The sequence below is a fragment of the Gopherus evgoodei genome, chromosome 7 (assembly GCF_007399415.2).
Source record: "Gopherus evgoodei ecotype Sinaloan lineage chromosome 7, rGopEvg1_v1.p, whole genome shotgun sequence".
Lineage (NCBI taxonomy): Eukaryota > Metazoa > Chordata > Testudines > Testudinidae > Gopherus > Gopherus evgoodei.
Genome location: NC_044328.1, coordinates 54,877,972 through 54,940,405, shown reverse-complemented (window position 1 = coordinate 54,940,405; position 62,434 = coordinate 54,877,972). Strand labels below are relative to the sequence as shown.

At 42.9% G+C, this 62,434-nt stretch overlaps 1 protein-coding gene and 1 long non-coding RNA gene across 2 annotated transcripts; one reads left to right on the top strand and one right to left on the bottom strand.

Annotated features, from left to right (window-relative positions):
* The first annotated feature begins 7,780 nt into the window (after positions 1–7,780).
* MMRN2 (multimerin 2) lies at positions 7,781–59,117 on the top strand. The gene is made up of 7 exons (XM_030570827.1): positions 7,781–8,229; positions 39,057–39,179; positions 42,797–42,903; positions 45,018–45,089; positions 48,017–48,181; positions 50,250–52,187; positions 56,700–59,117. Exons 1-7 carry the CDS (start codon positions 7,919–7,921, stop codon positions 57,083–57,085), a joined length of 3,102 nt encoding a protein of 1,033 aa, XP_030426687.1. The 5' UTR covers positions 7,781–7,918; the 3' UTR covers positions 57,086–59,117.
* LOC115655407 lies at positions 38,736–53,761 on the bottom strand. The gene is made up of 3 exons (XR_004001383.1): positions 53,674–53,761; positions 52,994–53,107; positions 38,736–39,104 (listed from the first exon to the last, which is right to left on the bottom strand). It is a non-coding gene; the product is annotated as an uncharacterized LOC115655407 (long non-coding RNA).
* Positions 59,118–62,434: the final 3,317 nt, after the last annotated feature.

Sequence of the window (62,434 nt, the reverse complement as noted above, 5' to 3'; positions counted from 1 at the left end):
CAAAGGTAATGCACATTGGAAAACATAATCCCAACTATACATATAAAACAATGGCTTCTAAATTAGATGTTCTCACTCAAGAAAGAGATCTTGGAGTCACTGTAGAGAGTTCTCTGAAAACATCCACTCAATGTGCAGCGGCAGTCAAAAAAGTGAACAGAATGTTGGGAATCATTAAGAAAGGAATAGATAAGAAGACAAAAAAAAATCACATTGCTTCTGTATAAATCCATGGTTCAGCCACATCTTGAACACTGTGTGCAGATGTGGGTAGCCTCATCTCAAAAAAGATATATTGGAATTGGAAAAGGTTCAGAAAAGTGCAACAAAAATTATTAGGCATATGGAACAGCTTTCATATGAGGAGAGATTGATAAGACTGACGCTACGTCTTCACTACCCGCCGTATCGGCGGGTAGCAATCGATTGCTCAGGGATTGATATATTGCGATCCCCGAACGCACTTATATCGATTCCGGAACTCCACCAACCCGAACGGAGTTGCGAAGTCGACATGGGGAGCCGCGGACATTGATCCCGCGCCGTGAGGACGGTGAGTAATTCGATCTTAGATACTTCGACTTCAGCTACGTTATTCACGTAGCTGAAGTTGTGTATCTGAGATCAATTTTCCCCCATAGTGTAGACCAGCCCTGGGACTTCTCAGCTTGGAAAAGAGATGACTAAGGGGGTTATGATGAAGTCCATAAAAGCATGACTGGTATGGAGAAAGTAAATAAGGAAGTGTTATTTACTCCTTCTCATAACACAAGAACTAGGAATCACCAAATGAAATTAATAGGCAGTAGGTTTAAAACAAAGAAAATGAAGTATTTTTTCACACAGCGCACAGTCAACCTGTGGAACTCTTTGCCAGAGGATGTTGTGTAGGCCAAGGCTATAATAGGATTCAAAAAAGAACTAGATAAATTCATGGAGGAGAGGTCCATCAGAGGCTATTAGCCAGGATGGGCAGGGATGATGTCCCTAGAATCCGTTTGCCCATTCCAGGCTTCTGGCAACAGGGGATGGATCACTTGATGATTAGCTCCTCTCCTCATTCCCTCTGGAGCACCTGGGATTGGCTACTGATTGGCCACAGCCTGCGCAGCTGTCCTGCCCAGCCCCTGAGCTCCTGGCTGGCCCCAGCTCCTCCCCTGCTGTCTCCCCTCCCCTGAAGCCTCAGCTCACCTGGCCCCAGCTCCTCCCCTGCTGTCTCCCCTCCCCTGAAGCCTCAGCTCACCGTGCTGGCAGAACATATTCCAAAAGGGGCTGGAGAGGGGGTCCTGGGAGGTAATGTTCAGGGGATGCGGGGGTTGAATAGGGGGTGGAGACCCAGGGGGCTTTTAGGGGACAGGGAGCGGAGCAGGGGGTTGGATAGGGGGCAGTCAGAAGGCAGGAAGTCGAAGGGGGCAGCTGGGGGAGGGAAGCCAGGCTATTTAGGGAGGCACAGCCTTCCCTACCCAGCCCTCCATACCGTTTCACAACCCTGATGTTTGACCACCCTTGGGCTAGATGGACCTTTGGTCTGACCCAGTATGGCCATTTTTATGGTGTTTTGGGGTGGGGGAGGGGAAATTTAACTATAAAGATCATTAAGCACTGGAATATGTGGAATCTCATCATCGGAGATTTTTAAGAACAGGTTAGACAAACCTGTCAGGAATAGTCTAGGTATTCTTGGTCCTGGCTTAGCACAGGGGCCTGGACTATATGACCTGTCAAGATTCCTTCCAGTCTTACATTTCTATGATTCTGTATTTTATAGAGAAAAGACAGAAAGAATAGGTTTCAGGATTTAGAACTTGAGCTCTATACCTGGCAAAAGCACAGAGCTGGAAACCCTGCAGCAATCTTAAGTAGAGAAACCTACTCAAAGTAGGCAGTAAATGTGAAGCTTGTCATTGAAAGCCCTTACTAAGGGCTAAAGTGAGGACTGAGGGCTGATCTACACTACTCAGTTAGGTTGACATAAGGCAGGGATGGGCAAACTTTTTGGCCTGAGGGCCACGTCGGTGTTCTGAAACTGTATGGAGGGCTGGCTAGGGAAACTGTATAGAGGGCCGGGTAGTCTGGCCTCTGCCCCCTATCTGCCCCCCTTCCACTTCCTGCCCTCTGACTGCCCCCCTTCGCAGAACCCCTCACCCATCCAAGCCCCTGCTGCTCCTTGTCCCCTGACCGCACCCTCCCGGGATCCCTGCCTCTAACCACCCCCTGGGACCCCACCCCCATCCAACTGCCCCTGCTCCCTGTCCCATATCCACGCCCCTGACCCCTATCCACACCCCCACTCCCTGACAGGCCTCAATGGCACCCTGATTCGGCATCCCACTTCAGGACATTTGCAAAGTGGCAACTTGGCCTCTGTCTGCACATTTATGGCACACTACACCCTGACTCAAGCAGCTGCTGCAGATGCATCAGTGGGAACAGCGTTAAAAAGCATCACTGTTGCCAACTTCCTCACACTCTTCTCCAGACTGAACACTGCTTGAGAGTCATCACATGTGGAATACACATGAGGACCAGCACTTAAAGAAGAAATGACCATTACTTACTGTAACTGGAAGTCTTTAAGGTCCCTATCTGTATTCCACTACCTGCCCACCTTCCCCTCTGCTTTGGACCCTATTGCATTGTGGTAAGATGAGGAACTGGAGAGGCATTGACCCACTCTGCCTCTTGTACTGAAGCATGCAAGAAGACACTGTGCATGTATTGGTCAATGGACACCGCTTGGAAGAATTTCCAGACTCAGGCACATGGCATGCACACATCTCAAAGAACCTCCAGTTACAGTAAATAACCTTCATTGCTGTCTGGCTCTTATAGAATATCAGGGTTGGAAGGGACATCAGGAGATCATCTAATCCAACCCCCTGCTCAAAGCAAGACCAATCCCCAGACAGATTTTTACCCCCGTTCCCTAAATGGCCCCCTCAAGAATTCACAACCCTGGGTTTAGCAGGCCAATGCTCAAACCACTCAGTTATCTCTTCCCCCTAATGCATTGAGTGACAGAGACCCAACAATGGGATGGGATTTTAGTGTGAAATCTCTTTTGTCACAATGTGTCTAAATAGTTCAATGGCGTGTGACATTTTTGGAGGATGGGCATGGAAAGAGAATCACATGCATTTGTGGCTGACAGATGCCATTTGGCCAGGCAGCTTTTTGTAAATAGAATATAGATCACACACCAGTGATCTGCATAAGATTGCTAGATGAGATCCTGTCTCTGATGCAGCCAGTTCTAGATGCCTTAGAAAAAAAGGGGGAAAGAGCTGCATAATGGTCATATCTACATGGGAAAGAATCCTATTTGACCTCTTAACAATCAGTTTAAAATTTGATGTTCTTTTTGCACAGCTAATTAATAAATCAGTTCTTCCTTCCCATGCAATGAGTAATATATGGTCCAGCTACTATGCAGTATATAGGGCATACAAGCAAGTAGTGAAATGTTGTTAGTGCAACATTCATTGATCTTCATGCTACCTTTCCTCCAAAATTTGTAAGAGAAATTCAGCAATAAAACCAAAGTGAGAATGCAGCTTCAAGAATTTGCAATGTCATGGTTTCCCGTACTGCAAGACTTGCTGAAGGAATATGTCCCCATTCTGAGCAGCAAAGAAGTTGCACTCCTTAGTTGTTTTCTGTAGGTGCCCACCTGCGCAGGTTAACAGTTTACTCATTTCTAGAGGTCATTGCATTGAGAGTGTGCATGCATGTGTGCGTGATCATAAGACAGAAAGAGAACAGGGCCGTGTTTCCAGGCATGGAAATCCATATCTAATGAATATTTATTCTGTTAATGCCCCATCCCTCCCCATGAACATAAAATTCTCTTCAATTATTCAGGCTATGTGCAGACATCTAAAGTCAGAACATGGGTTTCTGCAGCAACAAATGCTCTTTAAAACCATTCCTGGTTTCTGAGTTTTTTAAAAGGCTCTCTCTTTTTTTTTTAAATGTTTAAACCATTCATGTTTAAACCATTCATGTTTATAACCACAATTTATCGAGCAGAATATACTGAATCTGAATCTTAAATGGATCAATTAAATCCGTTTTCTTGTTTCCTTGCTCAAGGCAAAGAATGGGAAACTGTAGTATGAAAAATTAATTTAAGAACTTTTCTACACAGGGAAAAGCCCAGAATAGTTACAAAGCCCAGAATAGTGCCCCATGTGGATGCTTTATTCTGGAATAAATGTCACTTTATTGTGGAATAATAAGTGCACTTCATAACCACACTCATTATTCTGTAATAAAGTGACTTTTTACCTAGAGAATTGAGGGAGGTAATATGGAACAGCTTATTCCACAATAGCTACTTTGATCAATTTTCCCATGTAGACAAGTTCTTAGGCAGAGGTCCTGTTTGCCTCTGTTGGTGGTGAGACACACACCTCATATTGGCCTGTAGTAATGGTTTCCCAGTCAGAGGAGTAAAAAAGTGACCAAAGTGAGATGTTTCATCATAGATCTTACCCAGTTCTAAGGAGATTAGGATAAATGTTTTGGGTTACACCCAATGCCGAAGAACTAGACAAGTACTTCTGATATAATTATGGAACATTTATGTCCTCACTACAAGTGCAAGGGAGGGAGGAAGATCTTGAATAAACACAAATAGATGTAGTAATTAGCAAGCATGGTAAGAGCAATTATGAAAGCTATGTGCAGAATGAATGGATGTATAGTTAAGTCTGGTGTAGCTGTATGTGATAGTTGCTCCTAACCTGAAATTCTGTACTGACTGAAGCATTTTAGGTAGTAAAAGCACAGGAAATGTTGCTAATGATCAGGACCAAACAGGGAAGAGCAAATATTGATCAACAACTGAAAGTCAATTTCTGAAATGGAGATGCCATTGCACTGAAACCTTGGTGGAGAGACTCATATGAGAGGTTCCAGGAACCCCTGAAAAATAGTCCTGCAGCTCACCAAAAGATTTCGTATTGTTCTAGTTATCAAGTTGCTTGCTGATGTGCTTCAGAACATTGCCCTGAAATACATTTGTGGAATAAAACCTATTTCCAAATAATTTTGCAAAGTGCATTTTAAAATCAGATTTTTATCACATACCCTTTCTCTCTCCCCATCAGTGATATACACATTCTAAAAAATGTGGTTAAAGCTAACACTTCAGGTATGATGACAGTTCAGTCTGGCTCAGTTGGGTAGTGACCAAGAGCCATTCAATGGATGTTAGGTGGCCTTTGAGAAATGAGTTGGTATCAGTCCAGCTCTAGGTGGACAGGTGTCCTTATCATAAAGCCCACCTTCACAATGGTGGTCCTTGGTGGCAGACTGATCAGCAAACCCAAGGAATGAACAGATATGGAGATTGAACTACGCTTCAGCCCCTATACCTGGTTCCACTGAGCTGCTTCCAAAACATCAGGTCAGTGTAGGCAAAGTTTTCAAGTATGATGTTCCAAAATGAGGGCTCTTATCTGCTCCCCTGGAGTAGGGAGAAAATAAAATTGACAGCTAGTTAACCAATGGGTTAGTTGCTGGAAACAGGGAGTAGCAGGTGAGTATGTTACCTAGAGGCCCAAAATCAGGACAATCAGTACTAAGACGGGGTTAACATTAAGTTTTGTTTAGTAAGGGGGCACCTTTTCATAATTTATACAGACCCTTTCTACTTTGCAGCTGTCCTTGCTGTACTAGGCCCATAGATAGACGATTGCTAAAATATTGATTATCCTGGAGATTGCACTTTTCATTAGTATTAAAAAAAAGTTTCATTATTAATGTGCAAATGGCTGTGTAATCTGTATATTTTGGCTGCTTCATTTCTAAGCAGCATATTTTAAAAGCCGCATAAAATAAATTCTAATACCCAAAAGAGAGGTGAGCACTAGACACTCCAAAAACAGTCATAGGGCACAGAAATACTGCCCTATACTCTATGTGTGATATGTCTAATCTGACTGCGGATAAGGGCTGAATAGATGATACAAGATTGAATGGAAAGATATGTGATGGAAGATAAGCTTAACGGGGTTTGGAAGTAGGTACTGATTGGAACAGTCATTATTATCTGTAGCCCAAAGGTCCTCCTTAGAACCCATGTTACTCAAGTAGCTTTGTTTAAGACTTCATGTTTGTTTCAGTTTGTCTGTGAAGGAATTCAGCTGATACACAAACATAATGAATAGGTCAAAGGTATACAAAGTAACTTGAACACTGACAGTTACTTGTAATACAAGTACGTTTGTATCTGAATCATATCTCATGAAATAATCACACATTGAGAGTAATGTGTATCATAATGGGATGCACTCAAACATGAAATACAACAGAAAGACAGGAAGGAAACAGAAGGAAGATGATCATTACTTTTAGAGTTGCAGATCCAGAACCGTATCTTGTTGTTTCATGTCTCTAGAGAGATGACTATAGCGGGCATACATTCTCTCCCTGGAGAGAGATTTTCTCAAGTCTGTTTTGCGCCACCTACCTTTTGGTTGCTCAGTTGCTGTTGGCTGGACATAGTGCTCAAGTCTACTATAGACTCAGAAGACTGACATTAGGCAGAAACAGGTATTTCATTCTTCATCTGGTTACTGTTGTCAAGTAGAAAGGAAGTAAAAAAGAGAGAGAGGCCCAAATTCAGCCCCAAGTGGGTGCAACTTCACTAATTTCAATGGTGAACCCTTCCATTGCCATCAGAAAGGCTAAGAGTAGAATTAGGACTCTACTCTCCCTACCTTTAATCTACTTTGGAGTAGTTCGAGCACATTTACATTTCACACTCTGAAGGACATGCAGCATTCTTGTATGTGTATCCTCCATTCACACTGCATATGAATTCAGTGCCTGACCTAACAATTGTGCATCCAAATATACACCAGAGCACCAATCTCTTTTAATTTATGAAGCATCTTTCCTATAAACTCTATCCTCAAATACATTAGAGAGTTACATACGGCAAGACAGTGAGGCAAGAGAGGCACCCTATAGACTAACAACAGAAACCACACAGTGATGGCCATTAAAATCAACATTTGCCAACAGTTATGATACAGTGATATTCAATATGTCACAGATGTTTCCTTTTCGAAGTAGGGTGAAATGTGGCAGGATCTCAGTTACTACTGTGTGTTAGCTGTTCGCAAATACTGGTAACTTTATTACATAGCAACATATCATATAGGGTCCACACTCAAAGGAAGTGGAAAGAGAAGGTACCCAGACTGGGATTTTCAGAAGTGTTCAACACTGGCATAACTCTGGTGTAAAATGCCCGTTGTTAAACTAACACTGAATATTGTTCCATCCAAACTATGGAAAGAAATCTCTACAAATCCCCTAATATCTATTTACCCAAGCTCTCCTCTCACTGCACTCAGAGTACTATCCAGTAATAGCTTGCAATATGTACTATAATTATGCTAAAAAGAGTATAACTAGTGCCTTCCAGCCTTTAAATCATAGCAGTAACATGTGAGCAGATGGTATAGCAGGTTGGTTTGTGACATATTCTTGAGCTTGGGGAACACCACAGTGGAAATCTGCTACATCGCTCAATATTTTCTTTTCTTTCTTTTCCTTTCCTTTAAAGCTAACATCCTTTTCCTGTGCCCCAGGGAGAAGGCAGGTGATAAAGACTAAATTCCTGTTCACCAACAAGTTTAGAAGGCAGCCAAAATCAGACATTCCTTGAATAAACTATGATGACCCTTCCCCCACTTCTTTTCTCCCCTTTCTGTCTTTTGAGCTCCACACAGGAACCCAGCCTCACATTGTTTGATGGCCTCTGACATTTCCACAGTCACTGGGAGGGCTGAAAGCTTTTTCCGCTCTTTGTTGCAAGACTTTTTTTTTCCTCTTCCAAGTTTTAACTTAAAAAATATTATGAGGGCATTCCAGAAGTAATTCAGTCTGAGCTTCAGGGAAGAGAATGAGAGGCAGGTGTGGCTGGTTAGGAAAAGCCATAATGATAGTGAAGTTTTTGCTCCTCTGTGTCTCAGTAGGACGGGTGGAGCTGGTCACACATTCAAGAAATCATGGATACGAAGATGGCTCTTTCCACAACTCAAAGACATCAATTTATGGGACATCTACATATCCTCAATTGCTCCCCGTGTCACAGGAGGATTGGGAGATGGAGAAGCTCAAGGAGGAGACCCCGGACCATCTTTCAAGCACCATAACTTCACACCAAGGAGAAAGAGGGGATTCAGATGCTGGAACCCCACAGTCCAGAAATGGGTAAGTAAGATATTTACTCCTGCATATAATGGCACTGGGCTCCTGCTTGGGAGAGAGAGTGTCTCCTATAAAGAATGGATCAGATTCTCAGTTTATATCATGTCTGAATGAGGGAGGGAGGGCTAGATCTTACAGCTGCCAAATGAAAAGCAAAATAAATAGTCTGTAGAGGATGAAACCATGGAAGATTTAAGCTCTGTTCCTCATCCCAAAATAGGAAGGCTGAGTGTGCTTACCATGTGCATACACAGCACTTCGCACAATGCTGTCCCAATATTGGTTTGGGCCTTAAACTGCTACTGTAATACAGACAAGTAATAGTTTTGAAGTAAAGGTGGCTGAATTAAATAAACTCATTAATTTATCCATTTTCCTCTTCCCAATCCAATCCTGATTTATGCACATGCATTTATTTGTTGCATGGAAGTACTGACTGAATAGTGTGTACAGACAGATTTCAGCCTAGGGTGTGGGTGAAAAATGTTCATTTTGACTATGCACTATTCATTGTTTGTGATGTGTGGCTGGTCACCTAAATCACATGATATTATTTCTGCTCCCTCATTGGGCAACACATTTTAAGAAGAGGACAGGAAATAGTAATGAATGAATAGAGAATAATGAACAAATGTCTAATTCTAGTCACGCAGAAAATATCCTTGTTCACATGTGAATACAGGTATTGGTAGAAACAGCCATTCTCCAGGCATTGGTGTGAACAAAAATATGCCCATGTAAATGTTTGCAGATAAGCCCCCATTTAGTAAGGTACATAAGCACATGCCTCAACTTTAAGAATGTATGTAAATACCTTGCTGAATCAGGGCCATACTGAACAGTAAGGGGTGTGAATGTGATGAAACCAAGCAGTGTTTCAGATTTTGAATGAATGGTTCTGCAGCATATGATCAGGTGTCCTCTAAAGCAGAAGTGGACAAACTATGGTGGCCTGCGGGACCCTCCTGCCCGGCCTCTGAGCTCCTGGCCCAGGAGGCTAACCCCTGGCTACTGCTCCCCTTCCCCTGCAGTCTCAGCAGACTGTGCTGCTGGTGCAATGCTCTGGGCAGCCAGGCAGTGCAGCTGCAGAGCCCGGCCTGACCCAGTGGTCTGTGCTGTGCTGTGGCATGGCTGGCTCCAGCCGGGAGGCACAGCTGTAGCGCTGCCAGCCACTGGTGCTCCAGGCAGCACGGTAAGGGGCAGGGAGTGGGGGCGTTGGCTATAGGGCAGGGGAGTTCAGGGTGTGAATAGGGGTCAGGGCGGTCAGAAGGCAAGGATTGGGGGTTGAATGGGGGCAGGGGTTCCAAGGTGAGTCAGGAAGGAAGGGGGGTTGGATGGGGTGGCGGGGGGCAGTCAGGGGCAGGGGTTCCGGGGGCAGTCGGGGACAGGGAGCAGGGGGGCTTCGATAGAGAGAAGGAGAGTTCACGGTAGTGGTCGGGTGTGTGTGTGGATAAGGGTCGGGGAGGTCAGAGGGCAGGGAACAGGGGGGTTGAATGGATGCAGGAGTTCTGGGGGTTAGGAAGGGGGGGTGGATGGGGTGGCAGGGGGAAGTCAGGGGACAGGAAGCGGGGTGTATGTGGATGGCGCAGCCTCCCCTAACTGGCCTTCCATACAATTTCCGAAACCTGATGCGGCCCTCAGGCCAAAAAAAAAGTTTGCCCGCCCCTGCTCTAAAGGGATCCCACCCCAAGTTATCAATGAGTGGCTATAATTTATGGCCTTGAGAATGGACAGAGGGGAGCAGAATGATTGGGATGTCACCAGAAAGAGAGAATTAGGACATTGGATCATAAATAAGTATCACGAGGAGATGAACCAAAAACAACAATCCCTAGGTAAATATTGTTTGTGACAATATACAGGGGAAAGAAAGCCAATCTGTGTGTGGAAGTATGTGTTTTGGCAAAACTCTGTTCAAGCAGAATATTTTTCAAAAATTTCCAGGACGTATAAGTAGGTCTCTGCTATAAAAGATTCATTCAATCTCCTACCTAGACTTCTGTTTTTCAATCACTGACTGGTACTGCAGAGTCCAATCTGGGTCAGCAGCACAGTGAGTGCTATTCACAGCTCTATGTTTTTATTATTAATTTCTCTGAATGCCTTTGTGGAAAGCAAAATAGCAAAAATCAATCTACACAGCAAACAAACAAAAACAAAATCTTGTTAATGCTTTGCTTCCCTCTGACACAAACAAACAATATCAGAAACTGACTTGTTTCAAAGCCTTACCTAGATGCATAGTTAAGTCCTCTCCACGGTATGTCACAGCCATTATTTTTCAGACTTTCTTTTGAGCCTGTTGGTGTCAGTTGTTTATTGTCCAAAAGAGATACTGTTGAATAATGAGACACACTGTCAGTTCAACCTATCCTAAATACTTGGCATAATGCCTTTAAAACACTCACAGACCCATTCTAGCATAAGGAAGCAAGCCAAAAAGGATACCCTTTTTTTCCCCATGTGATAATGCAAGGCACTACTCACTGGATCATAAGGCTGGACAGTGGTGAAATCATATTTCAAAAACACTTCAGGCTTCTTGATAAGGACTGAAGTTTAACAAGAGCTTTACAGCCAGAAAGGCCTGCCACGATAAAATTATTGGCATAATGGGATTCTTCCTTTTCTGCCTGTGTAACCATGTGTGTAGCACCATACATTCCTCATTTCCAGCTTCATTTTGGGAAGTAATGCTTCCTTCTCAGGGGACCTTTAAGAATGAAGTTTTATGGTGAGTTGAGTTGTAGTGCCAGTCCTGCTCTCCAACATAATACAGGTTACGACAGTGATGTTTATCGGCTGATGGCATCTCTAATACATGGGAAGGAGACACCCAGATATATGCAGAGATTTATGCTTTGCTTTGAGAAAATCATTTCCTCCACTGCCAGCGTTGGAGGGAGGAAATCACTCTGTGGAGGGAGACAGTTTATGCTGGTCTCCATTCATGAGGTTCACAGTCCAAGTTGTAGATTCTGGTCCAGATTATCAAAGTAAGGACTTTGCATGGGAATCCATGAACCATACACATGCAGATACCCCAAATGCACATAGAAATCTTGTATTCACATGCTCAGGCATCCAGTTAAGCATGCACACAAATTGCAGGCAACAAGTTAAGCATTTGTAAAGGTCTGTGACCTGTTGACAATATTTGACTTTGAAAAGTTGGGCTTCTACGTCCACCAGAGTATGAATAGAATGAAGAATTAGGGGGCGAGTAAGTGGTAGGATGGAGATAAAATACCACACAATTAGCTACAGTGAGTGAGGTAAAATATAGCTCACTACCAAGTTCTTGTCCATCAGACTTAGGTTTACCCTTGAAATGAGAGCACACAGTCATTTCAAAATCCTGCTAAAGAAACAGAAGATAACTCTGTAGTATCTCTACTGATTATATCCTCTCAACCCTACAAAAATGATCATTTTCCATACCCTGCTATTTTCCATGCATGTTTAACACGCAGCAGGCTTTGCAAAATAGCCAGAAGTCCCCTGAAAACAAATAGAGCATTATTTTGTTCACAGCATCTGTTTGAATTTAACTAGATACCACCAGTGACTGATACATTAAAAAAGCCTAAAAAAACCAGACAGAGAGAACAGATGCCTGGTGATGGCTCCACACTTAAGATGAGGTGTTTCATTGCAGCTCATCAGATGTATGGATGTGTCACCTCAGCAATAAGATGCCCTCAAAATAACAAGACTATTCTAATAGAAAGAATTCAAGAAGAATAGAACTCATAAAAGTTAGTGCTCAACCTTCGAATCAGGTGCTTGTGACCAGACTCTTTTGTGGATAACCAATGAGTAAACAAAGCTGCAGAATAGAGTAAGAAGTGGGTAGAAACAGGTTATCATTTCAATGGGTGTGCATATAATTTATCAATGCACTCCAGAAAGCCTGTGGTTTTTAATCCTCTTGGCCTATAAGTCATTTTCTATGTGCAAGTAACCTGTGATGTAGGATTAGTGGCTGTATGAACACAGAAAACTGATTGAACAATTCTGTAGGTCTGTGACTCTCAAACTTTTGTATTGGTGACCCCTTCCACACAGCAAGCTTCTGAGTGAGACATCCCCCCTTATAAATTAAGCACACTTTAAAAAAATATTTAACCTGTTATAAATGCTGGAGACGAAACAGGATTTGGGGTGGAAGCTGACAGCTCGCGACCCCCAAGTAATAACTTTGTGACCCCTTGAAAGGTGTCAACCTCCAGTTTGAGAACCCCCTGCTGTAGGTGTCACCTATTGCCAGGAATGCTCTCTCTATGAGATGGTCAACAATTTTATGAAAAATGTCAATATCCTAAAGTTATTTTCATTTTGAACCAACTTTGATATTTTAAAATTTATATATTTATATTTTGTTTTTTATTTTCTTCTTTCCTTCTCTCCTTCCAGTCATTTTGAAAAAGGAAATCAGTTTTCCAAAATTTCTGGGAAGGGGAAGAGTAAAACAAGGACAATATGAGGAGAAAAAAAGAGGTCAGAAAAAAAAGAAAAGGAAAACATGAAAAATATTGTATAAAATAAAAATATCAAAAAAATTCACAATGAGCAGTGTTTCCACAAAAAATTGAACAAGAAAATCATTTATATTGAAATATTTTGAGCAGCTCTGCTCTCTATGAGCTGGCCAATCACAGAGAGCCCTTCTTGGTTGTGAGATCCAAATATTTCCCAGATAGCTGACCTCAGTGGATCATACGTGCCCATTTTTCTAGCAGGATAAATTGCCAGGACAGGGATGTAAGAGAGTTAAACTGAGCAGTCCCGTGAGTCTCTCCTCACCAGCCTTCATCAAGTTAGATGTGAGTTTGAGAGGAGGATAGAAAACACACATTCTAGATTGCACATATATCTAACAAAAAAACCCTCCATCATTAGTTATTTTCCCATAGTAGCTCATAGGAATGTTTGTACTACTCACTCTAACTGTACAGCAGATGGCCTAATGGTGAGGAAGAATCTGCTATTTTAATCAGCCTTCTTGCTTCTGGAGATGGTCTCTTAGGGAGCAGCCTGAGGATGTGACCGGATACAAGGAAGCTCCAAAAGTAGCCCAGCATTGGAGCCAAAGTCAAAGAGGGGCTTTTAAGGTTGCAGTATGTCAGCACCCAAGTGTTAGCTATTCTTGTTAACAGCCAACTAGCAGTCTCAGATAAGTGCCTAATGAAAAGGCCAACACATCTAGCAAATAGGATGGCAGTGGTGGCACACTATTAACCACTACAGGGCTGACACATTCTATGGACTATTAAAGCTCAGCTTAAACAAACAAGCCACCTTGGAAGAGTCTTTGCCTAATTTGGAGCAGTTTGCAGGTAGATTGCAGCATATAACCACAGCCCTATACAGGGCCTGGTGCTGAGTTGCATCATTCCAATGGAGAGCTCAAGAAAGGATTGTGCTTGTGGTATGTGGTGAAGTGCAGCAGGAATATGGGTGTTTTCACTGACCTGTAGGCTGGACCTGCCAAACAGGCAGGGATACCATTCTTTGTATATAGGGCCGGCACAACCCATTAGGTGACCTAGGTGGTCGCCTAGGGCACTAACATTTGGGAGGGTGGCGACCAGGGTGACCGGATCTTCGGCTGGCCCAGTCGTCGGTGGTATTTTGGGGGCGGGACCTTCTGCCGCCTCTGTCGGGGGCGCCATGTGGGGGGCGAGACCTTCCGCCGCCTAGGCCACCAAAAAGGCTGGCGGAGCTCCTGTTTGTATGCTCTTCACCTCACATCTATACAAGGCCAGGGACACTGTGATGCAGCATTTGAAAAGAAAAGCAGATTTCTTTGTCCCAGTAGGATTTCTAGATCTTTGCCAAAGATTTCTCTTACTTTCAAAGATCCAGCTGAAGAGCAAATTCTGTGCCTTTATAATGCACTCTATTGTATCACCCACATAGCATATAGCTTCAGCTCATTTTCATTGGGTAGAGCTACCACAAAGTGCTTACTAAGAGATTATTCCTCAGATCAGTCATGGTTTAAAATCACTAGGCTATACATCCACTCCCCTGAATGTTCAAATGATTGAGCAGAATACTAGCTAAAGTCCCAATGGTCTTCATGGGGCTAAAAATTTGCCCACTCAGATTCCATTTAGTCTCAGTGAGTGATCTCTTCTCCTTTTGGTTCAAAAACAAATCAGGCATTTAAGTTAATGTTCTATGAGCCAGTTATAGAAGCTATAATTGGTGCGATTAGAGGTAAGATCTGGCTGCGGTGCTGGATCTTCAGCCAGGCACAGGAGAATAGTTTGGCCATATAGCTCTCACACAGATAATCTTAATCTGTTACAGTTTTCTACATTGTGAAAATGTGTTCACTAAAATAAAAACAGCAATTCTTAAAATATAGCAAAAGCAAAAACTTGGGGAAAAAACCCTTCCCCCCAATTATTTGGTAATTGCAGTAACACACATCAGGGCCTAGGCACATCATTTTTAGATATCACTTTTTCTTGATTATATGAAGGCTTCCCAGAATCACCCCAGGTGTGTCATTATCTCACAGTAGCACACACCCTACCGTTTCTTCAACACTGCTCCTAAGTCTGCTGTGGGAAAGGTCAAAAGCCAACAGCTTCACATTTGGATTATTCTGTTTGGGTGACAAAATCAGGGTGCAGTGACTCTCCAAAGTGTTGGGAGCAGATAAAAACAAAACAAAATCCCCCATCACTCTTTTTCAAGGGGAAGTCAGAACAATGCCCTAGCTCAATAGTTTATTTGCCTTGTCTGCTTTTACAGGAAAACACCCGTCAATTGAATCAAGCCCTGTTTCATGTTGACTAGTTTATTGCTATAAAAGTAAAACAGGGACTTTCTTAGGAATTGGCTGACCACTGAAAACTCCTAGCTTCTCATATGTGGAGAGTTCACACTGAACACAGACAACATCTGCCTGAAATAAGATTAGCTTGGATGAAATACAATTAGGTATTATATGGTGCTCAAGTGCTCAGATGCTGGTAGGGTGGTGACTGTGCAAACAAATGGAGCATTCACTGTCTGCTTAGCAATAGCTTAGACCCTGTCTACACTGGCAAGTTTCTGTGCAGTAAAGCAGCTTTCTGTGTTGTAACTCCCGAGGTGTACACACTGCCAAGCCACTTAGTGTGCAGAAACTGCACAGTTGTAGCACTGTAAAAAACCACCCTGATGAGAGGACTGCAGCTTTCTGTGCCAGGGCTACAGCACTGCAGTGCCAGTGTAGACAGTGATTGATTACAGTGCTGCAATTGGCCTCCAGGAGGTGTTCCACAATGCCTGTTCTCGCTTCTCTGGTCATCGGTTTGAACTCTACTGCCCTACCCTCACGTGACCAATAGTTATTCCACCCATAAATTCCTTTGGAATTTTGAAAGTCCCCTTCCTGTTTGCTCGGTGATGCATACAGTGGTATCAGCACATCTTTCCAGGTGGTCATGCCTGCTCCATACACCAGGCGATCCCCCACTTGGAGCAATGCCGAGCTGCTGGACCTCATCAGCATTTGGGGAGAGGAGGCTGTCCAGCCCCAGCTGCGCTCCCGCTGTAGGAATGATGATATCTATGGACAGGTTTCATGATGCATGACAGAAAGGGGCCATGACTGGGACACACTGCAGTGCAGGGTGAAAGTGAAGGAGCTGCGGAATGCCTAACACAAGGTGCAGGAGGCAAACCACTGCTCCAATGCTGCGCCCACAAGCTGCCAGTTCTAGAAAGAGCTGGACACGATACTTGGCGATAACCCCACTTCCACAGCAAAGACCACTGTGAATACTTGGCAGTTCACATACCAGTCAAATGTGGACCGAGCCAGGAGGAGGAAATCTTGGATGAGGAGGGGGAGGGGGACCCAAAGGCAGAGGATGACTCAGAGGTCAGAGACCCATGTAGCCAGGAGCTCTTTTCTACCCTGGAGGAGGCTAGCCAGTCACAGCTGTCAGATGTTGGTGAAGCTAAAATAGGAGAGGAGGCCCTTGGTTTATTAATTCCATAAGGTTTGTCCAAGATATTGTCAATCTGTCACATGTATTATACCAATTTTGCAGATGGGTAAACTGAGCCAGAGATTCCTATCAAATGCAAAAAATTAGCCCCTTGTTGAAATCAGAGGACAGCAAGGGCTTCCTTCAATTAGTGCTGAAAATGGTTTAACTGCAAGCGCTGACAGGTCAAACCATTGTCAGAACCATTATTAAAATTAATCTGCGGCTCTTTATGCACTCAGAAACAGCACTTATTTAGCATTCGGTGGCTAATAATCAGTAAGGACCTACCAAATTCGAGGCCATGAAAAGTGCATCATGGACCATGAAAGCTGGTCTCCACCCATGAAATCTGTTCTTTTGTGTGCTTTTACCCTATACTAGACAGATTTCACAGGGGTGACCAGTGTTTCTCAAATTGGGGGTCCTGAGCCAAAAGGGAATGGCAGGGGACGTCACAAAGTTATTTTGGGGAGGAGGGTCATGGTATTGCCCACCTTACTTTGATGCTGCTTTCAGAACTGGGTGGCCAGAGAGCAGTGGCTGTTGGCCGGGCACCCAGCTCTGAAGGCAGCGCCCCACCAGCAGCAGTGCAGAAGTAAGGATGGCAATACCATATCATGCGGTCCTTACTTCTGCACTGCTGCCTTCAGACCTGCGTAGTTGGAGAGTAGTGACTGAGGGGCCAGCTCTGCAAGCAGCAGTGCAGAAGTAAGGGTGGCAATATCGTGCCATGCTATCTTTACTTCTGTGCTACTGCTGGCAGTGGCTCTGCCTTCAGAGCTGGGATCCTGGCCAGCAGCTGCCCAGCTCTGAAGGCAGCGCCCACAGAAGTAAGGGTAGCGTACCACAACCCCCTCCCCTCCAATAACCTTGCAACCCCGTCCCAACTCCTTTTCAGGTCAGGAGTCCTACAATGACAACACTGTGAAATTTCAGATTTAAATAGCTGAAATCGTGAAATTTAGGATTTTTAAAATTCTCTATGAAATTGACCAAAATGGACCATGAATTGGGTAGGGCTCTAACAATCAGTGTAGCTGCACTGGTGCTCACCCCAAAATGCAGACACAGGCAAGCCTCAGTGTGCATGCACTGTGCTAGGGGGAACCTTGATAAGCTCAATCAATGCAACCCCCTGCTTGCCCTCATCTGCACTTCAGCACCAGTGCAGCTCCTCTGATTGCCAGCCACCGATTGCTGTTGTGAAATGCAGACAAGCCCTGAGACTCAAGCAGTGTTGTTACTCCAGAGATGAATTTGTCCCATGATTTCTAAAGATAAAATCCAAATTATTTAGCCTTTGAAGTGGTTGGATCATTTGCTTCGCAGCAAGAATAATGTGAATTGGGAAATGATGATTGTGGACACTTTAGGAAAAGATAAAAATCCCATGTAGAACACGGTTGCAAGGAAAGGCTTGGGTTTTTCTCAAAATAAAATGTAGCCTAATCTGCCTTCTCTCCTGAGCCCTGTTTACAGTGAAGTTTCTAAATTTAAATACTGAATTGGCCAAACCTTTCAAATGGGGCTGGTTCACAAACAGCTCGAACCACAGATTAGTGGCTAAGACATTCCATAGGACATAGTCACTAACATCATGATTCATACATCATTACTTACCTCCTTCAATGAGCATTCTGTCCTTCTGCTAACCTTTCAGCTACATGCCCAAAGGACAGGAAGATTAATTCATGTGATAAAAGAGCACACGGTATTTGTGCTAATTACTGCTTGTAAGAAAAATCAGTGTTTATCATGGCAAGCCCTGTTCCCGCTAGGACACTCTGCATCTTCTTAAAAAGTTCACAACACTTTACTTTCTGCAACGCTGGGAGATGGAAAAAATGTGGGTTACATAAGCGGACATGATTTCTCCTTGCTTGGATGAATTTAATGCAATATTCTACCTATGTTCTGCTCACAGATATCTCATTCATGTCAATGGGGGTTTTGCACAGAGACCAAAGACCGAATACTACATGAATTTTTTTTTTTGTACCAGGTCTGATTCCCCTTTCACACTGGTGTAAACCACGAGTAACTCCATTTAAGTCAATGGAGATCCACTGGTGTAAATCAGGCAGGAAGCAAGCCCCCTATTTTTCACCTGAACACTGACAGTGGCAATCATTATGTAGCTGCCTTCTTTTGTGCTCTTGTGGGAAAAGAAAAATGTTAAGAGTCTGACAAATTCCCTATTCTGCTCAGGTAGAAGACACTAGAGTTTGCAAAATAATTAAGGAAATGGACTCTGGGGAGAATATAATCATTAAGAAACAGGTGTGAATGGGCAACTCAGCTAAAACCTGTGCACACAAAGGGGTAATAAAATGCATGGAAAAGGCAATTCAGAGTTCGGTTCTGCTGGCTTTGTTCAGGCAAAACTCTCATTGACTTAAATGGGAATTTTTTCTTGAGAAAGGATATCAGACTCTGGTAATGAGTATAAGACCCCAGTCCTGCAATCACTTATGCTTTGGTCATTTTACACATGCAAGTGATCTCACTGAACTCAGCAGCATTGCAGGACTGGGGCCTACATGTTGTCTGTGTGTGTAAGGCTAGGTTTTCACTGCCATAAGAAAATGTGTTTTTACAGTGTCATAACAAATGTACATTCACCGTCATACAGTCAAGTCCTGGTGGAGATAAGTTTATAGTTTTTACTGCAGTGTAGGCTGGACAAGGTCAAACTGGGGCATGGGGTATAGTACTGTCTTTGCCTAGCCACACTGCAGTAAAAACTACCTATGCTGTCTGCACTAGGATTGCATGGCAGAATAGCTAATGCTATAAAGGTATCAGAGGGAGCTGTGTTAGTCTGGATCTGTAAAAGCAGCAAAGAATCCTGTGGCACCTTATAGACGTAACAGACGTTTTGGAACGTGAGCTTTCTTGGGTGAATACCCACTTCATCGGATGCATGTAGTGGAAATTTCCAGGGGCAGGTATATATATGCAAGCAAGAAGCAAGCTAGAGATAACGAGGTTAGTTCAGTCAGGGAGGATGAGGCCCTGTTCTAGCAATTGAGGTGTGAAAACCAAGGGAGGAGAAACTGGTTTTGTAGTTGGCAAGCCATTCACAATCTCTGTTTAATCCTGAGCTGATGGTGTCAAATTTGCAGATGAACTGAAGCTCAGCAGTTTCTCTTTGAAGTCTGGTCCTGCAGTTTTTTGCTGCAGTATGGCCACGTTAAGATCGGCTATTGTGTGGCCAGGGAGGTTGAATAGCAAATCTTAAGGTGGCCATATTGCAGCAAAAAACTTCAGGACCAGACTTCAAGGAGAAACTGCTGAGCTTCAGTTCATCTGCAAATTTGACACCATCAGCTCAGGATTAAACAAAGACTGTGAATGGCTTGCCAACTACAAAACCCGTTTCTCCTCCCTTGGTTTTCACACCTCAACTGCTAGAACAGGGCCTCATCCTCCCTGATTGAACTAACCTCGTTATCTCTAGCTTGCTTCTTGCTTGCATATATATACCTGCCCCTGGAAATTTCCACTACGTGCATCCGACGAAGTGGGTATTGACCCACGAAAGCTCATGCTCCAAAACATCTTTTAGTCTATAAGGTGCCACAGGATTCTTTGCTGCTTATGCTATTAAAAAAAACCTGTCTTTTTTGGCCATGAAGACATAACCAAATTGTGTGTCTCCAGTAGAAAAAAAAGTGTGGTCTGAACTCACGTTAGCTAACTCGTAGTAACTAATCAGAGATAAAATCCTCACGTAGTTTGGAGTTCTTCCGGTGCTGGTCTTCCCTACGTATATTCCACATATGGGTGTGCATGTGAGTCATGTGCCTGAATCCGAAAATTCTAACAGGCAGCATTCACTGGTCACACATGGACAGCAGTTCTCCTTGTACTCCAAATCAAGGGCATCAGAGGCAGTGTGGGCCAACGCCCCCCTAGTTCTTTCTTACCACTGCATGGCTTCAGTTGAAATTCCTGAGTCCACATATTTCTCCAAATTTTCTCTTTTGGTAGCCTGTAAGTAGTAGTGTAAATAATTTTATAGTTGTATATTAATATATTTGGAGTTTTATAGTATAGTCCGTATAGCTTGTTCCTCTGCCCCTACTGGAACTCCCTCCCCACAGTCTAGGACTATGCCCAGAGTCCCAGGGTTCAAGAACTGTGTCTTCTGCCCTCACTCCTTCTCCATGAGCAATGATCACCAACCCTGTCTCTACTTCTTGGGTAAGTTGCATATTTCTGCAAAGTGAGGCATCTGTCGCTCATTTCCATTGCAGACATGCGAAGCTTGTGAGCTTTGATTAAGGAAACACCTTATGGACAAGGCTACGAGACTGCACTCTTATGTGTGCCAGGGAGATCTCCCTGTACATTGGCCCCAACAGACAAGCAACACCCCTGCAAGTACGAACTTACAAAGTATACAGCTGCTAAGCTCAAGGACTCTTCTTTCAGGGCTTCTATTAGAGTAGGATGCACTTTCTTGGTCACAAGGACAGATCCCTGTCCAGAACTATCCATAAAAGATGAAATTGCTCCCCAAGTTTGTCCATGTCAGGTGAGCCTTCACGTACAGATCCTAAGAGATCAGGATTGCTGAAAACCTCCAAGCTGAAGGGTGAAACATGCAAAAAACTAGGATACTTTGCTTCAATCCATGGTACTGGCTCTGAAGCACAAGGATTGACATCCACCAACTACATCCAGGAGTGGTGGACCTGATTCTTTGCTGGGGCTGTTCCATCTTTCAGAGGACCACCCAACTACAGCCTCTCAGGACACATGGGAACCAATGGTTCCAACTGTCAAAATGCTCTGAATACTCTCTCTCTCTCTCTCTCTCTCACACACACACACACACACACACACACACACACACACACACACACACACACACACACACACACACACACACACACACACACTACACTTGAGAATATCTTCTTCCCTTACCCTCAGTCTCTTCTCCTCTCCAAGCCAGTCCTCCTAAGGGACATTGCCATGCTGGAGTATGACAATGCTTAGGTGACACAAGAACCATCCCCTCTGCACCCTCCAGTACTGTTGGCCCCCCAGTGGAGACAGAGCACTTCTTGGGCTTGAAGTAGTTAGGCACACTAGCCATTCTGTCATCTCCTAGTAGGGAGCTGAGCCCTGACAGACAGAGGAGATCTGGATGCCATCCACCCAGATATGACTTCCCCAGAGACTGCTGATACTTGATGCCCTGCTACCCCCAACCAGTAGATTTCCCCCTCCCTACTGGTTGAACCCTCCTTATGGTGTTAAAGGGGCCTGAAGGAGCCCCATGATAATAGACATTCCAGATCCATCCCTGAGTCAGACCACACTCTCTTACTTGGCACCCACTGGATCCATCAGAGTATGAAGAAGATATTGTTCTGGATCATAGGTACCAATGGGAATCTTGTCCTCATCTCCAGAAAAAGCCGTCACTCCATCCTCACAACCTCTACCATATGACCATAGGCAGTACCAGAAGCTACTGCAGAAAATGGCCAATGATCTCCAGATACCAATGGAGAAGGTCCAGGACTCGCAATACTGGCACTTGGATATTCTGCAGTTTACAGGCCCAAGCAAGGTGTTTAATCTGTTTAATCAGGCCATCATGGAGCCAGTCAGAGTGGTCTGGCACATCCCAGCCTTACATGCCCCCACACCTAAGAGGACTGAGAGATGCTATTTCATCCCCACCAAAAGGGCTGAATTTCTTTTCTCCCACCCACTGCCTGATTTGCTGATGGTACAAGCAGCCATGAAGAGAGCAAGATTACAACATCCCAAGAGCACCCTGGCTGACAGGGGCTCAAAGAGGTTGGACTGCTTTGGAGGAAAGTTCTTTTTCTTTACAAGCCTGCAATTCTTTATTGCTAACTTTCAGGCCTTGTTAGCAAAATATGAGTTTAGCAATTTTTCCAGGCTGGCTGACTTTAAAGACAAGCTTCACCCTAAGGACAGAGCCCAATTTCAGTCTTTCATAGAAGAGTGCAAGTTAATGGCAAAGACATCCCTTCCAGCTGCAATAGTTGCAGCAGACATAGCATCCTGAGTCTTTGCCACTGATACAGTTATGAGGCGTGTCTGGACTTCACTCTTTGAGACTCCCCAAGTTGGTCCAGAACACCAAACAGGACCTACCGCTCAACAAGCTGAATTTATATGACAAGAAAACAGTTGAATCCCTACACTCTTTGAAGGACCTGAGGTTGACTGTACACACCCTGGGAATGTATACTCTGACCCTGAGGAGGAAGCACTCGAGGCAGGAGTATAAGCCAAAGCCATCCCTTCCACAGATGTTCTACCACAACTATCCAGTCAAGCCTCCATGTAAACTTCAGATGGTTCAGGGCTTCAGTTTTCAGCACCTTCTGCTACCATATCTTCTAACCATTCCCAGCCAGCCACTAAGGGCCACTTTTGACATCTTGGTCAAGATCCACTCACTGCTATTGATGCCACCCATCTCAACTCCCCGTATCTTTGTGGCCAGTCTCTCATTTTTCATCCACAATTGACTCTGTCATGACAGAAAGTTGGATTTTAGAAATTATCCATCAAGGATACTCCATAGAGTTTCTCTCCCTCTGTCCAACAAATCCCCTTCCCAGTGCCCCTTCCCGGACCACTCTCACAAGGTGATTCTTAATAGAGGGCAGGCTCCCTCCACCAATGAGGGGCAATAGAACAAGTGTCACCTCAGTATCAAAGGAGAGGGTTCTTCTATTGCCCTATTTCTTAGTCTCCCTAAAATATAGAGTGTGGAGACCTGTTTTGGACTTTTGACAACTTTATTCGAAAGTCAAAATTCAGGATGGTTACATTAGCACAGACAATCCCCTTTCCACAGGAGGGATGTGTTTCGTGGTTCTTGACATGAAGGATGCCTATTTTCATGTTGATATTCTTCTGTCCCACAGAAAGTTCTTTCTATTTCTAGTGGATCACGAACACTTCCAGTTCAGAATCCCTTTCTGTGGAGTAGCAGCAGCTCTCAGAGTATTCACAAACTTTTTCCTCTGTGGTAGCAGCCCAAATGAGATGTCAAGGTTATACAGTTTCCCTGTCTTTCAGTGACTGGCTCCTAGTAGGTCGCTCCAGCCAAGAAGTCAGGTTACTGACTTTGTTCCTGTTCCATCTTCTAGCAGTGCTGGATGTCTGTGTTAACAAAGAAGTCAGTTTTAACACCCACACAGACTATAACCTTTATTAGAATGACACTGGACTCCATTTCAGCAAGAGCTTTCCTCTCCTAGTAAAGAATTCAGGTAATGAGCAATCTGATATTACAGATTACTTGCAGACCAAAGACTACAATGAAGATGTGCCTCTCTTTTCTAGGCCACGTGCACTTATGTGACAACATTTGCCAGTCTTGATCTATGATGCCTACAGGTCTGGCTCCAGTTGGTCTACTCAGCAGACCAGGATCATATCAACACAAGAGTGACCATTCCCACCAGAGTCATTACCTCTCTAATATTTTTGTGGAATCCGGAACAAGTGAGAATGGGAATCCTCTTCAACATTTCCACCTCCAGTGCCGCCATCATAATAGACCCCTTTGGGGTTGGGTACTGACCTGAACTACCATGCCATATAAGGTACCCATAGGAAGCCAGACTGCACATCAATCTAGTGGAACTGAGTGCTGATCTGATGGCATTCAGGGCTTTTCTTCCGCTTACACATTCATTCCATATGCAAGTAATGTCCCACAGTATCATTGTAGATATTGATTTACATAAACAAACAGGGTGAAGCAAGATCTCTTCTCCCTTGTTTGGAAGCAGTCAGGCTTTGGATCAGAAAGCACATCACTATCCAAGCTGGATATCTTTCAGGTGCTCAAAACTCTTTAGCACACAACCTCATCAGACACCACTCTACAGACTACTAGTGGGAGGTGCAAAGCGCTGCCCTGAGCAATATATTTGCTCAGTGGGGAACTCCTCAATGGGATCTTTGTGTGTTCCAAACAACAGAAAACTTCCTCTATATTGTTCCAGAGGAGCTATGGGTCACATCTCTCGGGATGATGCTCTCCTGTTGTCGTGGCCAAACCAATTCAGTTATGCCTTTCCTCCCATTCGTCTAGTACCACAAGTCTTGAGAATGGCCCTGTCGTGGCATATCTAAGTCATTCTCTTAGCACCCAAGTGGCCCAGAAAGTTTTGGTTCCCAGAGCTTCTGAGAATGTTAGTCCATCTTCCTGCCAGGATCTCCCCATTCCTAGATCTCTTAATGTAGGAAGGGGGCAAAATCAGATATCCCAACCTACACTCACTCCACCTCATGGCCTGATGTTTGCACGGGCATCTGAACCAGAATGCTCTTGTTTGGCACCCATTCACTATTGTTACTTAAAGTAGGAAAGACTTAAGTAGGACCTGCTATCTAGCTTAATGGAGACATTTCTGTTCCTGGGCTCAGCATAATCAGCCTTCTCCAGATATCCCAGTGTTTTAGATTATTTCATGTCATTAAAAAACTCAGGTCTTTCCATTAGTTCACTGCAGGTCCATCTCGCAGCCATCAATGCCTTCCTTCCTCGGGCTAGACAGACATTCCATTTTCACTCACCCAAGAACAGTGAGATTCATGAAACACTTAGTCAGGACTTTTCTGCCAGTGGACAAATCTACACCTCAAAAGGATCTAAATCTTGTCCTATCAGTACTCACCAGACCAGCATTTGAATCATTAGCAACATGTTCCATGTCCCACTTACCCATGAAAGTTGTATTTTTAGTTGCTATTACTTCCTCCACAAGCATAAGCAAGATGGCCACCCTCATAGCAGACCCACTACATACTATTTTTCATAAGGAAAAGGTCTCCCTTTGACTCCATCCTCAATTCCTCCCCAAGATTATTTCTGAGTTAATTACATATCAACCAAACTATCCATATATACTTTCTTCACAAAACTCCATGCTTCTGCCAAAAGGAAAAGCATTCATTCCCTCAATGTCAGATGTGCCTTGTGTGATGCTGTATGGAATCTGGGGGACACTTTAGGATTTTATGAATATTGTAAAATTGAAATTAGTTGTGCCAAACATGACATGTAAGATAGCTGCAAAAGATGTTATAATTTTCCAACTATGATAATCTTATTCATATGTTTGTCTCACCTTTGTATTATATGAGTTATATATGTAGGGTACAGCTGTATTTCCAAACTCGTGCTGTGTTTCTATGTGACACTCCCAGATAGATTGGCATCAGCACGAGGCCTGCTTGATGGCCCATCAAGGGACATCAACTGTATAATGAACCCATTGAAAGGAGCAAGGACTACACCTTTTAAGTGAGCAAGCCATGTAAGGGCATGCCTATGGACAGAACTGTAAGATTTTTCCATGCCATGTGCTGGACAGCTTGTATTTGCAACAAAGGAAGTACAAGCCACATGGCAAAAGGAATATAAAAGGCAACTGCATCATCTTCATTTTGTCTTCAGTCCTACTTCTTACCTCTGGGGGAACTTTGCTACAAACTGAAGCTCTGAACAAAGGACTGAATGACCCATCCAAACTGTGGATGTACTCCAGAGAGACTTTCAAGCTAGCAAACTCACCAATACTGCCAAGAACCTGATACATGGACTTTGAATCTTTGTATGTATGTATGTGACTGCTTTATCATTTAACAACTCATCTTGTTCTTTCTTCATTCTTTATAATAAACCTTTAGTTTTAGATACTAAAGGATTGGCTGGCAATGTGGTATTTTGGGTAAGACCCAAACTTATATTGACCTGGAAATGTGGCTGGCCCTTTGGGATCAGAAGAACATTTTGCAAATGTGAGCAGAGTTTTAAAATAACTTCTCACTGTACTGGACCTATGCGCTAAGTGGGAGCCAGAGAACTGGAATGTAATAAAGGGCTGTGTGATTTTTTTTTTGTTTTGTTTCTTGATAAATAATGTGGGGGGATCAAAAGCACAGTTTGTGACTGGTTGGAGAGTTTAACTTCAGGACTACCCACCAGTCTTGGGTGTATCTGCTTTCCCTTTTGCAGCCAGACTTGGCATGTCCAGTGAGGGCTACCCTGGGCACACTGGGTCAGACCTTGTTCTATCTGTAAAGAACCACACCTATCAGATCACCACCAAGGCTATTTCTCACCATAGCAGAAGAGTTGCGAAGACAAGCATTATCCTGTGAAAGAATCTCTAAACAGATTTGTGGGTGCATCATCACATGCTGCCAATTAGTGCATATCCATCCATTCAGGCCTCTGCTGCTGATCCATCTTTGCTGCCAGCATCCTCACACCCCTCTCCAGTCTGAATACTGCTTGTCAGTCACCCACACATGGAGTACATATAGGAATCAGCATGTAAAGAAGAAATGGAGGTTACTTACCTATAACTGGAAGTCCTTTGAGGTGTGTGGTCCCTACCTGCAATCTACTACCTGCCCTTCTTCCCCTCAGTATGCATCTTACTGGATCCGCGGTAAGAAGAGGAACTGGAGAAGTGTCAACTCATGCTGCTTCTTAAGCCTTCAGTCTAGAACAAGAAGAACTACTGAGCATGTGTAGGCCAACAGACTCTGTTTGTTAGAATTTCTGGTCTTGGGTGCATGGCTCACATGCATTCCCACAGACGGAATACAGATAGAGACCACATCTCAAAGAAATTCCAGGTACAGGTAAGTAACCTCCATTCTTCACATGTGTTAGCAGGTCAAATTAAAGACTACAGGGGAACCAAGTGTTTACCTTGATCTGTTAACTTGTGTTAAAACTACAAACCACCTTGTCTTCACTAGGGTTTTACCTCAAGTGAGTTCACATGGGTGAAGAATACACTTTTTTTCCTAGTAAAGACAAAACTAAATTTTGCAGGATAGGGAGCCCAAGAGACACCTTGATTTGCTGCTGAAGGAAGAGACTAATGGTTATGTGAAAAAAGCAGGACACTTGGATTAAAGTAAACTAAAAGATGGACATGTATGTTTTGAGAATCCATTCAACACGCAGAATTGAGAAAGTAGCTGAGAAGCTGTATCTAATGGAGTAATAACAGATAATGGCTCACATTTATTCCAGTCAGTGGAGTTACACCAGGAATTAATTGGCCCAGTGCTTGGGTTCAGCACAGACTGTAAAACATGAAAAACAACTAAAATATTAAACTATTTGTGGCACTGGGTTGCTGGTGAGTGCAGAAGGCAACGCCTTAGCCTGCAGACTTGAACAAAACATTGGTTTCCACCATGCTGGAGAGAAGCCTTTTCCACTTATTCCATCAACAAAAAGTCTTATTCCTGCCCATTTGCCAGGCAGTAACTTGAATCAAAGTGAAATTGTTCAAGAGGGAATGAAAAGCAGAGGGCATTAGACCAACCATAAAATTAGTCTATCCAATGAATAAACCTAGATACAGTTTCACAGGAAGCCCAGAGGAGAGAAAAAAATGGATGTAGAACACAAGGTTTTTGTGATCCCATAAACAAGCTGAATAAGGAAACAATTTGGCTCACTTTGAAAGCTATTCTGGGAATGTTTAGGGCCTAATCCATAGCCAGTGAAGTCAATGAAAAGTGTCCCATTGTCTTCTCTGAACTTTGGTTCAGGCCCTTATAGACAGTGGCGGCTCCAGGCACCAGCGCTTCACCCACGTGCCTGGAGCATCAAGCCGCGGGAGGGGCACCCTGCCAGTCCCTGCGAGGGTGGCAGTCAGGCAGCCTTCGGCCGCTTGCCTGCAGGAGGTCCGCTGGTCCTATAGATTCAGTGGCAATTCGGCAGCTGGTACATCGAATCCGTGGGACTGGGGACCTCCTGCAGGCAAGCTGCCGAATCTGCGGGACCAGGGACCTCCTGCAGGCAAGCCGCCAAAGGCTGCCTGAACTGCCGTGCTTGGAACGGCAAAAAAGATAGAGCCGCCCCTGCTTATAGACCTCTAAGTTGCTCCTTTTATATCAGAAATAAACTTTTATCTTTGATCCTAATGAATCCTGAGAGTTTTTCTTAACCCACACTATACCTTGAAAGGAAACTGTTGAAAAGAGCTAAACAATTGCAATAAAAGGCTAAACTGCTTGCTCATCTGTCTATAGTGCACTTCAATTCCAACTTGAAAAATGACTCTCTGGTGAAAGATGTGTTGTAAGCTTTATGGAACAGGACAACAAGAAAAGATATGGTGATTAAATACAAAACATGACACCCATGTAACCTTCAGGTTCCACTGGAAACTCAGGAAATGCCTAAATTAAGGTTAACTACAAAGAATGGAGAAGTGAACAGAAGGGTGTGAATGCAGTCAAAGAGAAATTCTGTTTAGCAGCTGCCAAACTATTTTAATTCCTATTCATCCAGCTTTAATGCTGATAACTGTCCAAAATAAGCAGCAGGCCTTACCTATTACTGACCCCAATTCTCCTCTACTCCACTTGAACAGTTTAAAGTGGGGTTAAACATACCTCTAGTATAGTGGGGTGTTCACTGCTGCTACATATCTACCAATATAGTCCTTTTCCCAGCCCCTAGTAAAGGGGGGGTAGTTTTGGCCAGGCTGAAGCAGGGGAGCAACCAGCAGGAGTCACGGCTGTAGTGCACTGAACTCTGGCTCTTATGCTGGTCTAACAGCTCATAGAGTCCCACTGCAGTGTCTGCAGTGCAGGTCATTTGGAACTGTCTGCTCATCAGGTCTGTTGTGTGATCTGTTTATTAGGGTTTCAGACTGATAACTGGAAAGCCTACTGAATCTGGACAGTTTTGAATAAATATATGTGCAGTCAGTTACTCCCCTCATGCCTCCCTATGCACGCATTGTTTTAGATTAACAACTCATAAGGAACTTGTTGTTTTGAAGCAGTATCTGGGAGGGATAAACAAAGCAGCACAGATGATGACTCATGGGGTGTGGATTGTTTTCACTCGGAAAGAACAAAAGCACTAGAGCAAAAGAGTCCTGTTTTAAATGCAGGTTTCCAAGAGATTGCACACTCCTGCCTGAACCTGGCAGACTTCACACAGAATGGCTCCAATACTAGTTAGAGTTGGCAGTCAAGCAAAGTTGCATTGTTAGCTCAGAAGAATGTAGTGAGGGTCTGACAGGGAAAGCCTCTCCCAGTTCTGACTTGCAAAGCACACAGGACCAGTCCCAGACTTTTAGCTCTGATTTCAGCAGTAAGGCCTGAATCCGCAAAGGTATTTAGGTGCCCAGTTCCTATTGATTTCAAGCCTCTCTCAGTTTTTATGTCATCATTTATCAGTCAAAACTGTTAGAGCCAGATGATGATCCTCAGCTGGAGTAAACTGGCATTGCTCTGTTGACTTCAGCTGAACTACCCTAATGGACACCAGCTGAGAATCTGGCCTGTGAGTAAGGACAGGATAAAGACTTCAGAATTTGGCCCATGGTGTAGGCCAGTGAAAGGCAGCCGTTTCTATGGCATGATCTACACTTTCAAATTGTATCGGTATAACTTGTGTCACTTAGGGGGTCTGAAAAATCCACACCCTGAGTGATGCAGTTAAACTGACCTAACCCCCAGCATTGAAAGCACTAGATTGACAGGAGAATTCTCCCATTGACCTAACTACTGTCTCTTAGGGTACATCTACAGTACGGGATTTTCCGATTTTACATAAACTGGTTTTGTAAAACAGATTGTATAAAGTTGACTGCACACAGCCACACTAAGCACATTAATTCGGCAGTGTGCGTCCATGTACCAAGGCTAGAGTCGATTTCTGGAGCGTTGCACTGTGGGTAGCTATCCCATAGCTATCCCATAGTTCCCGCAGTCTCCCCCGCCCCTTGGAATTCTGGGTTGAGATCCCGGTGCCTGACAGGGCAAAAAACATTGTCGCGGGTGGTTCTGGGTACAGCCTCACCCCTCCCTCTGTGAAAGCAGCAGACAACCGTTTCGTGCCTTTTTTCTTGGCTGAACTGTGCAAACGCCATAGCACAGCAAGCATGGACCCTGCTCAGACGAAGACCGCAATCGTGGACGTTGTAAACACCTCGCGCATTCTCGTGCAGTCTATGCTGAACCAAGACCTGCAAATCCAGGCAAGGAGGCGGCGGCTACGGCATTGCGGCGACCAGAGTGATGAGGACATGGACACAGAATTCTCTCATACCGTGGGCCCCTGTGCTTTGGAGATCCTGCTGGCAATGGGACAGGTTCTAGCCTTTGAACGCCGATTTTGGGCCCGGGAAACAAGCACAGACTCGTGGGACCGCATAGTTTTGCAGGTTTGGGACGATTCACAGTGCTGCAAAACTTTCGCATGCTTAAGGGCACTTTCGGGAACTTTGTGACTTGCTTTCCCCTGCCCTGAAACGCCATAATACCAAGATGATGGCAGCCCTCACAGTTGAGAAGCGAGTGACAATAGCCCTCTGGAAGCTTGCAACGCCAGACAGCTACCAGTCAGTCAGGAATCAGTTTGGAGTGGGAAAATCTACTGTGGGGGCTGCTGTGATGCAAGTAGCCAAAGCAATCATTAAGCTGCTGCTACGAAAGGTTGTGACTCTGGGAAATGTGCAGGCCATAGTGGATGGCTTTGCTGCAATGGGATTCCCTAACTGGGGAGGGGGGATAGATGGAATCCATATTCCTATCTTGGCACCGGAGCACAAGGGCACCCAGTACATAAACCGCAAGGGGTACTTTTCCATGGTGCTGCAAGCACTGGTGGATCACAAGGGACGTTTCACCAACATCCAAGTGGGATGGCCAGGAAGGGTTCATGACACTTGCGGCTTCAGGAACAGTACTCTGTTTAAACGGCTGCGGCAATGGAATTACTTCCCAGACCAGAAAATAACAGCTGAGGATGTTGAAATGTCTGTAGTTATCCTGGGTGACCCAGTCTACCCCTTAATGCCATGGCTCATGAAGCCATACACAGGCAGCCTGGACAGTAGTAAGGAGCTGTTCAACTATAGGCTGAGCAAGTGCAGAATGTGGTAGAATGTGCATTTGGCCTTTTAAAGGCGGGCTGGCGCACATTACTGGCTCGCTCAGACCTCAGCCAAACCAATGTTCCCATTGTTATCGCTGCTTGCTGTGTGCTCCACAGTCTCTGTGAGAGTAAGGGGGAGACATTTATGGTGGGGTGGGAGGCTGAGTCAAACCACCTGGCCGCTGATTACGCGCAGCCAGACACCAGGGCGGTTAGAAGAATAGGTGCGCATTAGAAAAGCTTTGAAAACGAGTTTCATCACGGGCTAGGGTACGGTGTGACTGCTGTGTTTGTTTCTCCCTGATGGAACACCCCCCCCCCCCGGATTGACTCATTCCCTGTAAGCAACCCACCTTCCCCCTTCGATTACAGCTTGCTTAAGGAAATAAAGTCACTATCGTTTAAAAATTATGTATTCTTTATTAAAAAGTCATTATAAAAAGATGGAGAGAACTGACAAGGTATCCCGGGTGGGGTTTGGGAGGGGGATAGGAGGAAAGGAAAAGGCCCCTAAAAACATTTCAGTAGAATGACAGCCTTTTGGTTGGGCTGTCCACGGGGGTGGAGTGGGCGGGTGCACGAAGCCTTCCCCCACGCGTTCTTACACGTCTGGGTGAAGAAGATATGGAACATGGTGAGGGTGGATACAGAGGGGCTGCAGCGGCACTCTGTGACCCTGCTGCTCTTCCTGAAGCTCCACCAGACGTCGGAGGATGTCAGTTTGATCACGCAGCAGCCCCAGCGTTGCATCACGCCTCCTCTGATCTTCCTGCAGCCACCTCTCATCATGTTCGTCCCTCCTGTTCTCATGTTCACTGGCATCTTTCCTGTAATTTGATACCACGTCCTTCCACTCGTTCAGATGAGCTCTTTCATTGCGGGTCACTTCCATGATTTCCGAGAACATTTAATCTCGCGTCTTTTTTTTCCTCCACCTTATCTGAGATAGCCTTCAGGATGGAGTAGGGAGGCTTGAAAGATTTGCAGCTGCATGAGGGAGGTAAAAAAGGGAGAGAAGCATTTAAAAAGATACATTTACAGAACAATGGTTATACTCTTTCACAGTGAACAACACTATTCACCTTACATAACACATGTGATTTCACTACAAGATTGCATTTTGCATCTTAATATTGAGTGCCTGCGGCTCTGGTGTTAGAAATCTCACAGACGCAGGTCCGGGCAGCAGAATTCAACTTCCATGCGGCCATGGTAAGCCATTGTCTTTCGGCTTCTGCAGCCTTCATATATCCAGCGCCCTCTTTTCCCAAATACCAAGCAAAGCCCATTGAGTGCTGCGTCTTTCCTGTTAACGTGCAGCAGTGGAAACCAAACTCCCCCTCTATCCAGTTCTCTGGGATGATCGCTTTACACCTCCCCCCACCGCATGGCTGATATCATGGAAGATCACTGCTAATCACCCCCCCCTTCCCCTCCCACCGCGTGGCTGGCAGCAGGGAAGATCCCTGCTAGCCAAACGCGAAAAAGCTCAGTGCCATTACCCTCCCACCCTCCCCCCCCGCTTGGCTACCTGCAAGGAAGGATTTCTTTTGAGCAACAGTCAACCAGGCCAGTAGGAATGGCCATCTCTGTCCCCGTAATTAAATTCCTGACTTTCAACCAGGTTACCATGAACGATATCACTCTCCTGAGGATAACACGGCAAGATAAAGAATGGATGTTGCTTGAATGCCAGCAATCACTGGGATCATACGCAGCTAGGCTTTGTCATACAATGATACCAGATTACTTGCTACATGCATGGCGTGGTAAAGTGTCCTACCATGGAGGACGGAATAAGGCTGCACTACCCAGAAACCTTCTGCAAAGGCTTTTGGAGTACCTCCAGGAGTGCTTCATGGAGATGTCCCTGGAGGATTTCCACTCCATCCCCAGACATGTTAACAAACTTTTCCAATAACTGTACTGGCCGCGAATGCATCCCAAGTCCTCAGGGCAAATCAATCATTAAAAAACGCTTGCTTTAAAACCATGTTTTATATTTACAAAGGTACAGTCACCAGAGGTCGCTTCCATGGCTTCATTGTTTGGTACTGGCTTGGGAGGGCTGGGAGGGTAATTCCGTCTGGGTGAGAAAAAGCTCCTGGCTGTTGGGGAGAACAGAGTCCTGTGTGCTCTCTGCAAGCTCGTCCTCCTCTTCCTCCTCCTCATCTTCCCTGTCCGCAGAATCCTCAGGCATGGCTGAGATTACCAACCCCACCTCGGAATCCATGGACGGGGTGGGATAGTGGTGGCGGACCTCCCCCCAGAATTGCATGCAGCTCAGCGTAAAAGCAGCATGTTTTCAGCCCTGCCCCAGACCTTCTGTTTGCTTCTTTGGTTTTCTGGTAGGCTTGGCTGAGCTCCTTAACTTTCACTCTGCACTGCACTGAGTCCCTGGTGTGGCCTTTCTCCAGCATAGCCTTGGAAATTTTTTCAAATGTTTTTTCATTTCATCTTTTGGAATGGAGTTCTGTTAGCACAGAATCCTCTCCCCATATAGCGATCAGATCCAGTACCTCCCGTGCGGTCCATGCTGATGCTCTTTTTCAGTTCTTAGGAGACTGCATTGTTACCTGTGCTGATGAGCTCTGCGTGGTCACCTGCGATGGTGAGCTCTCCATGCTGGCGAAACAGGAAATGCAATTCAAAAGTTTGCGGGGCTTTTCCTGTCTGCCTGGCCAGTGCATCCAAGTTCGCGGTCACAGTGGTGTACTGTAGGATACTACCGGGAGGCCAATACCATCGATTTGCGGCCACACTAACCCTAATCCAATATGGTAAAACCGATTTCAGCCCTACTCCTCTCGTCGGGGAGGAGTACAGAAATCGGTTTAAAGAGCCCTTTATATCGATATAAAGGGCCTCGTGTGGACGGGTGCAGCGTTAAATCGCTTTAACACTGCTAAAATTGGTATAAATGTGTAGTGTAGACCAGGCCTTAGGGAGGTGGAGAAACGATGCTGACAGGAGACGCCCTCTTGTTGGCATAGGTAGTATCTTCACTGAAATGCTACAGAGGTGAAGCTGTGCCACTGCACCATTTTAAGTGTAGACAAGTCCTAGTTCCTCCCTCCCACAACACAGGGTCCTATAGCATGGGTTCCAGCCGAAACCTACACAACAATAAAACCAGACATGCTAACTCTCATGAATTGATCATGAGAGATGCAATTTTTAACTAAAATTAAGCCTCATTCATGATCTTGCGATAGAACACTCAAATGTCAGGATTTTTTATCAAGATGAGTGAGGCTTAATTTTAGTTAAAAATCTGTCAGCCCCAGGACCCACCTCTTCCCACTGCTCTGGAGTGCACATTGTTTTGGGGAGCCACTTCAGTACACCTCCTCTGCCATGACTGTGTACTGCCTCTCTTGTCAGCTGCTTGGAGAAGTGCTGTCCAGATTGCTTAGCTTCCACCCGCATCTCCTCATATCCCCAGGGTTTTCCTTCCTGCTCTGGGCACTGCTGCTGTTTCTGACCAGGAGCAAGGTAGAGTTAAAGTTCCATCATCTTCCTGTGCATCCCCCAATCTTGATTGAGGGCTTCCTGCAGGAGAGCAGCAGAATATGAGGCAATAGTTGGGCCACAAAAGGGGCATTCATTGACTTTTGGGGAGAAGTAAAGTTTTGTGTAGCTCCATGCATGATGTTCCTCATGTGGTTGTTCCTCCACCACCTCCAAATAGTGGCAGGGGATCATTTAGGGGAGACAAGTGACTTTTTCATATTGGTGAAAAATGTCCTACATGGAGCTGCACAAACTTTCACAGCTATGGGAACAGGTGACTGCCATGGCCTGGGAGGGAAAGAGATACTGGCAATAAATGCAGGCCCTGCTCCATAATTGCATAAAGATAAGAGCTCTTTGCATTATTGTGAGAGTTCCTGCAGGAGAAGCCAAAATCCTCTTCCTTTCTATAAATATGCAAGTGTAGGCAGTACTGTGCTAATCACACATACACCGGGAGTAGGCAGAGGGAGATCAAAAATCAGAAGGTCGGATAAAAAATCATGATTTAAGCTTTTATAAAAATCTTGTGATTTTTAGACTAATCTCATGATTTTTTTTTGAGTCTTATGGTTTTTGAACTGTTGGGGTTGGCAATACTGTGAAACAGTCCCGCAGCCCCATCCCCATGAGCCCAAGTCAGCTGGCACTGGCCATTGTGGGTTTTTCTTTGCTATTTAGCCATACCCTGAATCTCCACTCAGCTTTCAGAGCACTGCAGGATTCCTCAATTCCAGGGGCCACTAGAATATGTTGATTTCCAAGAAACAAAGAATTTTGTTTAGTATCAGGGATAGCAGAAGTCTCAAAAGCAATCACATTTCTTTCTAAGAGTGTCAGACTCGGAACAGAAAATGTTCTGCATATCCTGCGAAACCCAAAGGCTGTGGTTTGGTGAACTTTCCTAACAGTGCAGTCTAAACCTTTTTCATTCAGCTGTGTTCCCCATAGCATTTCCACTTCTATGCTGGCTTCCTTCTCTCCCACTAATTGCTAAGCTGCTCTCCTGGCTGATGATGTCAGTCTTTGCTTTAGTGCTTAACATGGTTCCCCATTGTTTCTGCAGTTGAGTCTCTGAGGCAAACTTTTCCCATATATGACACTAATCAAAGCTTTAGTTCCTGTGTTCCCATTTAAAAATATACTCTATAAAGTTCTGCTGTTCTTTATCAGACACAGTCTTATCCCCTAGACAAACAATGTACTCTTTTAATGCAAGCTCCATTGAAATAATGGAGCATAAGAGTCTCCTGACCTTTCCAAACAGCCCATCTGACATTTACCGCGTTGTACGGGGCTTTATTTTATTTTTGTTTTTAGTTAACTAGTTGGTTTCTTATGGGAAAGTAGTTTTATATCAAAACACCACATTGTATGAAGGGAACAGTAGCACCTTTCCGGGGTTAAGATAAGCTATAGTGCCACAGTTATATGGTTCTATCCTATACACTCTTACTCAAATGAGCGTAATGTTGCATCCAAACAGGAATTCTCTGTTAGACCTTGTCTTGACATATAAAGAAGAACTCATCACAGAACTAAAAATTCATGGTAACTTAGCTACAAGTGATCATGACATTTATAAAGTTCAAACAGAATAAAGTCCAAACCAGTGATATATATACTCGGTGCACTAAAAGGGCCAATTTCACAAAGCTGAAAACAATTATGAGCAAGATCAGCTAGGAGGAAGAATTTAATCTGAAAATGTGAGTGATAACTGAGAATTGTTTAAAAACAATTTACTAGATGCCTTAAAAGCTGCAATCCCATCATCAAGGAAGAAGGCCATATTGGTTAAAAAACTGACCAAGTTTAGATGGGAAGTAAAGGCAGCTATAAAAAATAAAAATATAATATATAACAAATGGAAGAAAGGGGAAGTTGATAGTAATAAATATAAATCAGAAGCTAGGAATTATAGAAAATTGATAAGGGAAGCAAAGAGACACAAGGAGAAATCTCCAGCCAGAAGAGTTAAGGACAACAAGAACAACTTTTTACAAGTATATTAGGAACAAAAAGAATCCTAAAAATGGCATTGGTAATAGTAGAATTATTAGTACTAATGCAGAAATAGTCAATACATTTTTCCATTCTGTATATAGGAAAAAGACAGATAATGTAGTCATATCATATGATACTCTTTCATTCCACTAGTATCTCAGGAGGATGTTAAACCGCAGCTACTAAAGTCAGACATTTTAAAATCAGCAGGTCTGGATAATTTGCATCCAAAAGTTTTAAAAGAGCTGGGTGAGGAGCTTGCTGGACCATTACTGTTGACTTTCAATAAGTATTGGAACACCAGGGAAGTTCCAGAAGATGGGGAAAAAGTTAATGTTGTGCCAATATTTGAAAAAGGTCAACGGACTGATGTGAGTAATTATAGACCTGTCAGTCTGACATCGATCCTGGGCAAGATAATGGAGCAGCTAATATGGAACTTGATTAATAAAGAATTAAAGGAGGGTAATGTAATTAAAGCTAATCAACATGGGCTTATGGAAAATAGATCCTCTCAATCTAACTCAGGATTTTTTTTTATTACATTACAAGTTTGGTTGATAAAAGTAATAGTGTTGATGTAATATAGTTAGACTTCTGTAAGGCATTTGACTTGGTACTGCGTGACATTTTAATTAAAAAACTAGAACGATATAAAATTAACATGGCACATATTAAATGGATTAAAAGCTGGTCTCAGAAAGTAATTGTAAATGGGGAATCATTAAAAAGGTATGTTTCTAGAGGGGTCCCGAAGGGATCAGTTCCTGACCCTATGCTAGTTTTTATTAATTAAAAAAAAATTATTAATGATCTGAAGAAAATCATCACCGATAATGTTTGCAGATGATACAAAAAATTGGAGGAGTTGTAAATAATGAAGGGGACAAATCACTGCGACAGAGTGATCTGGATAGCATGGTTAGCTGGGTGCAAGCAAACAATATGTTTTAAAATGGCTAAATGTAAATGTATATATCTAGGAACAAAAATGTGGATCGTAGTGTGACGGGTTGAATCCCCTTGGGAGCTGCCAACTGATGTGCTAAGACTACCTCTGCCCCTGCTTTCCCTGCCAGCTCGGGACCCCAGCACCCTGTCTTGCTGAGCCAGACACTCCCATCTGCTCCAACACAGACCCAGTGTCTGAATTACTTGCCGCAAAGCTACAGCCTTAACTGAAAGCAGCTCACAGAAGTGTTCCTGCCTATAACACTCAGATGCCCAACTCCGAATGGGGTCTAAAACCCAAATAAATCCATTTTACCCTGTAGAACGCTTATACAGGGTAAATTCATAAATTGTTTGCCTTCTATAACACTAATAGAGAGAGATGCACAGCTGTTCCCCCTGCCCCCCAGGTATTAATACATACTCTGAGTTAATTAATAAGTAAAAAGTGATTTTATTAAATACAGAAAGTAGGATTTAAGTGGTTCTAAGTAGTAGCAGACAGAACAAAGTGAGTTACCAAGCAAAATAAAATAAAACATGCAAATCTACGCCTAATACAGTAATACAATTGAGTACAGATAATATCTCACCCTGAAAGATGTTTCAATACATTTCTTTCACAGACTGGATGCTTTCCTAGTCTGGCCACAATCCTTTCCCCTGGTACAGCCTTTGTTCCAGCTCAGGAGGTAGCTAGGAGATTCCTCATGATGGCTCTCTCTTTACTCTGTTCCACCCACTTACATATCTTTTGCATAAGGTGGGAATCCTTTGTCCTCTGGGTCATTCCCTTCCCCCCATCCCCTCCTTCTCAATGGAAAAGCACCAGGTTAAAGATGGATTCCATTTCAGGTGATATGATCACATCACTGTAAGACTTCATTACCCACTTTCCAGCACACGCTTATACAGGAAGACTTACAAATAAAACAGAGCCATCTGCAGTCAATTGTCCTGGTTAATGGGACATCAAGATTCCAAACCACCATTAATGGCCCACACTTCGCATAATTACAATAGGCCCTCAGAGTTATATTTCATATTTCTAGTTTCAGATACAAGAGTGGTACATTTATACAAATAGGATGATCACTCTCTGTATTTAATAAAATCACTTTGAACTCTGAGCCTGCAAACTGAAACCAAAATCGAGAAGGTTGCAAATATGGCTCAAGGACATGAAAATGTCCCAAAATTCAGAGAATACTCCTCTGTATTGAACACTAATAAACATTACCATCCCAGACCAAAGCAAATTAAATACAAAGAAAAGCTTTGTGGAAATTTTCATTTTCCCTTGTCATCATTCAGCTTGAAAAGGAGGCCCCTCTGAATGGCACACTTCCCTTGCATTGTGGTTCATAGGGATTTTTGAAATCTTTCATTTTAAGTTCCTTCCCTGTGCTTTCCCCTCCCAGGAACTGGTGTTCCTTCATGAAGTCCCAGCTGGTCACGTACACAGCTGCCTGCAAGAAAGAAAAATATGTGATTAAATCACAGCAGCCTTGTTCAAATGGAGCCCCAGACTGCCAGAAAATCATGTAAGTATCCTTAGTGGTATTATTATTTGTATTATAGTAGTGGTCCAGAACCATGTTGTGTTAGGCACTGTACAAACACAAAACAAAGAGATGGGCCTGTGCCAAGTATCAGCCAAGAGGCAACAGACGGGTATAGATAGATGAGAGAGTTCAAGTAAACAGTGAGGCAATATTGGCCATTCTCTGCACACCAGAAGCCTCATAACTGTCAAGTTTTTTGTACGAGTCACAGAAATGAGAGTTCTGAGAAGGGGCTTGAAGGAGGGCAATGAGGTTGCTTTGCCAGTGTTTACAAGGAGTGCTCCCAAGCATGGGCTGCACAGGAGAAAGCATGAAGGCATTTGCTTGAAAATTGAAATTGGAATTTGGGTTGAGATCCCAATGCAAAAACAGTATTGTGGGTGATTCTGGGTAAATGTTGTCACTCATTCCTTCCTCCGTGAAAGCAATGGCAGACAATCATTCGCACCCTTTTTCCCTGGATTGCCCTGGCAGATGTCATAGCATGGCAAACATGGAGCCTGTTTTGCCTTTTGTCACTATCACCGTATGTGTACTGGATGCTGCAGACAGAGGCGGTACTGCAGTGCTACACAGCAGCATTCATTTGCCTTTGCAAGGTAGCAAAGATGGTTACCATTCCCATTGCACCTTCTGCTATTGTTAAATTGGCGATGAGATGACACTTATCAATCATTTTGTACCGTTTGCAGTTGGAAAGTGGCGATGACGGTTATCAATCATTTTGTACCGTCTGCTGCTGTCATGGGTGCTCCTGGCTGGCCTTGCTGAGGTTGGCCGGGGGTGCATGGACAAAAATGGGAATGACTCCCCAGGTCATTCCCTTCTTTATGTTTTGTCTAAAAATAGAGTCAGTCTTGCCTAGAATATGGAGCAAGTCTACTAGAGAGCCAGAGAGCACAGCCACTCCAGGTCAGAGCCCCAGAGATCCCACAGAAATGATGAGCTGCATGCCATTCTAGGGGGTGCCCCTGCAACAACCCAACCCGCTGCTTCCCTCCTCCCACACCCCTCCTGGGCTACCATGGCAGTGTCCCTCCATTTGTGTGATGAAGTAATAAAGAATGCAAGAATAAGAAACACTGACTTTTTAGCGAGCTAAAATGAGGAGGAGGCAGCCTCCAGCTGCTATGATAGTCCAGGGAGTACAGAATCTTTTCTTTAGACACGAAAGGGGGAGGCGGGGGCTGATGGAGCTCAGGCTCCAGCTGCTATGATGAGGACGGTTACCCAGCATTTTGCACCATCTGCCAGGAATGACAGGGAGTCATTCCTATTTTTACCCAGCGCCCCCGGCTGACCTCACTGAGGCCACCAGGAGCACTCATGGGATGATGACGGTTTTCCACCGTTTTGTACCGTCTGCCATCAGGAAAGGAAGGGGAGGGGATGCTGCTGTTCAGCGCCGTAGCACCGCGTCTACCGGCAGCATGCAGTAGACATATGGTGACATTGAAAAAAGGCAAGAAATGATTTTTCCCCTTTTCTTTCACGGGGGGTGGGGGGAGGGGTGGTAAATTGACAAGATATACCCTGAACCACCTGGGACAATGTTTTTGACCCTACAGGCATTGGGAGCTCAGCCAAGAATGCAAATACTTTTCAGAGACTGTGGGGACTGTGGGATAGCTGGAGTCCTCAGTCCCCCCTCCCTCCCTCCATGAGCATCCATTTGATTCTTTGGCTTTCCGTTATGCTTGTCACGCAGCACTGTGCTGAGTCCCTGCTGTGGCCTCTGTCTATCATAGCCTGGAGATTTTTTCAAATGCTTTGGCATTTCGTCTTCTGTAACGGAGCTCTGATAGAACAGATTTGTCTCCCCATACAGTGATCAGATCCAGTATCTCCCGCACGATCCATGCTGGAGCTCTTTTTGGATTTGGGACTGCATCGCCACCGTGCTGATCAGAGCTCCACGCTGGGCAAACAGGAAATGAAATTCAAAAGTTCGCAGGGCTTTTCCTGTCTACCTGGCCAGTGCATCCAAGTTCAGACTGCTTTCCAGAGCGGTCACAATGGTGCACTGTGGGATACCACCCAGAGGCCAGTACCGTCGATTTGCGGCCACACTAACCCTAATCTGACATGGCAGTACTGATTTCAGCGCTACTCCTCTCGTCGGGGAGGAGTACAGAAACCGGTTTAAAGAGCCCTTTATATCGATATAAAGGGCCTCGTTGTGTGGACGGGTGCAGGGTTAAATCGATTTAACACTGCTAAATTCGGTATAAACGTGTAGTGTAGACCAGGCCTAAGATAGCATTGAGTACTATTCCCTGAGAAGATAATGTCTGTGCAAGGAACAGTGGCAAGAGCTTGAGGTACCAATACTGGTACATTTGATAGTGGTTGGAAAACACTGGCTGAAAGAGAGACTTTCTGATTAAAAATAGTACATTTAATATCCACCCACGCATTCTTACCCGTTATTAATTTATTAACAAATCTATTTTTTAAAATCTCATTTGTAACCTATTCATGCATTAATTTGTCCATTGCTCTGAACAATGAAATCAGACCGTCCAATTTTGTTTTTGTTTATAGCCTGTTTCAAGACAGTTTTAAATGTCTCTGGTACTAGCACTATGTTGCAAACTGCAGTAGAAAGTCTGTTTAAAAATAAACTAGTTTCTATTGTAATTTGTTTTTAAAAGTCACAAAAGATATTCCAGTTGGCATTTGGATTTTGAGTGAAATTTGGACCTGAACATATAACCCATCTGTGGTGTTTCTGATAGATACACCAATAACAAAACTGCAATTGTGTGTCCCTTTAAGGCCACCATACAGTAACAGGAGACCACAACACTTCTGGAATTTAGTCTAACTCCAACACTTGTGGAAGCAATTACAGTAGAACTGCAGAGTTACAAACACCACAAACTGACCAATCAACTACACACCTCATTCGTAATCGGAAGTACACAATCAGGTAGTAGTAGAAACAAAAATAAAAGGGGAGGAGGGGAGAGCAAATACTGTACAGTACTGTGTTAAATATAAACTACTAAAAACAATTAAGGGAAAGCAGCATTGTTCTTCTGCAGAGTAGTTTCAAATCTGCATTAAGTTAATGTTCAGTTGTAAACTTTTGAAAGAACAGCCATAACGTTTTGGCAGAGTTACGAACATTTGAGAGTTACGAACAACCTTCATTCCTGAGGTGTTCCTAACTCTGAGGTTCTATTGTACAGAGTGGAACAAGTTGTTGGAGCTCTGCTAATTGAAGAATGGTAACCTCCACCTCTGAGCGTGACTGGTTTTACATTTGCAAGACACTATGGAAACTAACATTCCGTTGCTAACACTGGACTCCTTTATAACTATCACAGTGATACTTCTTTTCTGCAAGAGGCATGTAGCGAGGAGTCTACTAAAAAAGAGTATGAAAATCAAATCACATTTTACTGAGGTGGAAAAGAGAGCTTTCATTACATGGACAGTCTGAATGCTCTGCTGAGCAGCATAGATGCATATTATTTGATTTATTTTTTTGTACTAGCCATCTAGTACAGTATTAGGACCAGATTCTCAGCTGGTGGAGATTTATACCAATTGAGGATCAGGTCCTTAGTCTCATGTTTTTCATTTTCCAGGTATAGGGCAACTTTGAAGCCAGTGTATCGTGTGAGGCAGAAGGTTTTAAACTCTTTGCACTGGAAATGCTGCCCTGGTTATATTGGGGAGAACTGTGAACAACGTGGTAAGGAAAGTTCAAAAGTGAATGTGAGCATTAAGCCTAGACACCAATCATAGTGGTTTGGGAGGGGCAGGGAGACTATCTTTTTTAAATAATTAGGAACAAGAGATCTAAGCTGAGCAACGGGACTTTATTTTCTGCATTAGACCTTCTCTTATGGCTTTCATTCCATTTTAGATTTCTGTATTTTTTTAAAAAGACTGTTACTCATCTGTTCTTGTGTCTAAGAGTATGTTTATACTACTTGCTGGATTGGTGGGCAGCGATCGATCCAGGGGGGATTGATTTATCGCATCTAGTCTAGATGCGATAAATCAACCACCGAGCGCTCTCCCGTGGACTGCTGTACCCCAGCGCCGCAGGCAGAGTCAACGGTGGAGTGGCAGCAGTCAACTCACTATGGTGAAGACACCACGGTAAGTCGATCTAAGTACGTCAACTTCAGTTACGTTATTCATGTAGCTGAAGTTGCATAACTTAGATCGACCCCCCCACCCCAGTGTAGAGCAGGGCTATAATGTGAGGTCACCAACATGGCTCATCTTCTTGGGACTTCTATTCCCTGAATCTGCTGCTACCTTGACATTATTAGTAGCTGTAATGGCTGCAAACAGTCATCTAGAAGCCTGCTGTCATGCTCAACACACATGCTCAACACACATTGCTGTGGGCTCAACTGAGGTAGAAGTCTACTCTGCCAGGACTAAATTCCAAGTGAAGGCTGGTGACTAGGACAGTTTAGAGCAGCAGATCAGTTACTAGAGAGATCATGATGTATTCAATTCCAAACAAGGTTAGTGGACCCTATACTCGCTGCCCTCCATGGAATAGGGGAAAGTGGCCGCTGCCTGGTTGATATAGTAATGCATGGTGGGTTAGGTAATATTACCTCACCCACCTTGTCTCTCTAATATCCTGGGACCAACATGGCTACAACACTGCATACAAAACTGCTTATTGATCATGCTCAGAAGAGGAGCAAGAAACCCTACTACAACATTATTATTAGACAATTTCTCTGTGTAATTAAGGAGGCTGCAGTGAGAACAAGTTAAGGAAGGTGAATCCTTATCGCACTCATCTATGTGTTCTATAATTTAAAAGGGAGTTTCTCTTTTTCCCTTTGTGGAGTTGGCTTTTTTTTTTTTTGGAAGGCAGATCTGTAAAGCACTGCATATTTTGAAACATATAATACTACCGGACATTCTTTAGTTTATGCTCTTAGAAGAAATACCATCAAATGTAGTGCATTTTGTTTGGTAAATGAGCGTTACAGAGAAGAGATTAAACACGGCTACTCTCCCTTTAATTTCCCATTTGCACAACAGTATTATGGCTGATAGCAACAATGTGCAGGGATTTTTAGTTAACTGTAGAGTCATAAAAAGGAATTTTCAGAGATTTTGGTGGAAGCCACAAAAATACTAGTAATTTGTAGGCATTTAAAAATTTTAAATATACATAGAACACACAGACATTCCCTCCCAAACTGTTAAAATGTATAAGGCAGGTCCAGTTTTCAACCTAAGCTTTTAAACTCAATGTTAACAGTGTACCATCCTTCCTAGCTCATTTCTTAAAGGTCAATAAACCAGCATGAATAGAAGATCCACTGAAGTTTTATTATTATTTAAGAAATGCTATAAGCATGTGGCACTGTAAAATAGGTAACTGTTCCAGTCCAGGAAAAGGTTCACTGCCCTGAGGAACTTGTAATCAAAGGTCTGACCTTGGAGTCCTTACTTATATGGGTGTGGTCGGACTGGTCTGAAATGTACAAGCAATTAAAAAGCAATACAGATTGATGTGTGATATTGCAATAATGAGTGCAGTAACTGGGCAAGTGGGTAGACAGAATGGTTTAATATCTGGAATGCTTCATGGTAGAGGTAAAATTTAATTAACACAGAAAACAAGGTGGAGGTCCTTAACATGTAAATTGACAGTTTCATTGCCTTTAATAGTGCTGTCATAATTTACACTAGTTGAAGATCAGCCTCTATAAAATGAAAAGAGATCCCTTCTGTTTTGAGTAGTTGACTTGTGTGAAACAATTCACAAAAGAGGGGAAAGCAGACTGTGCCATTAATATGCAATTTATCAAATCTCAATTGCAGATCCCAATTTTGTTCCAGTGCCCGCTAATCATACAGAAGGACTGGAAGATGGAGAAGAGTTCTCAAGCAAAAGTATGTTCTTGAACTTAACTCACTGCTTCAATTCATCTCTTTAACCTCATAAAAACAGATGTATACAATGAGAGGAAGGACTTTTCAGCTGCTGTATACATGTGGACAATAGCTGTCTACATAGTGAATTTGCTTGCTTTGGGAAGGCCTTTCCCCTTCAGTTGGTGAGAAGTCTTTAAGTGTATATCTTGTTTGTGTTAACCTTGTATAACATTTCTACAAATGATCATGGAAAAAGAGATCATTTGTTCAGTACAGTAACTTCTCGCTTAAAGTTGTAGTTATGGTCCTGAAAAATGCTACTTTAAGCGAAACGATGTTAAGCGAATCCAATTTCCGCATAAGAATTAATGTAAATGGGGGGGGGGGGTTAGGTTCCAGGGAAATTTTTTTCACTAGACAAAAGACATATATACACACACACGGTATAAGTTTTAAACAATTAAATGTAATACTGTACATGATTGTGAAGCTTGGTTGAGGTAGTGGAGTCAGAAGGTAGAAGAGAGTGGGATATTTCCCAGGGAATGCCTCATTGTTGTTAATGTAGCCTCACACTCTACAAGGCTGCACGAATGGGGGGAGGGGAGACAGCATGGCAGAGAGAGACAGAGAGACACACTATGTGTGTGAGTGAGAGATGTGTATAGCTCCTTTAAGTACGCTGACCCCACTCTGAAGTACACTGTCCTTTTAAGTAGATCAGCAAGTTGAGACAGCAGCTGCTGCCAGCAGGCTCCCTCCGTTCTGAGCCCTGTCGTGTCCCCTTCTGCTCTATGGAGATGGGCTAAGTGGGGGGCAGAAGCAGGGGGGAGGAGGGACACCCTCACATTAGCGCCCTTCTCCCCCTATCCCCACACAGCAAGCAGGAGGCTCCCGGGAGCAGCTCCAAGGCAGAGGGCAGGAGCAGCACATGACAGTGGGGGGAGGGACCGCTGAACTGCTGGCAATTGATAGCACAGGGAACTTAGGGGAGCGGGGAGCTGATAGGGGGGCTGCCGGTCCACCCTGGTTCCAAGACCCACCACTAGCTCCAACGGGCTGCTCTTTCTGCAAGCAGTGGACAAAGCAAGTGGCTGCCAACAACATTATAATGGAGCATTGCGCAACTTTAAACGAGCATGTTCTCTAATTGATCAGCAACGTAACAACAAAACAACGTTAAGTGGGACGACTTTAAGTGAGGAGTTACTGTATAAGATGCTCCCTGACCCTTTGGTGTAAGGAATCTCTTTATGTGAGCCTCTAAGTTTGACACAGGATTCTGCCAAGCTTGAGACAAAGTGACCCAGATTTTCAAAATTGGGTTCCTTGTTAGACTCCTTTGCCAATAAGTAGGCACCTAAATAAGTATCCTGATTTTTTAAAATGTACTGAACACCTGGCAGCTCCCAAGGACTTTGACACTATACAAATACCTACCTGTCCTGAAGTACTAACTGTCTTTTTGGTCTTTGGCTGCCCTAGACTGACTTGTAATACAAGAATACCCAGGGAAATTAAAGTAACCACTCTACAACTTTATATCAAATGGGCTCTGAATAAGGTGAGAATACCAACTAATACAAAGTGTTAATTCTGTCACTGTTTTGGAGATTTCAGCATGAAATTGCTCATCCTCCAAGGTGAATTCTACCATTGTCAAGAAGTGGAAACCTATCGCTCAGAATACTTATCAGAAAAGCAACCCACTCAAAATGGTATTTTAGAGTCATTAATAAAATAGACCCCCCCCGAGGTTCTGATGGCATTACTATGGACTTAATGCATTAGAGCCATACCTCGGCACTCTGTCCTGTCAGTCTGACAAAATGTACTGGGTCCCTGTGCCTCTGGGAAATGGTGCAGTTTTTAAGTGCTATTAAATATCTCCTAACAGCTAGCTTTAGGGCAATGTTACAGCCTTGGAAGATGCTATCCTCTCTCAGACACCGAGCTCAGCTTGCATAAATCCCTGCTGCAGAGAGAGTTGAGAGTATAAATGATTTTTAATGTAGGTGAAGGCAAATAGAGCTGGATTGGAAATATTTTCTCCTATCCCATGAAAATTTTCAAGATTTTAAGAAGTTCCTGTTCTGCATTGGGATGAAACAAAGACCTTTTTATATTTTTTGGGGGAGAAAAAAACAAACAAACAAACTTCCCCAACCACACCCTTGAATAGCCAGTAGGCTGATGGTTAGGCTTCTAAGATGTGATGTGGAAGATCCAGGTTCAAATCCCTGGCCTAGTGGCACTTCTGCTTTCTTATCCTCCACTCATCTCCAGCTTTGACCAGAAATTCTATCTCGGACCCGAGAAACATTCTCAATGAAAAACTGTTTTGTCAAAAAATTCCCAACCAGCTCTACAAGCCAATGGTGTGTGATTATAGGTAGACCAACTTCGCTTAAGGTACATCTGGCACTGCAGTTAGGTGGCGTGATTCCCAGCTTGGATAGACATACATGTGCTAGCCCTGCCTGAACTAGTATGTTAAAAGAGCAGCATGGCTGTGACAGCATGGGCAACTAGATTGAGCTGCTGCCTGTGAAGCTGTGGCCACACTGTTATTTTAGTGTGCTAGTTTGATCACATATATCACTGGGAATCACACTTTCCAGTTGCAGTGTAGCTGTAACCTTAGCCAACTGACTTGAAAGCTCTCATTCTGCAAGAGATGCTCATGATGTGGCGGAAGGCTGTCGTCATAATACTCCCACTGAAATAACTGGGATTACATATTTACGTGAGCTTATAATGTCATGTCCCCCCAAAACCTTTTGTATATAGAGTCACTGGAAGACTCAAGGATGAATTAAATCTTTACTCAGCGAGTAAGAAATACAGGATTTAGTACAGAGCCTGCACCAGGTTGGGGTGCACCTTTCACACTGTTGATTGCTGGATATTGTGTGGCTGACCACTTTCTTTCATTTTGCAATTAGTGTTGACATCACTGCAGGCAGAAGAAATTATGAAAACCATTCAGAATCACAAGACGCTTCTGGAAGATCTTCAGAATGATATTCATCAGTCAACCGGAGATTTACAGAAACTACTTGAAAACAACATTACTACGATGACGTCAAAACTGAACCATAGTAAATCTGGTGAGAGGATTGGCACAGACACATCAGTGTTCAAGCTGGCATTGTAGATTCATATATACCAGAAAGAAAATCTAGAACTAGAACCTGGTATATTCTGTAGAGCTTTACTTCAATTTTTATGGTATATCTAAACTGCAGATACACGATTGCAGCATGTGGAAACCTACATGTATTAGCTTTGATTGAACTCTCTCAAACTATAGCAGTGAAGATTTGGTGGCACGGGCTAGATGCTTGAATACAGACCCAATGTCGCGGCCAGGTTTGTCTGGGCTGCCACAGTTTCATTGTTATTGGTACTTGTGCTAGCTAGATCAAAGGTCACTAAGGTATAGCTACATATGCTGCAATCACACCTCTGATTAAAAAATAGACATGCTTAGAATGGGCCAAATCCAGATATGCTGGAAGTCTCTGAGCCAAATTACCGTGACAGATTGGGATGTAAAGTGGGTGTAAACCATAGCATAGTTTAATTTGAGTTTATTTGGCATAACTTAGTGTAATTTACATGCCAAAATGGCTGAAGAAGGGGTATCGGGAAAAGCAATTCAATGTGTAAGAGAAAGCAGGCTCCTTACTTTTACTAGTTAATTTCTTTTCCTGTTGCGCCCTCCACCTTCCGTTTACTGTATAAATTTTTGCACAGTTGTTGTGTACACATACTGAATTCCAGACTGGAGGAAGTTATATAAGAGTGAGTGTCTGAATTCTCCAAACCAGTCTGTACTCTATACATACCTACTAGTGAGCCATGGGTTCTTAGAATCTGGTTCCTTAATGAAAAAGGATCAGTGTTTGATTTAGTTACCATCAAGTACAGTGAAGATATCACATGCTGTTATAGGTTACTTTGCAGATGCTGCCCAGGCCCAGTGTAATATTTAAATTTGAGTATTCCTTGTGTTTGTTATTAAAGTCATTTTAGTTTATGCTGTCTCTAAATTTTCAGATTTCAGTGTGTTGAATAATTTTATATTTGACACAGTTGCATGGTAAGTATCAGAGGGGAAGGCATTATGGGATTGTGGGATACACAAATTAACTTGGGGGGGGGTGTTGCTAAAATGGCCAGTTGAGAAATTATCATAATAAATTCAGAGTTAACATGCTTCTTAGATGAACAGGGGCATTTCACACCTCTCAGAGTTATTGTTTCAAAGGGGCTGCAGGCTCAAAGACAACACTGTATTGACTTATGCTCAGTTTAAATTGGAAGATTATTTTTCTGACCATAGTAAGGCTATGTTTTAGTCACGGGTATTTTTAGTAAAATTCATGGTCTGTGACCTGTCCATGTACTTGTACTATATACCCCTAACTAAAACTAGGGTGCTCTGGGGCAGCAGGAGGCCCAGGGGTGCCTTGGGTGCTCTGGGGGGAGGGTGGTCAGGGACCCTTGCTGGTACTGGGGGGCGGGATTGGTATGGCTAGCAGGTTCCCAGCCCAGCTCCATGCCGTTCCCTGGAAGTGTTGACATGTTCCTCGGCTCCTAAGTGGAGGCACAGCCAGGGGGCTCCACACACTGCCCCCGCCCCAAGTGGGACATGTTGCCACTTCCAAGGAGTCCCCCTGACATAAGCGCCACCCAGAGCCTTCACCCCATCCCACGCCCTAACCTCCTGCCCCAGCCCTGAGCCCCCTCCCACACCCAAAGGCTGCTGCTGAGGGGGCAGGGTGGCCCAAGATTGCCCCTGCAGTGGTCAGTGCAGCTGGCCCAGGGGCTGTCTGAGCTGCTCACTGCTCACCAGTCAGCCACGCTAGCCACTGCAGAAGTCATGGAGGTCCCAGAAAGTCACAGAATCAAAGACCTCTGTGACAGACTCGCAGCCTTAACCATAAGTATTAGAAGCTTAATTCTCTTTTAAAGGAAAGTTTAGATTTTTGGGGGATATTGTGCCAGTCACCATTGAAAAATACTTAGCCAGTAACCTGGAAGGACTTGTCCAAATCTAGCCCAAGCCTGGAAAGGTTCATTTTCCCAAAACATCATTTAAATTATCCCCTTTAGTTTTATAGGAACATTTTTCTTAGATTTTGTATTGTACAATTTCATTTTGTGTTACAGAACTGCCTGAAAGGCTCCTTCAGCAAATGCTGTTTCCTCATGTGGAGAGTTTCCTGAAGGAACATTTTAACCCCATGTGGGCAAACTTCAATAAAAGCTTACAGAGCCTCTCTAGCATGGTAAGAAACTTGTCCAAGGATGTGGAGGTCAACAAAAAAAGCATAGAGAAATTCCAAGAAAGCACCGTACCCAAGAAGGAATTCCAGGAGCTAGGAACTAAGTTTGAATCGAAAGTTCAAGAAAACGCAGTGAGAGTGGAGCAGCTGAAAAGGGAACTAGGCAATCATCTACACATGCAGCAGACTACCATTCACCACAATCTCACCATGATCAAGGCAGATACTGATATGAAGCTCAAGAAGTATCATAAGATACAGCAGTCCCATTTATTAGCTTTGAACAGTAGCATGACAGACATAAAACAAGAGCAAGAAAACCTTGAAGACGAACTTGAGACTTTGAACAGAAACTTAACAGAACTCTCTTTATACCATGGCAACAAAGATGAAGCTATCTGGCTATCCATCAGGCAACTCAATGAGACTATGATAGGGCATGCAAAGCAACTTAAAAAACTGTACATGGAGTCAGATGCGACCTTTGAGGATATTACTGTTTTAGACAAATGGGTTAAGGACTTAAAAGCCAAGTCAAAGCACGAATCAGAGGAATTTAGAGTAGCCTTAATGGAGAAATCACTTATTATAGAAGAGAACAAAGAAGCTCTGGAAAGGCAGATATTGGAGCTCAACTATACCCTCTCAAATCTTCAAGAAAGCCACTGGGATCTATTGAAGTACATGAGAGAGTGCAATTGTGAGCAAATATCTTCTGACATTGACATACTAAAAGATCATCAAAAGAATATCACCCATTCCCTACAGAATACCCAGCTAAACTTAAAGGAAGTGCAACACCTAGAGACGTCTTCCAAGGATCTCTTGAGGAGTGAAATTGAAGAGCTGTCCACGGCTTTTAATTCTATCCACCAGTCTCTTGGTTATCAACAAGAGCAAAGCAGACAACTGATGGACAGCATGTCTCATCTTAAATCACAGATTAACATTTTGTCAGAAGATATTGGGTTCCTGAAGAAGAAAGATGAGGAAATTCATGGCCACATCAAGTATCTCAATAGCTCTTTCAATTCTCTTTTGGAAGATGCAATGCGGCATGAAACAGCACTAGAGGCCTTGTTGGGAGCAGAAATTATGGAGGTCTTGTCTGAAGAAAACCCTAACACCTTAATATCATCAGTAGCTCAACTGCAAGAAGCTCTCAGACACACCTCAGATAAACTCAAAGAGCAAAATGTGACTTTAGAATCCCTTACAAAGAGATTTAATTTCCTGGAGATGGGTCGTGAGAGTAACCATGATGCTCAGAATGTCTCTAAACATCCCGAACATAAAAAGCAAACAAAAAACACTCAGGAGGAAGTCAGGAGCCCACACAGCAATGTAGAACATATGGAGCCTAACCATGAGGCGTCCAGGGATGACATCGTGGATAATCCAGCATATAATGATATCATGACTCTAAAAAAAGAGATCAAACATCTAAGTATGGATGTCAAGAGGCATCAGTCATGGAGGGACGATAATAATAATTGCTGTAATCATACTGTTATAAATCTAGTGGAACCACTCAGCATTTCAGTGGAGAATCTGAGGACAGATTTAGTAACCATCAAACAGAGTTTTGAGGACCATCTACAGATTTTTCAAAAACTGTTTGGAAGTAGTGAAGAATTAGTTGCCTCAAACATAAGTCTGGACATTACAAAGATTCAGTCAATGATGGCCAAAAAGATGAGAAGGCAGCAAAAAGGTCATGAGAAGCAAAAAAGGAGAGACAAAAAACAGACTGATGAGAAGAGAGAACACATGCAAACTATAAATGGAAAAAATAAAATAGAGGCTGAGCTTTTGGAAAAAGGTAGGTTCTCCCCCCGCTCCCAATCCTGTAGCTTGTTTCTGAGCCTCACAGCATGCTTCGGGTGTATGGTACACCTCTACATCAATATAACGTTGTCCTTGAGAGCCAAAAAATCTTACTGTGTTATAGGTGAAACCGTGTTATATCGAACTTGCTTTGATCCGCCGGAGTGCGCAGCCCTGCCCCCCCGGAGCACTGTTTTACCGCATTATATCCAAAATCGTGTTATATTGGGTCGCATTATATCAGGGTAGAGGTGTATATATAATGTGAGAGCTGGTCGGTGTCTCAATGCAATCAAAGATTTGATATTGCATTTGGCTCCCTGGCTGGTATAAAGTGGCACAGCTCTATTGGAGTCAGTGGAGTTACAGATTTACAACAGCTGGGTAACTGGCCCTTAACATTAAAAGTTCCATGTTTTGCTTGCAATTGCTGGTGATGACTTAAATGTTTTTTTGTTCTGAGTCAGGATGAGGCTGCTGGGTCTCCAAGCACTGGCTCAGTCTCCATCGTTATTTGAGTCTGGAAGGAACAAAAAGGGCCAAATCCTATTCACCTTGCTAACAGGAACAGGCATGTTAACTTAATTGGGTAACTTGAGTGAGCAAAGTGGGAAAGCTTGGGTCCAAAGGAAGCATATTACTTGTCCATGTTAGAGATTCATACACAGGTTTCTACCTAGCACTTCATCATGGCTTACCAATTCCTCTTTACTACAAACCTGCTTCATCATGATTGTTAACCATGTATCCCCACAGCCAGCTCATCTGGGGCACTGCAAGAATGGCACATACTAATCCTACCTGCCAGAGTTGTAGAGTGTTGCGTGTGTGACGATCCCAGCTCAAGATATGAAATTGCCTCGGTCACAGCACCAGCCAGACTTTCAGGCCAGCCCAGTTAAGAATGTTGTAAAACTGCAGTTATTTGAATAAGCAAAGAGGTTACATGGATCAGTAATTTCAGGTGAACTTAATGTTCACCAGCAGGACAGAACAGGAGACACAGCACTTTTCTTATTTAACTCACACTGGTGCTGTACCTTGGTGCAGTCAGCCTCATAATTTCCACGGTTATTGATTTAATCACTTTCCCAATGAGAGCAAAATTCAGGTGACACTTTATTATACTATTGTTTAAATAAAATATGTTCAGCTAACTATCTGTGCAAGTACCTAAATGCACATTTCTTTTTCAAATGCCAGGACTTCAGCAAACTGAATGCTCTGCTACATCCCAAATTGTAATGTAATGCAAATTGACATTAAGATCTAAATTAAAATAAAACTGATACAAATGATAGATAAAAGATATTAAATAAAATAGAAGATATGACCTCACCCACCTTGTTTCTCTAATAACCTGGGACTGACATGGCTACAGCTACACGGCATACAACAAATGATAGCTGTCTTTTACCTGCACTGTTCCATTTTTGACCCTAGTTACACTTCTGTTGTTACATTTCAGCTGCATTATTTACCTTGCTCACACTCATGCAATGTGTTCCTCAGAATAAGATATGTAACTGAGAACAGGTTTTGATGTGCAGCAGGAAGAATTGTTTAATGGAAGCCTGTTTACTTTTCCACTGAGAACCTTAAATGACTCATCAAGCATGTTTGTACTTCCTTTTTTTAAATGTCAAGAATGGGAGCAACTCAATAAGGATTTAAAAGCCTGTTCTGTAACGTCATCTCACTGAAAGATCTCTTGCTTTCCTGAGTAACGACTTCAGACTTGCATACATAGGACACTCAGGAAAGTTAAGGTGAATCAACTAAAGTAAAGTGGCTTTAGTTTGCTATAACTTAATCCTTCAAAGATTATTTACAGTGAATTAAAGCCACTTTACTCTTAAGTGAGAGCATCCATACAGGGGTTTAATATGCTGTATTTCATGTGTTTTAACTTAATACCTTTAGCTGATTCACCAAAACTTACCTGTTTCTCCCCAAGTAAACAAGCTCTGAATGGGACCTAAGATTCTCATCACTTAAAATGTGTTGTTTACTGACTGCTTTTGGCACTGATTCTGTAGGTTCCTTTCTATCATGCTTTAGTGCAGTGCCCTCTGCTGGTAAGAAGAATTTCTTTATAGATTCATAGACTGAGCCCAGAAGGAACCATTTCTGATAATTTAGTCTAACCTTTTGCATAACATAGACCATAGCATTTCACCCAGTAGTTCATGAATCAAGCCCAGTAACTTTTGATTGAGCTACAGTATATCCTTTAAAAAGACATCCAAATCTGGATGGAGAGTCCGTCACATCCCTAGGTTAATTATTCTGTTTAATTGCCCTCACTGTTAAAAATGTGTACAGTAACTCCTCACTTAACACTGTAGTTATGTTCCTGAAAAATGTGCCTTTAAGCAAAATGTTAAGCGAATCCAATTTTCCCAGAAGAATTAATGTAAACGAGGAGGTTACGTTCCAGGGAAATTTTTTTCACCAGACAAAAGACTATTTCTCTCTCTCTCTCTCACACACACACACACACACACACACACACACACACACACACACACACACACACACACACACACACAGATGATGATTGTGAAGCTTGGTTGAGGTGGAGGAGTCAGAGGGTGGGATATTTCCCTTACTGCTAAATAATGAACTAACAATTGGCTGAGCCCTCAAGGGTTAACTCTCTCACTCTGCAAGGCAGCAGGAATGGAGGGAGGGGGTATGTGTGTGAGAGAGATGAGCATTTCCTCCCTTTAAGTACACTGCCTTGTTAATTAGATCAGCTTGCTGATACCAGCTGCTGCAAGCTCCCTCTGTCCTGAGCCCTGGTGTGTCCCCCTGCTGTATGGAAGATGGGGCAAGAAGGGTGGAGGAGCAGGGAGGAGGGGGACACCCTGACATTAGCTCCCCTCTTCCTTCTCTCTCCACTCCCGCACAGCAAGCAGGAGTCTTGGGGAGCAGTTCCAAGGCAGAGGGCAGAAGCAGCACATGGCAGTGGGGGGAGGGGGGAGGAGGACAGCTGCAATTGCTAGGCTGTTGGGTGGCTGCAGCACAGGGAACTTGGGGGAGTGGGAAGCTGATAGGGAGGCTGCCGGTGTACCCTGGTTCCAAGCCCCCACCAGCTAGATGCAACGGGCTGCTCTTTCTGCAAGCAGTAGACAAAGCAGGCGGCTGCCAAACGACGTTAGAAGGGAGCATTGCACAACTTTAAACAAGCATGTTCCCTAATTGATCAGCAACTTAACGTTAACCGGGATGACTTTAAGTGAGGAGTTACTGTACCTTATTTCCAGTCTGAATTCGGCTTCCATCCATTTAATCTTGTTATTCCTTTATCTGCTACAGTAAAGATCACTATCAGAAGTCTTTTCCCTGTTTATGTACTCAGACCACCTTCAAATCATTTTTTAAACCTTTTTGATAGACTACATAGATTGTGCTTCTGAAGTCTTTTACCGTAAAGCACGTTTTCCAGACCTCAGATTATTCTTGTGTCTTTTCTGAATATTTTTCAATTTTTTAAAACATCCTTTTTAAAGTGTGGACACCAGAACTGGAGACTGTATTCCAGAAATGGTCTCGCCACTGCCCTATACAAAGGTAATACAAACTCCTTGCTTTAATTTGATAATCTTTTCCAGTAAAGGACTTAAAACAGGGGTCTCAAACACATGGTCCATGGGGCTATTTCCTGTGGCCTGCCAAGCGGCCCGCACCTCCCTGGCCGACCTCCATGCCAGGGGTGGGCAAACTACAGTGGATTATCCCCCTCGAGCCCTGCGATGTTCCCTGAAGTGGCTGGAATCACATCCCTGTGGCTGGGGTGTGTGTGTGTGTGTGAAGCAGAGGGCTGTGTGTGTTGCCCTGGTTCCAAGCACTGCCCCCCACAGCTCCCATTGGCTGAGAACAGCGAACCGTGGCCAATGGGAGCTTCGGGGGAGGTACCTGGAGGAGTGGCAAGCAGCGCACGGAGCCCTGCGTCCCTCCTCCCCCAGGGGCTGCGGGGACATGGTTTGGGGAAGGGGTTGGAATGGGGGCAGGGACTCATGAAAGGGGTGGAGTGGGGGCAGGGCCGGGGGCAGCCAGGGGTGTGTGTCAGTGATGCGGCCCTTGGGCCAGTGTATAGACACACAATGAGCACACAGTTGAAACAGAGACAAAGAGTAGGAGGGGAAGCAGAGGTGCAGAGAGGTAAAGTAACTTGCCCAAAGTCACACAGCAGAGCCAAGAATATAACCTAGATCTTGTGACCCACTAGTCCAGTGCCCTACTCACTATGAACATGGCGCCTCATTAAATCAAACAGAGATGATTCCTAAGACCCAAAGGAAGCAAATATGGATATATTACTATTGACCCATTTTGATTCCCATTGTGAGCACAATCTTATTTCAAGCATTTTCATTTAATAACACAAATAAATATGTGCCAATCATAATTACAAGCTTTATTCCACTACCTACCTGTGGGGAGCAAGTGCAGAAAGAGTTACTGTAGTTAAAAAACTGTTCCTCTCCCTGTGTTGTTCTAGATTCATCAGTGGCATTCTACGTTGGATTCTGCGAAGAATGGGATGAAGTAAAAGCACTGAAGTTTAATGAAACATACCTTAATTATGGTAACAGCTATTTCCCTGAACAGGGCTACTTCAAAGCACCTCAAAATGGTGTCTACATGTTTGTTATCAATGTGAAGTTTAGTGCAGGACCTGCACTGGGGCAGCTGGTTATTGGCCGTGGACACAGACTGACTCTGTCAAGTAGTCAGAAGGAGACAATTGGAAGCTCTGAGACCACTTTTGCTATGGCAGAGCTGAAGAAGGGGGAGAGAGTGTGGTTTGAACTGCTGCAGGGCTCTATAGTGAAACGTGGCCCACCTGGAACAACCATGGGTGGATTTCTAATATTTAAAACTTGAAGTGTGCCATTTCTCATTAGTCAACATTTTCCCACAGATACAGTGGACCATCAGTTACTACCTGATCTGTGATTTGTTTGCATGTAAATTCTGTTGTGTGTTTTTAACATAGCACTCTTAGATTTACCTCCATGTTCCTTTCTAGACATATTTGGTTTTTGATTACTTAAAGCATCATATAGAATTCAGAGAAATGAGATTTTATTAAGTTTCCTCTGTGTGATGAGTTAATGCATTGAATGCAGTATCTCAGCCCAAAGTTAAGTTAGAGTTGAGGGAAATTCCAAGATTTCAAAATTTAGTTTCACCCTGAATTGGGATGAAAAGTCAAATATCTGATTTTTACATATAATACTTCATTTTGATAAGGTCAAAATGTTTTGGCTTTTACATTATAAATTGTAAATATAATATACTAATCAAAATGATGAAATCCAAGTGCAACATTTCAAATTTATAAAACCAAAATGTTTCAAAAATTCTGACAAAACACAGATTTAGTCAAATCAGCATTTTATGATGGTAAACTGTTCCATCAGAAAATATTTGACCAGCTCTAGTTGTAAGCATTAGACTATAGAATTATTAAAAACAGGTCCATGTATTGCTCTTCAAACCTTAATTTTATAGCTGACTGTGCCCCTTTGCAGTGAAGATAGATTGTACCAGTTTGCAACATGTATAATAATCACATGAAAGCCCTCCTTTGCACCATTGCTCTGCATGTCTCTTGGAATAAGGCAAGCCAGAAGGTTAGCAGTTTTAACTGTTTATAAATTAACTCACTGGTGGGATTGTAAGCATCTCTCTGTACTGCTGTCTCCAATACACTGAAGACTGAAAATACACCATTTATTCTGTGCCTTTGACAAGTAATCTCATTTTTGTGCAAAATACTGCTTGAATATTTTGAACTAGGGGGAGGAAAGAGTACAAGAAAACCAAGAGGGGGTGAGAAAGTACAAAGGGAGACAAAAGCATCAATGACAGAGCTGGTACCTTTCAGTTAGGCCAATCAGGTGACCCAGACACTTTTAAGGAAATAGATTCAAGTATCCTTTCTATCCCACTCATCATCTCCAGCAGTCATATGGCTTAGAGAATCCAGGTAAAATCTTGGCCTCATTGAAGTCAATGGGAGTTTCACCAATGACTTCAGTTGAGTCACAATTTCACACGAGTTATTCAAAGTGTATTTCTCCACATGTACAATAAATTTTTCAGAGACATTATTGTCCATGGTTGCCAAGCTTCACAGTGCCTCACATGCTTTTTCAAATTTTTTAAGTAGTAAAGCAAATTTTTGCTGACAGTAACAAGTTTAATTATATTAAAATTCTAAGGGTGGCCAAAAAACGTATACCAAAAATGTCAGAGTTCTGTATCTATTATTGGCAAGGGATAAAATTAGTAAGGGGAGAAATTAACATTCATTAGGTTATATCAGTTATGGAGAAAAAAAACATTTTTCCAAAAGGAGTCTCAAAACTTTAAAATATAATACCACAATGTGGCCAAAAGGCCAAATACCATGGGGGGAGAAAGTTATAATTGATTAATCAAAACAAAATTAAAATCATTAATCAAAAATTTCACTAAAACCCAGCCTCTTCATCATACATTTCAATACAATTCACAAACAAAACATAATCTCATCCTAGCCAACATTAATGCCATGTGGTAAAACAGAACAGCTTAAGTATCAACCACATTACAGTAGCTGCAGCTCATTAAAAATCACAGATATTAGCAACATATCAAGGCCCTTTCAAGCCCTACATGTCTATGACACTATATTTCAAGGTATCATAAATATTAGCTGTTAAAAAGGACAATTCTATTTGAGATATAAACTGTTGCTCCTTGGATTGATGAAAATGTCCAGGACTCAGCTTTAAGTATTATATACCACTGGCCACTTTTGGAACCCATAGGACAAGAGTTTACTACGATAACTTCATTCAAGTAAAAATACAAAATTATAATTGGTTTTTAATTAATATTTGTAGGGCTTCATTAATTAAAAAAATTCATCGCGATTAATTGTGCAGTTAAACAATAATAGAATACCATTTATTTAAATATTTTTGCATGTTTTCTATATTTTCAAATATATTGATTGAAATTACAACACAGAATACAAAGTGGACAGTGCTCACTTTATATTTATTTTTTATTACAAGTATTTGCATTGTAAAAAACAAAAGAAATTGTATTTTCAGTTTACCTAATATGAGTACTGTAGTGCACTCTCTTTATCATGGAAGTTGGACTTACAAATGTAGAATTATGTACAAAAAAAACTGCATTCAAAAATAAAACAATGTAAAACTTTAAAGCCTACAAGTCCACTCAGTCCTGCTTCAGCCAATTGCTCAAACAAGTTTGGTTACATTTTTAGGAGATAATGGTGCCCACTTCTTGTTTACAATGTCACCTGAAAGTGAGAACAGGTGTTTGCATGGCACTGTTGTAGCCTGTGTCACAAGATACTTACATACCAGATGCACTAAAGATTCATATGTCCCTTCATGCTTCAACCACCATTCCAGAGGAGATGCATCCACACTTGTCATAAACAGATGGTTAAGGGTTAATGTCTCTTTTACCTGTAAAGGGTTAAGAAGCTCAGTGAACCTGGCTAACACCTGATCAGAGGACCAATGGGGGGACAAGATACTTTCAAATCTTGGTGGAGGGAAGTCTTTGTTTGTGCTGTTTGTTTTGTTCGTTGTTCGCTCTTGGGGCTAAGAGGGACCAGACGTGCAACCAGGTCTTTCTCCAATCTTTCTGAAAAAGTCTCTCATCTTCAAAATAGTAAGTACTAGCTAGAAAAGGCAGATTAGTCTTATGTTTGTTTTCTTAACTTGTGAATGTGTATTTTGCTGGAAGGATTTTTACTTCTGTTTGCTGTAACTTTGAATCTCAGGCTAGGGGGGAGGGAGTCCATCTAGGCTATATGAATCTGAATACCCTGTAAACATTTTCCATCCTGATTTTACAGAGATAATTTTTACTTTTTCTTTCTTTAATTAAAAGCTTTCTTTTTTAAGAACCTGATTGATTTTTTCCCTTAAGACCCAAGGGGATTGGGTCTGAACTCACCAGGGATTGGTGGGGGGAAAGGTTAATTCCTCTCTGTTTTAAGATCCAAGGAGTTTGGATCAATGTAGCCTCTCAGGGTAACCCAGGGAGGGGAAAGTCTGGGAGGGGGAAAGAAGGGGGGATAGTTTATTTCTCCTTGTTTTAAGACCCAAGGGGTTTGGGTCTTGGGTTCCCCAGGGAAGGTTCTGGGGGAACAGAAAGTGTGCCAAACACTATATTTTGGCTGGCGCTATCAGATCTAAGCTAGGAATTAAGCTTAGAAGGGTCTGTGCAGGTCCCCACTTGTGGAGCTAAAGTTCAAAGTGGGAAAAAAGCCTTGACAACACTGATGACAGGTTCTGCTTGATAATGATCCAAAGCAGAGCGGACTGACGCATGTTCATTTTCATCATCTATGTCAGATGCCACCAGCAGAAGATCGATTTTCTGTTTTGGTGGTTCGGGTTCTGTAGTTTCTGCATTGGAGTGTTGCTCTTTTAAGACTTCTAAAAGCATGCTCAACACCTTGTCTCTCTCAGATTTTGGGAGGCACTACAGATGCTTAAACCGGTCAAGTGCTGTAGCTATTTTTAGAAATCTCACATTGGTACCTTTGCATTTTGTCAAATCTGCAGTGACAGTGTTCCTAAATCAAACAACGTGTGCTGGGTCATCATCCAAGACTACTTTAACATAAAATATATGGCAGAATGTGGGCAAAACAGAGCAGGGGACATACAATTCTCCCCCAAGGAGTTCAGTCACAAATTTAATTAACCCACTATTTTTGTAATGAACATCAGCAGGATGGAAGAATGTCCTCCGGAATGGTGGCTGAAGCATGACGGGGCATACGAATGTTTACCATATCTGGTACGTAAATACCTTGCAATGCTGGCTACAACAGTGCCATGCAAACACCTGTTCTCACTTTCAGGTGACATTGTAAATAAGCAGGCAGCATTATCTCCCGTAAATGTAAACAAACTTGTCTGTCTTAGCAATTGGCCTAACAAGAAGTATGACTGAGTGGACCTGTAGGCTCTAAAGACTTACATTGTTTTGTTTTTGAATGCAGTCATGTAACAAAAAAAAAATAATCTACATTTGTAAGCTACACTTTCACAATATAGATTGCACTACAGTACTTGTATGAAGTGAATTGAAAAATACTATTGCTTTAATCATTTTTACAGTGCAAATATTTGTAATAAAAATAATATAAAGTGAGCACAGTACACTTTGTATTCTGTGTTGTAATTGAAATCAATATATTTGAAAATGTAGAAAAACATCCAAAAATATTTAATAAATTTCAATTGGTATTCTATTGTTTAACAGTGTGATTAATCGTGATTAATTTTTGTAATTACAGTTAATTTTTTTGAGTTAATTGCGTGAGTTAACTGTGATTAATCGACAGCCCTAATTATTTGAACTGGCAATAAGAGTTTGTGTGCATTCCAATAGCTTCACAAATAGAATGACAAATAGGTCTTTACCTCTATAGGCAACATATGCCTAAAAGGTCTATCCCCAAACACAAAAAAAGATCTAATGATCAAGCAAAGCAGTTTATTAAAAGCTGGCTTTGTTTTTCTTCCAATACTGATTTTAGTATTGTGCCCACACTTAAGGCACTGGATGATTGATGGTAGTCCACCATGCAACTTTGAGCATCACTAAGGAAGATGATTAAAACTATTAATAACCATTGTTAACTTATCCAATGATTTAAAGACTGAACCAAATACAGTATTTTAAAAGCAGAGAAAGTACTTGGTTATGTATTAACGGTTTCCAAGGTAGTACATACTCATGAAGAAGTCTTATAGTAAATACAAAACACATTACTAATATGTACTAAAATAAGGTTATTTACTTAAAAATGATACATTGGACATAATCTGTGTACAGAAAAAAGCATTCATGGTAAACTTAAGGCACCTTTTAAATCAGATGCTGTACAAGGTACATTAGTGTGTTACATTTTAAAAGATTATTCTACACTTTTGGCATATAACAAACACAAGAATGTAATCATTCTCCTTGTTTTACCCTTCTCTCATTTTTATTTACATCTTCTCTAAGTTAACTACAATGTTATTTTTGTATACAATATAATACATTTCATGTTGGGCATGGATAGGTCAGAGCACAAACATCACTACGGTATGTGGACTTAACTGCATTCAAGGATAATATAGAACAAGGCAACAATTACATGAGATTTGTTTAACAAATTAAGTAAAAGAGTGTTCACTC

Excerpts from the sequence above, each read along its gene's own strand:
- MMRN2 (XM_030570827.1), top strand. The coding sequence starts at position 7,919 with ATGAGAGGCAGGTGTGGCTGGTTAGGAAAAGCCATAATGATAGTGAAG. Across the intron at positions 8,230-39,056 it reads ACCCCACAGTCCAGAAATGG|GAACTGGTGTTCCTTCATGA; the intron begins GTAAGTAAGATA and ends TTCCCCTCCCAG. Across the intron at positions 45,090-48,016 it reads AGAAGAGTTCTCAAGCAAAA|TGTTGACATCACTGCAGGCA; the intron begins GTATGTTCTTGA and ends TTTTGCAATTAG.